We start from the raw sequence: 72,089 nt of genomic DNA on the forward strand, positions 1-72,089 counted from the left end.
AGTAGCCTCCTTGTCACTCAAAACCTGTCACCTTCAAGGCAACTTGGCAAGTGAAGGATGCTCCCCCTCCAACCCCTGCCCCCCTCCCCAGCCATGGCAGGGACCATTTTCTTCGCCTTCACTTCGCCTTTACCACTGATATTCCATAGGCAGATGACATGCTATTTGTTTTGAAAGTCCCACTTGCTTCATTTGGCCATTCCTGCTGCGGCCTTAGCATTTGTTCTGTGCGTACTTTTCAAAAGCCCAAGCAGCGCCGTCCAGAGCTATTAACCTCTCCTGTTAATGTCATCCATCATGTGCTTGGCACGTGGGCTTTGCTAGACAAATCTAACAACATCTGCCACGCATTCTGCAACTTCCCTTTGATTCCTCACACTTTATTTTCACTTTCATCTTTGTGCGCTGGTGAGATGTATGTCTGATCTCATTCACATGCCAGAGAACTGGGAATTTGCCATTTTTTCCACAGGGCAGTGTGCCTGGCGAGAAACTGGGGCAAGCGCTAGTTGGAAGCTGGCAGGTATCCCTCCTGCCAGCATCCAATGGCCACTGAAGCGTTTTGCCAGCAAATCTCCTTGATTCGGTGGACACTGCACCTGAGAAACCACTCACGCGTGTACTCATGAGCAGCTGGCACATTATAAGGCATCTATCTTCAGAAAGAATCATTTTATTTAGAAAATAGGTTGCACATTTTGTGCTTAGATGCAGGGATTATACAAGAGCTCACAATACATGGAACTCTGTGCTTTGTTCAACTAAGCATCCTTCTTCCACACTCCCCCAGGGAGCTCTACCTTATATCTGTGTCACCGTATCCCTGCATCCCAGCCCTGGCCTGGCATCAGTGATGTTCAACGGTATCTTTCAGACACACGAGTCACATCACATGCCTATTCTAATGACACGGTCAGAGGCTGTGGCTCTTCTGTGGGTATTAGATGCTGCATCTGTTTCCTTAAGCGAAAACCTTTCTTCCTGCCCAACCTGTTTAGGACTTTTCGAGTGACAATCTAAGAGAAGAAAAAAAAAAAGGAAGGTCCTGGAGTGCCCATCAGGTCTGTTATTCCGTTAGTCGCCTCGTGAAAACTTAAATTTGCCCTCAGCCTTTGCTGTAGGGAGTGAAGAGTGCTCAGAAGAGATAGATGGACTGTTAAATAAAATATATCCACTTTCCCGAAAGTGTCCCTAGGAATGAAGAATGCACTTAAAGACTACAAGGCATCCAGAGCTATTTAAATGATCAAGGAAAGTGAGCATTCAGACCTCAAAGGATTTTTTCCATATTCAGTAAGTAGCTTCACTCTTATTTTTTTTCAATGAGCATCATAACTTGTGAATTTTTCAATAAAATGAGAAAATGTTTATGTTGCTTATAGGCACATGTATCCTTACTGCATTAAACCTACATGTTGGATAAGGTGTAAGCAGCGTTTTCTTAGGGCCCTCTCCATCCTAGAGAGTCCTTGGATTGCTGATGGTGACGTGGAAAAGGAAACTGAAGTAGCTGACAGACTCAACTCGGCTTCCAAATATTCATTAATTTAAAAAGACCCACAATAGGCCTAAGTGGCAGAGGCAGCAAAACATATATAGTGTGAGGCCTCTAGTGAGAAGGCGTGTAAGTGAGGTGGGGCTCAGGACAGCACCAACCTCCAAGACATCTGCACGGTCATGTCCTCTTTACGATGATGCCCTCCTCCTATTCACTAATCTGTAGACCTGAGAAGCAGCAGTTCACTCACATGCAATATTGTGGGAGACCCCCCCCACACACACACTCCATTCATGAATGAGGTAAAGTAAGGTAAGTACCAACTCTTTTCTCAGCGAAGCGGTTCTCACAAAAGGGCGGGGACTTGCGTCACTGTAGATGAAGGTCACTGATCACAATTCTCTTCGTGTGCCCTCAGTTTCTGGCTGCATCCATTCCTATGCAGAAAAATAACAGGAGAGGGGTCTGTGACTTCTCAGGAAGCAGAAGCACTCAGAACATTTCAGTACTGAGCCCACCAAACTATTATGAGTGAAATTAAGTAGCGGTTCCACTGGGCTCTGCATCAAAGACCAATAAAGAATAGTACTCACTCACTCACTCACTCACTCACTCACTCACTTACTTACTTACTTACTTATCTGGCCTTGTGTATCCCACTACACAGGCAAGGATCATGGCAAACTTCTGACTCTCCTGCCTCTACCTCCTGAGTGCTAAAATTACAAGCAAGCATAAACCCAGTTTATGTGGTACTGGGGATCAAGGCCAGGGCTTTGAGCATGCTAGGCAAGTGCTCTACCCACAGAGCTACATCCTCTAGCTATTCATTAAAAAAAAAAAAAAAAAAAAAAGAACAGTTAACCATTCTACAAACATTTATTGAGTGGATACTATGGAGGCACTTGTCTCACTCCATTCAGAGAGAATGGAGCAGGAGCACAATTTGTTCAGAGTGTGAGAGAGTGACATGTGTACACCAGTTATGGAAAGCTATGGGGCTTTGGCAGTACATGATGGGGTTGTTAGACTCTGCCTAGTTGACATCACAGATGCTTTTGTGGAGAGGACAAGGTCCTTTCAAGGTGATGTGGCTCAGGAAAACAAGCCAGAGAGATACAGTCATGGTGCCACCAGCAACTGGCCTGGCAAACGCAGTGTGTTGTAGCTCATTTGTGATGGCAAAGTGGTCCGTGAGGTATCTCTCTCCTCTGCCAACACAGACTGCAGGTCTTTCCACATCCATTCCCCATCCCCCACCACCCAGACTTTTCCATGGAGTGTCCCAGTGTCTGGCATAGGCTGAGAAGAAAGGCACTGATTTATCTTATGGCACCTACTCTTCTTTCTCTTCTTCACCTAGCCCCTCTGTAGCCTTGGCGCCGCCATGTCTGTGTGTCTCACTTCCGATTCTGCTACATCTTGCTACATCTATCCGCCCATGCAAGCACTACTCATTCTTATAATCAGTATCCTCCTGTATGAGCCTGTCTCTCTATAACTGCCATTTCTCATCTCTTTTCTTTTCTGTAGAGTTCACACACTTCGGAGATGTTGCTTGTCACCAATAGTAGCAAAGCATTAGAAGGGGCTTCACAAAGCTGCAGTGAGGAGTTCTTCACTTTTGTCCATAGTTGCCATTCTCAAAGGGCTCCGACACTAAGGACAACCCCCGGCTAGAATTGCCTCCACCTCAGCTAGGGTGAACTTCTATGCCTGTCGTTGTCACCCTTCAGGAAGACTTCTCTGCAGAGACTTAGCCCTGTCTCTCTGCCCCTGTCACACCAATGCTTCTGCACTTTTCTCAGTGACTGTGCTGAAGGAGCATTCTTCTCACCATGCATGATAATTAGGAAATTACATCATATTAAGAAGTCTTTAAGAAGCATCATTAGATCATTACACCCAAGAAGGCCTATGGTATTAAGATCTTCGGTTGCAGGAGATAGAAAAGCTGCTCTAAAATATTTTATGTTTTCCCCCACTTTTTTGTTTTTGTTGTTGATGGGACAGTGTCTCACTACCTCACTAGTAACTCAAGCACGCTTCAAACTGAGCTTTCTCAGTGCTAGGATTAATGGCACACACTACTATATCTGTCTTTGCAATAGATTTGTTAATAGGAAAATTCCTGGTTCACTTAGTTAAACAGACACAAGATTGATGTTACACCAAGTTTGATCCGCCATTTAGACATTGTGTCCAGTTTCATCTTCTATCTCTCTTTTTTTTTCACTTTTTTAAGTTGGTATTTTTATTAGTGCCTATTAATTACACAAGGCCATGGGTTTCATTTGACATTTCATATACTTTGATGAAATTTTATCTTCCATTTTGTTACTGCATTTTCCTTGATCTAGTAATAGGTCGATCAATGGCTGGTAGTATATTTTGGTAATACAACAATGTTTTTTTAGAGCCACTAAGATGGAGAAAAGGAAAGTTAAATCTTTCCTAGAAGCCTCTGTGTCTCAGTTGGCTCTGGTTTGGTACTTCATTGAGTCATCCTGATGGGGAGAGAAGGCTTGGGGTTGACCTTTTGATTTCACCCTTTAGAAGAGGGCATAGAACCAACTCTACTGGAATCCTAGAGCTAAAGGTGGATAAAAGAGAGCTTTTCTGGGGGATAAATTAGAATATTGACTTTAGAAAAAGGAGGGAAAGCTAGATGTTAAGACATCGAGGTTCCCAAAAAGCTATTCCAGGGGATAGAGTTGCAGCAGGTGCTTAGCACTCTTGAGGCCCAGGTCCAATCTCCAACATCCCAAAAAGCTACATGATGCTAAGCCACAGTGCATGTCTCTAAAAACAGTACAGGCCTATCAGTGTAAAGGTAATTTAACACTCTAGAATAGAGTTGTTTTTACTATTGAGAGAGTTTGATAGGTCTTAGCCTTTAGGTGAGATACTCGGTGAAAGATAGGGGTGTGACTGTGAAAATAGGAGGGAGGTAGCTTGTGCAGATCTACCTGGGTTTCTAGATACCTAAAAGGTCCAACAATTACCTGTCACACAATGGCTGTAGTAATATAACATTACTTAGATCAATCACATCAGAGATCAGATGAGAACCAGCTGTAAACCAATCAAATTCTATAAGATAAAAGTTGGAAAAAAGCATGTATATATTATATAAATATTATATATTATATATAGTCACAGGAGATTGTTTATGTGATATGCAAGATAACCAAGATAGGGAATTCAAGAATTAGATAAGAAAGGACAAGAATATTTGAATATATAAAAATAAAGACTATGAATGGCAAAAAAGCCAAGAAATTAAACTACAGGCAAACAAAACAGATAGGGAAGATATTGGAAAGATATTTTCAAATACTTGAAAGACATATCCAAAAAATATTCCCTATAACACATACAAAATTCATAAAAATGTTTCAGGTTAGCTATAGAATACATCAGGGAGAATGGATAAAATTTAACTCCTAGCTTTGCAAAAGGATATATATGCATATAAAAAAGTAAAACTATAAACATCTAGATAAAGGATAACAAATAAACAAATAATTTAAGAACAAATATTTTTACATGCCCAAAGTCATTAGTGTCAAAGAAATGTCATAATGAAGGGCTGGTGAGGTAGCTCAGTGGGTAAAGTGAGTGTTATACTTGTTACACAAATATGTAGACCTGAGAACACCCCAACATTCCCCTAAAAGCAAGGCCCAGCAGTGTCTGTAACCCCAACGCTGGGAGGTAAGATACGGGAGGCTCCCTGGGGCTTGCTGCCCAGCCAGTCTAGGTTCAGGTTCACTAAGGGACCTACTATCAACAAAGGTGAAGAACACTGAAGAAGACATCTGACATTGACCTCTGGACTCTACATGTACTCACACACACACACACACACACACACACACACGTGTGCACCCCACACATAGCATGAGATGCTATGTTATTACCACTAGAAATGCAAATTGAAGAACAGATCATACCCAGTGATGGTGGGATGGATAGAAAAATAATTCGTACACAGCATAGCAGAAATGCAGCATTACAGTGATTTAGGTAAGAGTGTGGCAATAATTTAAAAACTGAACTTGGGCATTGCGACTCACTCTTGTAGACCCAGTGGACAGGAAGCAGTGGCATAAAGGTCGCTGAAAGTTAAGGCCTGAGGGAGGTCTAGTTTGTTCGTTTGTTTGTTAGTATAAAAGGAAGATTGGGAAAAGGATAAAGAAAAAAATAGAAAGAAAAGAAAAGAAAAATTAAACATACTTTGCTGTTCAACCTAGCCATTTCATTCTTGAAATTTTATCTCATTAAAAACAAAGACATCAGGTATCAAGGAATTTATGTATGCATTTATTTTACTGGTCACGGTGATGACAGTAACCACAGCAAACCTGGGACACAAAATAAATGTCCAGGGTCAGACAGATGGCTCAGAGGGTAAAGGTATTCGACACCAAGTTTGATGACCGGAGTTTGATCCTCAGGGCCCACATAGTGGAAAAAGAGACCCACTGCCTGCATACACACACACACACACACACACACACACACACACATACACACACACACACACACAGAATATAAAATGAGTGTCCATCTTATGCAATATTCATAATACATAGCATTATGCAACCAATTAAAAGGATGTACCACCTATACCTACCACTTGGAGTGATCACTACCATTTATTCACTCAAAATGCTCATTACACATCTAGTCTGTGTATTAATTTGCCTACTAGTAGCACAATACATAGAAAGCAGTAAAAACGGACAGTTCATGAAAAATTCTTAACCACAATTATAACAATATAATTATGCGAATGATTGCAATATGTTACAACATGCATACTGTATAGTAATTCATGTTTTGTTGTTTTTGAGAGAGAGTCTTGCTATGTGGCCAAGTTGGCTTGGCGTGCATAACCCTTCTTTATTTGCCTCTGAGGGCTGAACTTGCAGATATGACCACTACACCTAACATAGTGCATGCTTACTGGAGACCAAAGAAGAAATCTTTGAAAACATCTGGAGGGGGTAATAATTCTGTCAGTGAAACCATGGGAAAAAAAAATAATGGGAAGGTACTGTGAGGGTTAAAAAGCATCAGTGAAATTTTGCAGATGGAACATGAAGCATAAGAAGAATCCAGAAAGCAAGAGCACCCTGTGCAAAGTGAAGAGTTACAGGGAACCAGGAGTGTCTGGGAATGAGCAGAAAGCCCACAAAAGTCTGTGCACAGGGAAAAGCACTGTGTGGAGGCAAGTCAGGCTGTTGAAAGATCCAGTCACCTGCCGGGAGTTTGCAAAGCACTTTGAAGGTACCAAAGTGACAGAAAATCTCTCATCAGGGAAGAAATGCCATCAGATTTAGTTTGTAGAGAACAAACAGGAGCACCAAGATGGCAGATTGACTTTACATCAACCGTCAGTCCCAATTGATCTGTCCTGAGAGCTGAGGGATGCTGATGAGGAGGACTGTGTGGTCACCTATGCCTAGGTTTGGCAGTTAGAGTGTCCTGGCCAATTAACAGCATCTACTATGAAAAAGGAAGAGAGGAAACAGTGTTAAGTTGGCCCTCTGTTTCCTATGACCATGGCTACTTCGGATATGCGGAGGAGGGAGCACAAAGGGAAGAGAACACATGGTGATGGGCATCAGTGACATCACAGAGGGGAGATTAGTGGGATGGGCTGAAGGGATTCAGGAATGGATGTGATGCGGGACCTAATGGCATTTCTGGCAGACAAGCTGGCTGCAGATGCGGATTAAGAGCTTTATGATACTGGAACCCACCTGACTTGCACAGGGAGGGATGACTCAGCAGCTCTAGGAGCTGCCAGGGCGCATTCAGCATTTCTTGCCACCAAAGTACTGTCTAGTACCTGTAGCTACATCTGCTTACTCCAGCAATCTCTTGATTTATTCTCCAGAGCAGGCATCGGAAGTAGGAAGATCTTCCAAGAGTGAAAAACAGGAAACACACCCCTCTGACCTGGATCCAAGGGCCAGGAAGGAATATGTGGGCTCTGACACAACAGTAGGCTATGCTACCAGTATGTCAGCAGTCTTTACCAATCGCCAGGCACTTCCTGTGACCCAGGAGCACCTCTAAATCCTTTTCCTGGCAAAGGATATGACTATCTTCAGGAAGTGAGCTCTTTCCCCTCCACACACCCAAAAATGGAAAAGCTGTTGAACTTTCACTAAAAATACCAGTACTGTCTAAAAATAATGTCCACCACCTCTGCGTTTGCTCCAGGAAATTCTCTCCGGGGCATCTCTTGCATCACCAGTGGCCCTTGTCAAAGGAGCCTCTTGGAGCCACCCCCCACGTCTGTCATCCTAGTTACTGCTCACTCTGAAATGAGTCTCACCTTCCTTCCTCACTAATGAGATTGAGACTAGCTGTCGGCCATGACGGAATCAAATAAGCGCTTTCTCAGGGGACAGATGGTCCCCCAAAGTCTTCCGCAAGCACCCACACCCAAGAGCCTGTTTCTTTCCTGTCTGTCTGGCTTCCTCTGGGCTCATTACCGTTTCAGTGTTGTTTTCCAGAACAGGAAAGAGAGAGCAGGAGGTGGCCTTTAGCAACCTCGGGTGCACCCACAGCGGCTGACCTGTAGGAGAGAAAGTCTAAATGAAGCTATTTGTTAGGGAACCGCTGACAGACACTTCAAGGGTTTGATTCTGCCTCTGTCCCTGCTGCTAGCACCTGGGGCTTTCATTGGGCCTGTTGGCTGGGGTCAAGAAATCACAGGTGAAAGTTGGCATTTGGCTTGGTAGAAGAGATCATGGAGGGGAAGGGAGACCCTGTGTGCCAGACTCATACAGTGCAGCCTTGGAGAAAAAAATGTCTCAACTCCAGCCATAATGAGAGGGATGGGAGAAAAGACTAACAGTAATAAACTCAGCTTCTAACTTCTATATTGTTGAATGTTTCGCTAAGAATGGAAATGAGTCATCTTTTACTTGCCAAATAAGAGTGCAGGTGGGTCTCAAATAAAGATCCACTAGCCAAGGAAAAGTAGTACAGCATAGGTTTAAATTCTGCTGTTGCTGTGTTGATCTGTACAACAGGGAGTTCCATGGACTCTCGTGTTGTGAAACTGCTATTACTGCTGCTATTAGTTAAAAATTTAAAAATGCATAGTGCCTGGTAAGCAGTCAATATTTCATATACATGCCTGCCAATTATTTTTCAGTGCTAGGGAATTGAGCCAGGGCCTTACGTGCATTAAGTAAGCACTCTACAGCTGAACTACACCCCCAGGCCTTGTTTGTTTGCTTAAAACAAGATCTTAGTTGTGTAGACCAGGCTAGCCTAAACATGATTATTCTGCCTCCACAACTCGAATGCTGGAATTGCAAGCATGCGCCATTGTGAACTGCTCTGTTTCCTTTACTAAGAGACTCTCCATGTCCCCATGTCCATGTCTTCTAGAATTAGAGATTCCTCAGACAAGTGGCCAGCAAGGTCAAAAGTGCAGAAGGACATATTTGGAGCACCAAGAGTGGCTCTTTAGTAGCTTAAGGGAAGGCCATGGGACCCTATGGATGACATTGACTGAACAGTGTGGTGGAAGGTGACCTATCTGTTCTATACTTCAGTCTCATCTCCAGAGAGCCGTGAGAAAGAAAGAAGTCTGGTGTGGAGGACCACACAGAATTCAGGCACATGAGCCATGCTGGATTGAATAGTTTCCAGTCTCACCATCTACCTGATCACTATCTCAGCAAGGACCCCAGGAAGGGCTCAAGGATAAGGAAGGGCATACAGTGGTCACGGCAAGGTGAGTCTACCAGCAACTTCCCAGGCAAAGGAACTCTGGCCATCTCCAAGACATGCCAAGAGCAGTAGGGTTTGGGCTAGTGTTTTCTCCAAGGCAGTGACAGAAGGAAACTAGAAGTATCAGGAATAATACTCAAGAGACTAGCAGATGGAGTCAGAATGAGCACGGGACAGAAACCTACAGGCATGCTCTCTCTATTCTAGACCCAAGATAAAGATCCCATGACAAATATCAGCTCCTACACACACACACAAACAAACAAACACAACCAGACACACGCTGTAATTAAATATATATGCATACAGTGATTAAGCATTATATGTAAGGCGCATATGTTTAACAACACTGCAACCTGTATATTATTGAATGTTTATTCTTCACAATGAGCAGCCAAGATTTTCATCTAAGTTGAAGACATGGGGACCTGTACGTACGGGAGCATTGACAGGAACCAAAGGTGATACAGAGCAAAACAAGATTGAGGTCAGAGGACGAGGTTGGGCTGGAGGTAGTTTAGTCATTGGCTTCATACACGGTTGTTAGTTAGGCTCCAGCAAGGCTTAGAGTAAGGCCAGGAAAACACACACACACAAAGTAAACAAAGCCAGTAAAGAACCTTAAAATGGCACAATAAGCAGCAAAACAAAAAGGAAGAAAGAAAAAGCAAAAGCAATTTATTACATCATAAGAAAGATGAGGACACCGTCGGGGGTGGGGGGTACTTGTGTATGATATGTGAGAAGCTTTGGGAGTGACCAGGACACAGCCATCCTTAGTTTCTGCTCCAAGACAAGTTAGAATGTCCCCAGAGCCAAAGGAAACTCACAGGAAGCCCTGAGGGACATCTGAGTGATGACGTGGATGGCCGCAGATATTAATTGGAATGGTACTCCCTTGAGAGCAGGGATCTGTGGGGGGAACATTATCCAGGGCACAGTGGCTACTTTTTGTATTAATATCCTCAGTTGATAACACCACGGTATCATTCGTCAGCATCTTAAGCTTTGGACACACTGTGAGACATGACTGTGTCCCCTTCCTATCAGTTTTCATCCTAGACTCATTGTGGTTAATGCCTTCGTTTCTAACACTGGAGGAAAATAAACCCAAGCATTAGATATGACACTTTGCCTCACAGATGCTGGTAAATTCCAACACTGCTGCAAATAATTACTACTTAATACACATAGTGGTGTGATGCTAGTTGCTTCTGTAAGGCAGAAGATTCTGTCAAGGGAACAAAGCGACAGCCTACAGACTGATAAAACATCTTCACCAGCCCTACATCTGACAAAGGACTAATATCCAAAATATACAAAGAGCTCAAGAAATTAAACACCACCAAACCAAATAACCCAATTAAGAAATGGGGCTCAGTATTAAACAGAGAATTCTCAACAGAGGAATATTGAAAGGCTGAGAAACACGTTAAGAAATGCTCAACATCTTTATTCATCAGAGAAATGCAAATGAAAACGACTCTGAGATTCCATCTTACATGCATCAAAATAATTAAGATCAAAAATTCAAGTGTCACCACATGCTGAGGATGTGGAGAAAGAGGAACACTCCTTCATTGCTGATGGGAGTGCAAACTTGTACAATCACTTTGTAAATCAATCTGGCGCTTTCTCAGAAAACTGGGAATAGGGCTTCCTCAAGACCCAGCTATTCCACTCCCTGGAATATACCCAGAAGATGCTCCACCACACAACAAAGACATATGTTCAACCATGTTCATAGCAGCCTTATTCATTATAGCCAGAACATGGAAACAGCCTAAGTGTCCCTCAGTAGAAGAATGGATAAAGAAACTATGATATATTGACACTATGGAATACTACTCAGCTATAAAAAAAAAAAAAAATACAAGGGAATCCTGAAATTTGTGGGCAGATGGATGGAACTAGAAATGATCATCCTGAGTGAGTTAAACCCAGACACAGAAAAACTCACATGGTATGTACTCACTTATAATTGGGCACTAGCCCAAAAAACATGTCCCATGAAAGTCTCCACTTACCAGGAGATTGGGATAGATGTGAGGACCTCCTATTGGGACTCTAGGTGAGAGAAGTATGGGATAATGGCAAAATAGAAGGATCCAGAGGGACCTAGAAACCTACAAAAAGAACATCATGACAGGTGGATCTGGACCCAGCAGGGTCTGCTCAAACTAGCGCACCAAACAAGGACAATACATGCAGTAAACATTGAACCCCTACTCAGATCTAGCCAATGGACAGGACATTATCCACAGTTGTGTGAAGAACGGGGACTGACTCTGACATGAACTCTGGTGCCCCATATTTGACCACTTCCCTTTGGTGGGGAGGCCTGGTGGCACTCAGAGAAAGAATAGACAGGCTACCAAGAGGAGACTTCATAGGCTGTGACCATATAGTGGGGAAGGACGTCCCGTCTGTCACAGACCTAGGGGAGGGGAATAGGGTGAAAGAGGGAGGGAGAGAGAAATGGGAGGATACAAGTAAGGGGATAACAATTGAGATGTAATCTGAATAAATTAATTAAAAAAAAAAAAAAGCTGGGCAAGCAGTCACAGTAGCGACTTCAGAGCCTTTACTCTGAGGCCAAGTTAAGTCTTGTTTTTGAGAGTGATGACAGAAGGGATCCCCTAGGGGGCAGTATGTGCATAGGTTTCCGGCAAGCACAGCCAGCCATTTATGGCCGCTCTGGTAATTGTGAAGGCGACAGGAGATCCAAGAGTCAGGGAAACAATCCCACTCTATGAAGTTGTTCTTTGGGTGGAGCAGAATAAAGCAGCCTGGAAAAATTGCTCAGTAGAGGAAACCCTGGTGACACAGCAAAAAAAAAAAAAAAAAGGGGGGGGGGGGGGTTGTGGATGGTAATTTTAAAAGCTATCCACTGCCGGATAGCTTAAGGCTCAACGCAGGAATTATTCGACATGCTCCTTAACGTTTGCTAAAGGGCGTTTAGTATTTTTATTTATTACCTTTTACATTTCATGTTTCTGAAATCCATGCAGAACTGTGATTCATTTTCTTGTCTATTGTAGGTGGCAGTTAAAATTCAATTAAAGTGAACCAGTTTTAATTGGGCAATGATACTGCATTCATTATTGAGTGCTTGAGATGTTTTCAGGGTTTTGCTTACAATATTTTGGTTAATGCTCCTTTATCTCCATAAGGAGATATTTATTAGTAGTAGTAGTATTTATTCTCACTGGAGATGTGGGGGAGAGTGTGTTGGTACTCACCCTAGGATCCCAAGCTTCAAAGCCTAGGCCAGAATCCATTCCCTTAATTGCTTTGCTATTTTACCGCAGAATGCAAAGTTTCTTGCTTATCTTCTTAAGAGGAGGATTTGGATTCGGTGACATGGGAAGAGACTGAAAGTCTGCATTTAGTTCAACAAGCAGGTGACATCAATGCTGCTGCCCCATGGCCCCCATTTTAAGTAGTAAGCATTCAAAGGGGTTCCTGTGTTGGGGGTGAAAGGTGCAGGCTTATACAGATGTACATAGTCTAATCCCTACACTCAGAAAGGCTGTGTCAGTAGGAAGGATGAAAACAAGCACTTAAACAGCAATGCGCCGGAAGACCAGAACCACAGAGAAACAAAACAGAACAACCCGATAGCTATGAGGACAGAACCTGCTGCTGGCTGCTGAAATGTAGCCCAAAGCATTGATGGGGACCAGTCAGATGAGCAAGACCTAGCTCACGAGGCACTACGAGCAAGCCTAGTGCGGACCCAGGTTTTGCGGGGGCTGTTCAGAAGGGCTGTGAGCTGAAGGAGGGATGCGAAGGGGAGGCAGGAATCTGAGTCACTCCTGGAATTAACAAACACTGTCTAGAGGAGGCTCAGGATGGACGGTACCTAGCTGCTTGTGATTCTCAGTGGGGGTTGGGATGAACCAGGAAATAGATGCGGGGGAGGGGGCGGGCACAGGGAGGTGACTGTACAGAAGAGGTCATCTGAATGAAGAGATCCTGTTTATCCCAAGTTCTGGGATATAACAATACACTGCAAACTTAGGGACGAGTGTGTACATCTATTTTCGTATCTGTCCGTAGAGAAGACACACTGGAAGCCAGGGTTCAGAGCGATGGAGCTCAAGCCATATTTGCAAGTCACTTGGGAACTTCAACCCCTAATTCTAGTTCCATTCATCTGGGCTGGAGCCTAGGACTCCATGCTTTTGTATTTCCTTATTTTTATTTGATTGATAGGTCTATGCAGCCAGAGCTGTTTCTCTAAAGCAATGGTTCTCAAGTGAGCAGCCTCGACCAGCAGCTTTAGCGTCAGGAGGGGAATGATGGGAAATAAAGTCTTGGACCCATTCCCAGACTTCCAGAGCGAGAAACTCCGGGCGAGGCCCAGCATCTCTGCTTTAGCAGACCATTTGGCAATTCTCGGGCCGAAGTTGGGGCACTCGTATATATCCTCAGGCCTTGCAACCCCAAGCGTGGCTCAGCTCGGAACTTATTACCCAAGCACTTCACAGCTACTGAGTCAGGACTGTGTGTGTGGGGGGGGGGGGGGGAGGGTCAGGAGACCCAGGTGATGAGGCATGCAATAAGGTCGGGGAAGCACATTGAATTCCAGGGCAGACAGGTTAAAGTTCCGGAGCGGGAACGTAACACTATGGCCATGGCAAAGAAAAGCGGAAGACTGACTGACTGTAAGATGGAGTGAACGAAATGGATCCGAACAAATACAAGTCATTGGAGCTTGCGAAGCTTAAAAAAAGAAATCTCAGGGAGGAAGTCTGTTTGTCACCATTCATCCGTCCCTGGACCTTCTTCCCTCATGTATCCCTTCTGGACTCCAGCAGAGCGATGCTGAGCTGTGGGGTAGAAGGCTGCATGCAGTGCAGCTCGGGGCTCACTTAGCGATGGAATCCTGCCAGCCCTGGATCCAACGTTAAGATCCCTCCCTGCAGTTGCTGCACCCAGGCCCCAGCTCCAGATTGTATAATATTTCTGATAATAAGGGAGCCTAAATGGAGCATCAAAGGCCCTCACCATTAATTTGGCACAGGGGGAAAAAAGGCAGCACACTATACCAGGTTTTCCAGTCACCCTGCCTGCCTTCTATAGCCTCTGAATAGCCATCCATAATGAAATTACTCAGAATGGAATTCATTACCTGACTTAAGATTTATTGCTTTTTAACTAGGAATATAAGGCTCCACACACTCTGCTCCAGGAGTTGGCTGCGCGAATGTGCCACTCCTTCTCTCTAGTTTGAGTGTGGGGAAACCCAGCAGAGGAAATGCTAAGCGGGTGCAGGGGTCACGGGCAGAAGAATGGAGTGAACAATGCTCCTTCATTAGGACAGGCATGTTGGAACCCCAGGACTCTGGCGCTCAGCTCTGCTTCCACAATCTCACCACGGGGACCATGGGCCAGTCACCTCCCAACTAGCATAATTGGAAAGACTCTGAGAGGCCCCGAAGTGCTGAAGTGCTGTAAATTGGCAGCGTTAGGTTCTGATGAACATTAAAGGGAGTGCGTAGTTAATTCCTGCACTCATGCTGGTCCCAGAGTCTTCCCACTGGGGGCTTTTGGCTTGGAGCATCGTGGGGCCATTTGTTCTGCCTGGATTCTCCACCAGGCCTAAGACCTCAAGGTGAGTTCATAGGTTCGGCTTCTCCGCGCTTTATTTTAATCTGTATTTACCATCATCATATGCGTTTTATCAAACCTCGGATGCAAGGCGCGCCATTGAGCACTGCACAATGCAGATAAGAGCTGCAGGGCCTGGGCCCAGTGGCACAGGGCAGCAAGCTAGGGTTGAGAGGTACTTGATAGTATCCTGCCTTCCACTCCGACTCAGGAGGTTCCTGGGCCCCCTAAGGCCTGACCTTCTGCTAGATGTCTTTTTGGGGGGTTCACTTCTCTGCAGTGCCTGGGGCCATCTCCTCTGGATTGGCAGGAGGACGGTGAGGTCTTGTCTAGGCATTCACCTCTGGGCATGGCTGTAGCCAGTGCCCGTTCTATTTCTCAGGCCCCTCCCCCCTTTTCTTCCTCGGTTACTTGCCTTCTGGCACTCTGGCACACAGTGTAAAAATATTGCTGACGGTGGCTCTCCGCGAGATAATAATCTTAAATAGATGATACTTACATGGATAATAGGATAAAGTAAAACAGGGTGGGCAAATTGATAATTGCAGATTAGGAGGAAGTATAATTAGCAAACCAAACAAAAGCCAAACTCAGAGGGTAATAAGCAAGATGAGTCAGGACCAAGAGGAATAGGGTCTTTTCAGATGGGAGTCTTTAATCTCTCAAACCTAACCAGCTTCTTTACATGTTGCAGAAATGTATCTGAAATGGCACACTGCATTGGCTTGTGTCCAAAGATTTCCCATTGTCAAGCAAAGGGAACTGTCATTACAATTTATTTATTTATTTATTTACTGTCCATCACTTTAGGAACTAACAGGGGGAAAATACCATCATGGCTATAATATCATCGGGACAAGCCACCAGTCAGAATCTTGTGATTATTTTAATTTGTCTATAAAACTTGTCAGATATCCAGACATGTTTTCAAAAATGCAAACTAATGGCCATCCTCATCTGATGCTCCCGAGACAAGTGTGACAATGACAGTGTGTTATGAAAGGCCACATTGGCACTATCGGAATAATGAGACGGTAGCCCAGGCTGCCTAGTGATTTCAGCTACAGCTTAGTACATTTGGATTGCCACCTGGGTAACGGCTACCACAGGTCTGATATCTGCTGTCCATACAGCTAAAAGAAGCTTTCTTTCCCTGTTTTTGTCAATGCAAGATGGCACAGGTTGTTTTGTCCCATGGCTTTGGTGTTACCCACATGCTTGCTAAGACAAAATACTCAACAAAAACAATGTACAGACAGAAAGGCTTGCTTCAGCTCAGTTTGAGAATGTAGTCCATCATAAGTGAGGAGGGCACTGAGGCAGGGGCATGAGGAATCTGGCCATTGTGTAGCCACAGTTAGGAAGCAGAGCACAATAAAGGTGCGTATTTGGCCTACTTTTGACTTTTTAAAAAATTCAGTTCAAGACTCCCAGCCTATGAAACAGTACTACCCATGGTAAAGGTGGGTCTTCCCACCTCAGTTATTTCATTCTAGAAACTTCCTCATAACTATACCCAGTAGTTTGTCTCCCAGGTGATTTTAGACACTGTCCAGCTGACCACCACAAACTTCCGATCTAACACAGATTGTACCTCTAACTCTGGCCCTGCCTATGTATTGGAGTGTTGAAGACTAGTTAAAGGAGGGTATATCTTTCCTGGACAGAAGACAGACCCACCAGACAAATCTTTATCAGCGTCCATAGAGATGGATTCCAAAAATCCAGGTAGCTGTGTACACGCCATTTTTCCTGTAAATGTCAATCAACCTCTTCCCTCTCTTAACTTTGGAGCACGGCAGAATACCTTGTGAGTCACCGGTGGATCCTGAGTCCTTTCTCTCACTGACATCTCAGAATCTCAGTCACTGCATCTCCTGCTTGCTCTTAGCTCACTAGAGTTATCAACAAGATGTCCCCATGATACTTTTATTTTGTGGAGACCTAAAGTTGCTGACTTGTGTTGTTTGTTGATGTTTCCTCTCCATTACAAGACGTTTATCTGAAATCATTATTGATATAGATTACCTGGAGTTGAGATATGCTCAAAGCACAAACTGACTAACAAGTGCAGGGCAAGACAGTTGAAAAGAGTCCAACAAACTCCTAAAATTTAGTCTGTATAATGGTGTATCTTAAAGGTTTATGAATATATAAACACACTATTGCCAGATAACTGCAGTGGCCAAAAGTAAAATCCACTGTCACATACAAGGGTAATGACTTCTTTTTATGAAAGTTTAACTATTCATATGATTTGATTTTTTTTAAAAAATTACAGAGCAAAATTGTAGCACTTTTCCTTATTCTCACCTCTCTCTGGCCCCAGTCTTTCTTTCTTTTATTTTATTTTATTTTATTTATTTATTTATTTATTTATTTATTTATTTATTTATTTATTTATTTTTGGCCCCAGTCTTTCTAAGCATACTTGCACCCTCTTCTGGATCATTTTCTTATGACTTTATGGTGTACATATGTTTATGTACAGAATGCCACTGTATCATGCACACTGTTTTGTAGCACGTTATGACCATTAAGAACAGCTTTGTGGGTTTTTTTTTGTATCAGTGTATATACCGTTGCCCCTACAAAGAGCTGCCCAATGTGCTATGTTACAGACGAACCTTTGTGTACTTAATATTAGTTTACTGTAGTTTGTGTATCATGTATATTTCTGGTTTTATTTTGTTTTTGTTTTTTTGAGACAGAGTTTCTCTTTGTAGCCTTGGCTGTCCTGGACTCGCTTTGGAAACCAGGCTGGCCTCGAACTCACGGCAATCCACTAGCCTCTGCCTCCTGAGTGCTGGGATTAAAGCCATGCACCACCATGGCCTGCTAACTCATGTATCTTTCTTTACATCACTCTGAACATTCTGGAGCTCATGTGCAAGCATAACTTTGGGAAGTACGTGGGGCTCCACTGCGAGAGTGATGAATAGGGCATTCTCCTGAAAAAGTCCTCCCACAGACCACAAGCTCAGGACTTTGGAAACAGGCAAACTTGAGTCTCTGCCCCAGGTTTTTCCGACTCCTAGCTCTTGCGTAGGTTACTCCACTAACTTTCAGTTTCCTCTTCCTTGAAATCAGGGCAGTACTGTGGTCTTTGAGGACTGTTGGCAAGATAAGTATGACATATTAAAATCCCTTGGTGGGACCAGGCACAGTGGCACACTCCTATAATCCCAGCAATCAGGGAGACAGAGGCAGAGGCAGGAGGATCTCTGTGAGTTCAAGGCCAGCCTGTTCTACAAAGTGAGTCCAGGACAGCCAGGGGTATACAGAGAAACATTGTCATGAAAAGACAAAAAACAAAATAGAAAATGCCTTGGTGGGATAAGCCATAGTTACTATTGAGTCTGGATGATTTCTGCAACTTGATAGAGTACAGCAATAACAACTATCTGAAGAAGTGTTGTCCTAAGAAGAACTGTCCAGATGAATATGTGAATATCTATGTGTGCATATGTTCATCATAACATTTGCCTATGAATTCATACAGAAGTTGCATTCTGTTTGGTTTCAGTTTCATTAGCATCTCTGTTTCCCATTAGTAACATTAGCTTCTTCAACCTTTGGTCTATACCTGTAATTTCTCTTTGGAAGCAAGCAGCAGAGAAAACAGTTTTAGTTTACTACGGACGGATTTGCATAATGTAGCGGTTCATACAAGGAGTTGTGTTTTACCGGCTATATCCCTCCAGGTTACTTAAGACGAACTGGCATCCCCTGAGCACACACTGATGTCAGTGTCGAGTCTAATTCATCACATAGCCTCTGTCTTTGCCTGTCCCCTTCTCCTAGCCTCTGGGGCCCGGTTTATCTGTACAGTTGGTTCCTTCTCAGCTTCTTGACCTTCTAGAGGCCCTTCTGAGACCAGAGTTATTTTAAAATTAATTTGCCTTATTCGATTTTCTAGCTTTCACATGTTATAGCAACACTGTTCATACACCTGATCACCCAGGCTCAGATAGAAATATCTGTCATATCAGCCTAAGTAATAGCTAAGGCGAGACCACTCATTTATTGCGGAGAAACCACCTGGGACTTATAAATGAGAATAGTTTCCAAATCTCTATGTCCAGTAATATCCCCCATTGCCCTAAGCCTATCCTACCTAGTTAATTCTTTCAGCTGCCAGCTGCCATCCACAAAGAGAGGCAGAGTCGGATATAAAAGAATACATTTGGGAAGCTTCCTTATTTTCTTTTGTAAGTGGATTTTTTTGTGGTTTTAATAAGAAAGGTATAAAAAAAAAAAAAAAAAAACAATGCTGAACTTGAAACCTAACAAAGGATTGCGTGAGCAGACTTCTTGCAGAAGGAGCTGGAAGCCTGGCCAGAAGTCTGCAATGGCATGGGGTGAAGAAAGGCGGGCCCTGCAGTGAAGGCAGCCGTTGGCATGTGACCCTGGGAACACTTCTTCCATCTCACCAAGGGTAAAAAGGTTCATTACAGTATCAACCCCAGAAAGGAAGTGTGAAGACTGACTTTCAAAAACACAAAGCACCGAGCATTTCACCCAAAGTGAATGTTAGACACACGTTGGCTATTACTTCCTGCAGGACTCCGGGACAACGTATGTGACTCTTCTGCGGGGGCTTCCTCTGTGCTGTGTGGGATGATGGTACGGTGCGCCATGTGCATGTGCTTAGCATCTTAGAAGAGCTGTAACTGTGAGTACACAATTGCTGTATCTGCGTTTGTATATCACATTGCATGTCCACAGCAACTCCATTCCAGTCTGAGCTGACTGTATTCTTTGTGGCTTCCTTATTTCTTACAGAATTTAGTTTCCAAACGCACTGGGGGCCACACAGAAGTATCCAGAGACAATGACTGTCCATTTCTTTTTTTTTTTTTAATTTTATTAATTTATTCATATTACATCTCGAGTGTTAGCCCTTCCCCTGTTTCCTCCCATTCTTCCCTCCCTCCCACTTCCCCCCTTCTCCCCTCCCCTATGTCTGTGACTGAAGGAGACCTCCTCCCCCTATATATGCTCTTAGAGTATCGAGTCTCTTCTTGGTAACTTGCTATCCTTCCTCTGAGTGCCACCAGGCCTCCCCATCCAGGGGACGTGGTCAGAAAAGGGGCACCAGAGTTCATGTGAGAGTCAGATCTCACTCTCCACTCAATGGTGGAGAATATCATGTTCGTCGGCTAGGTCCTGGTAGGGGTTCGAAGCTTACTGCCTATATTCTCCTTGGCTGGTGTCTTAGTTTGAGGAGGACCCCAGGACCCAGATCTGCCTGTTATAAAGTTCTTCTTGTAGGTTTTCAGGACCCTGTGGGTCCTACTATTTCCCCATTCTTCCATGCTACTCTCGCCTTGAGACTCAATAGGATGTCCTCTCTTCTGACCCACTCTTTTGGTAAGTAAAGTTTTTCATGGTACGTATCCCTTGGACTAGTGTTTTGATATAAGTGGGTATATACCGTTTGTCTCTTTTTGCTTCTGGGTGAACTCACTCATTATGATAATTTCTAGTTCAATCCATTTGTCCACAAATTTTGGGAATTCCTTGTTTTTAATAGCTGAGTAGTATTCCATAGTGTAAATGTACCACAGTTTCTTAGTTCATTCTTCTACTGAGGGACACTTAGGCTGTTTCCATGTTCTGGCTATTATGTATAAAGCAGCTATGAACGTGGTTGAGCATATGTCCCTGTTGTGTGGTAGGGCATTTTCTGGGTATATACCAAGGAGTGGGATAGCTGGGTCTTGAGGAAGCCCTATTCCCATTTTTCTGAGAAAGCGCCAGATAGCTTTCCAAAGTGGCTGTACTAGTTTGCATTCCCACCAGCAATGAAGGAGTGTTCCTCTTTCTCCACATCCTCGCCAACATGTGGTGTCATTTGAGTTTTTGATCTTAGCCATTCTGATGGGTGTAAGATGGAATCTCAGTGTCGTTTTGATTTGCATTTCTCTGATGACTAACGAGGATGAGCATTTCTTTAAGTGTTTCTCGGCCATTTGATATTTCTCTGTTGAGAATTCTCTGTTAAGTTCCAAGCCCCATTTCGCAATTGGGTTGTTTGGTTTTGTGGTGTTTAATTTCTTGAGTTCTTTATATATTTTGGATATTAAACCTTTGTCAGATGAAGGGTTGGTGAAGATCTTTTCCTAGTCTGTAGGCTGTCGCTTTGTTCTCTTGACAGTGTCTCCTGTCTTACAGAGGCTTCTCAGCCTCATGAGGTCCCATTTATTAATTGTTGACATTAAGGCCTAGGCTGTTGGTGTACTGTTCAGGAAGTTGTTTCCTGTGCCTGTGTGTCCCAGGCTCTTCCCCACTTTTTCCTCTAACTGAATTAATGTCTCTGGTTTTAAGTTGAGGTCTTTAATCCACTTGGACCTGAGTTTTGTGCATGGTGACAAATAAGGGTCTAATTGCATTTTTCTACGTGTAGACATCCAGTTAGACCAGCACCATTTGTTGAAGATGCTATCCTTTTTCCATTGAATAGATTTGGCTTCTTTGTCAAAAAATCAAGTGAGCAAATGTGTGTGGATTCATCTCTGGGTCTTCAATTCGATTCCATTGATCCACCAGCCTATTGATTTGCCAGTACCATGCTATTTTAATTACTGTTGCTCTGTAGTACAGCTTGAGATCAGGTATGGAGATTCCTCTGGAGGATCTTTTATTGTATAGGATTGCTTTTGCTATTCTGGGTTTTTTATTTCTCCAAATGAATTTGAGAATTGATCTTTCAATATCTTCAAAATATTTTGTAGGTATTTTGATAGGGATTGTGTTGAATCTGTAAATTGCTTTTGGTAAGATGGCCATTTTTACTATGCTGATTCTCCTGATCCACGAACAAGGTAAATCCCTCCATTTTTTGATGTCATCTTCAATCTCTTTCTTCAGAGGTTTGAAGTTTTTTTTGAATAAGTCCTTTACTTGCTTGGTGACTGTCCATTTCTGCTAATAGGATTCTATTGAAAAAGCAACAGGCAACTGGTGGACCTTGGGCCTCAGCCAGACTAGTCATTTCTGAAATAGCAAATGAACCTGATTATAAGATGATTTTGTGTAAAAGGTCAGACTGCCATGTAACTGGAGGCTGGCATTATAGAAAATGTCTAGTGTGTTAGATTACACATCGATACTAACATGTGTTGTTACTGTTGTGTGAATGTTATTTAGAGGCCTTAGCTTTATAAGATGCACACATGTGCGTACACACACACACACACACACACACACACACACACACACACAGCATCCATGGTGGTGCTGTGACCAACAGTCACACTGAGGCCCACAAGTCCAATGTTGGCTTTATGGCTTAGGGACTCTGAGTTTGCAGGCTAGGTGCACTGTTGAAATGAGTCCTTGCTGTTTCTAAGTCTTGTTCCGTAATCTTCATTTGGCTACGATAGGAGAGAAGCACTTCATTTTAATTAGAATTTCAAGCAAACGGCATGATGTGTTATTCCCAAAGTATAGGCAACATCAAGGACAGCTGTTGATGGTCCTGCGTACTTGGCCTACGGAATAAAGAATCTCGCTCCCTCCCTACCACACACTGCTCCTAGCACATCCCAAAGAGGAAAACTATGCGCTCAGAAGCTGAGACAGTAAGTACATTCAACAACAAGATGCCAGGTATTAATCTCGGGGCCCATGAAAAATTGACATCACCCTGCCATTAAAGGGAGCATTGCAGGTTCCACCTTGCTCTCTGCCTCCCCTGACTTGCTATAACCCACAGGACCCTCTGAGAGTCCTACTACCCACCTATTGCCCCGAGGAAGGTCCTAGCTTGTGCTGAAGAAAAAACATTGGTTGTGCCGCCTTAGACCTGCAATTAAGTCCCAACTGTTCTTCAAACCAATGAGTCCTCCCAAATAGTAATCACGTTTATTTTTCCCATTTTCCAAGTAATGGCAGGGTGAGCGTGTTCATCATTTTAGACTCACTGGTTCTAATTCCTAATTCAGACTTGTTTGTTCAGGAGAAGGCAAACAACCCCCTAGCTATCACTCACCCCCATTTATTCAGAAGAAGAGTTTCAGTGGGAGAAGATAAATAGCATGTCAGACATGGTTTGGAGGGGCTGCGGCTGAATCGTTTCTAGTTTCCTACGTCTGTCTCCAGCTGTTGCGGCCCAGTGTGACTCTGGCAGCTCTGCTGGCTTGGCTGTGCTGCTGTTTAGTCAAATCAGATTGACGCATTTAAGCATTTGTTGACTATAATAATCTCGGGTTAATCCAGGAATTCACATTTCAGCCACAGGGCTAGTCCTGACTGGTTTCCCGTTATCTGGCTGTTCATACACAACCAGTTGGTTGATGCCTGCACTCCTAAAGATGCCTTAGAAAATAAAGGAGACACATTCAGAGATTCACTAAGAACAAAGAGCCTGGGGGGTGGGGGATGACAGTTCAAATCCACAAGCACTTCTGGGTGCTTCTGCATACATGGAAACACAGCATTATAAAGACTCTTAAGTATAATGTAATATCAGGATATAAAAACATTGGTAGCTAATTAATTGCTTTTTAGACATGGTCTTGTTTCAAAGGGCCTAAAGATGTAAGATTGGTTGCCAAAAAAAAAATACACATAACATGTCAAACTGAAATAAAATAAAATCATGTACGGAGGACTTAGAGAAAATTAAGCGTGAAAAAGTTCCACTGAAGTCTAAAGTAAGTAAGTTCAGGAAATGCAAATCAGGAGAAATCAAGCTCACCTGACGCTGGGCCGTGCATTTGCCTCAAGCTTCCCCTATTGCTACACAAAAACCAGCAATGCGATTGATTACTTCCGGTTAGGAATATTGTGCCTGTTGTGCCTAGGCAAAGAAAGATACCTAAGATGGAGCAATGACTCAGATTTTTCTTACACAGATCAAAGTTCTGGGCAGATGGCTCCATAGGTTAAGTATTTGCTGTATGAATGTGAGCAATCCGTGTGAAGCCAGACACAGTAGCATATATCTGTAATCCCAGAACTCTGGTGACCTGGAAGGTAGAAATATGGAAATGCCAAGAAGTTCATGGCCAGCATACACAGGAGTCCTTGTCTTGAGCAAGATGGAAGTGAGGAGAGACACTCAAGGTGTCCTCTGACCTTCACATGTGCACTATGGCATGTGTGCACCTATACTCACACAGGATGATGCACACATACATGCACATAAATGCACACACACACACACACACACACGTGCACATGCATGCATGCATGCACACGCACACAAAGAGAGTTTTATAAAACCAAAGATTTTGATTTGTTCTAATGAGCATGACAAAGATTTTCATAAGTTGGTAGAAAAGACTGTCCATGCTATAGGTGGTAGCCATTCCCCGTCATGGCACTCTTTTGGTTGCTGCAGACACCCTCTTCTATAACACAAACACCCTCAAGGAGATGAAAATGTTACATATCTGCTTCATAGATTCCAACACTCAATCCAGTTATGGCACCAGAACACAAAGAGAAAGATGCTAAACACCTCTTTAGTGGCGGAGGGAGGGGGGCGGGGTCATGGGGAGGTGGGGAGGGCTGTTTTCATTTTGTTTGTTTTCCTGAACAAAAGAGACAATTAGAGACGGTCTCTGGGATTTGCATGTACATTATCTGTTACATAATCTTGTGGGCAGATTACAGATGTGGATCTCACAACCGGAAGGAAATGACACCTTGGGAGTGTTGAGTGTTTATATCAACTTTCTCTTTCCCTTGAGATCTGAGAGAACCTGACCACACACAACTTTATGACAAGCCTGCATGTATCGATCTGTGTTCTGTGCTGTCTGGATACTATAAACACAAATGTGACCTTAAAAATCGAGTAGTGGGGGCTGGAGAGATGGCTCAGTGGTTAAGAGCACTGACTGCTCTTCCAGAGGTCCTGAGTTCAGCTCCCAGCAACCACATGGTGGCTCACAACCATCTATAATGTGATCTGATGCCCTCTTCTAGTTTGCAGGGGCACAAGCAGGCAGAGCAATGTATACATAATAAATAAATAAATAAATAAATAAATAAATAAATAAATAAATCTTTTTTAAAAATCGAGTAGTGTATGAAGAAACAAACCCCCCCAAAAAGGAGATCATCTCCAAATAACTGATTTAGAACAAGATTCAGATAAGATCAGGGAACCCCTGGGAAGCAGAAACTGGGGGAGAAAGGAAACTGAGCAGAAAGGTGGGCTTACAATACAACAAAGAATCTAACAGACTCCAAAAGGGGAGGTTAAAACGAATCCAAGCAGTAACTCAATGAGACTTTCAGGGACCAAGGAAAACTAAAATAAGCATGACTAATTTCTCTCTCTCCAAACACCTATAAAAACACTGTAGAGCTGTTATTTGTTCAGATATAGAAACCTGCATGCTTAGAGGAAACGGAAGAAAAAAATGGAGGAAAATTTTGAAGCTTAAAATCAGATAAATGGTGTCTCGGGGTTATTATTACTGTGATAAAACACCATGACCAAAAGCAAGGTGGGAGGAAAGCGTTTATTAGGCTTATGCTTCCGCCCCATCAATGACCATTGAGGGAAGTCATGACAGGAATTCTAGCAAGGTGAGAACCAGGAAGCAGGAGCTGATGCAGAGGCCATGGAGGGGTGCTGCTACTGGCTCAGCCTGCTTTCCTATAGAACTCAGGACCACCAGCCTAGGCATGGCACCACTCACAAGCACATCAATCATTAAGAAAATACCCTACAGGCTTGCCTAGAGTCCAGTCTTATGGAGGCGTTTTGCAAGGCAGCTGCCCACATCTCAAATGACTCTAGCCTGTGTCAAGTTGCCATAAAACTAGTCAGCACAGACAGATGATAGATACATGGTACGTGATAGACAGACAGACAGATTATACATCATACATGCATACAAAAATATATACATATATAGAGAAAAAGAAATTTAGTAGATCCATACAACAGAGCAAAATTCTGAACTGCAGAAGGAGACAGAAGAGAAACAATCTCATTTCTGACACAGGAGAATCAAGGGTAAACACCAGTGTTTCAAGAGGAAAGAGTGAAGAACGGCAAGACAAAAAATTAGAAGGATTCAGAAAATTAAAATGTGACAGGCCTCTGTCTGAACCTATCCTACTTCCTACATTGCTAGTAGGCACTGTCCTCTCTGAAGGAGCTTGGAGGTTTGCTTATGTTTCAGGTAGGGGACCCTCTCAGCCTGGGTACCACAGGACCCCTCAGGGTCTATATCACAAATGGGATTTAAATGCATGATTGCGTACTCGCTGCTAAGCTTAGGCTCCTCTTCCCACTGGTTCCTCACATGTAAACTTTTACTACCCAGCAAAGAGAATGCTGCATCTTCTCTCAGGAGAATATGATCATTTCATGGTACTGAAAACATCAAATGTGTCCAGTGGGGGTGCTCAAAGCTCTTCAGAGAATCACAGAGACATCCAAGCACCTGGGGTCCTCAGCCTCTTCAGTGTGAGCCAACACTCAAGAACTTCCATAAATCCAAGAAAAGTGCCTAGTGTGAAAGAAACAGGAAAAACAAGAGGGGGAAAAAAAGAAACCCAAAGAAGATGGCAACGTGCAAGAAGGAAGCATCAGACAGTAAACTGTGGTGAACATCTTCTAAAATCTAAGGGACCTACATGGGTGAGACAAGCCTTTGGAATAAAATGCAAGGGGAAAATGGGATCCCCCCCCCCATTTTGTGGCAAAACTCTAAATGATGCTGTGAAGCCTGGAGTGGGTCAGACAATGAGAAGTCGCAAAGCTTCGCTGAGTTGCACACCAAGCCTGGGGAGATTTAAACGACAGGTATAGGAGCGAAGTGGATAGTGCCCGTGACCACGCACAAAACAGATTCTTGGCATTCAGGATCAATGGGAGAAAGAAACTCCTCTACCTAGGAAGAAAATAGCCTTACTAAGCTGAAAAAGAACTGCTCCTGCAGACTGGAAGCGCACACACTGCCTTGAAGCACATCCCAGCCAACTCTGAGAACGGAAGGAACAAAGGGGTTAATTTATGAGCCTCTTGGTGGTAATATATATGTTAGGTGTGTATCCAGATACACATATGCATATATATATGCATATCTTGATATATTTCCAGAATATGTAAGTGTGAAGGAGTATAAATAAAACTGGCCTCAAACATCCATTTTGAAGCTTAATATTACAGAAGATGCATAGTTATAAATAGAAATAATTGTCATCGAAGAATTCTGTTCCTGGACAAATTATATGTTAGAAGCACCAGGGGTGCCCCTCCAAAGTATGCCAGTTGTATAAACTTCTTGGGGGAAAAAAAAGTAGTTTTGGAAGCTGAAACCGTAATGCCTAAGAGAGGCAGAGAAGTTCTAGAAGTTTTAAAATGTGAAGATGATTGAATGAAAAACTGGCCGCAAGCACCAAACCATTTAGAATTGAAAGATAGCCAAATTAATTTTTGTAAATGTGGTTATAAAAGTGGATGCCAACTTCAAAACCTATTTTCAAATTAGGAGATATTTAATGGTTAGAGTGGGATCGAGGAAAGAAAACAGAGGAAGAGAGGTGGAGGAGTTGAGAGAAAGGAAAGGGGAGGAGAAAGAGGGAGAGAGGGAGGGAGGGAGGGAGGGAAGGGAAGGAAACATCTAAAAGGAGGAAAGAGGCAAGAAAGAGAAGGAAGGAAGAGAGATCATTTCCTTGGACCTAGGATGAGGTGGGCTCTGAGCTGCTGCCACTTGCTCCTACCCGCAGGTTGTTGTTTAGTTGGTAGGAGGTGCAGATGGAACTCCCTTTGCTGGTTTCAATGTACAGTGACTTTCGGAATCAGCTCAGTAGGAAAAGGTGAGGGCAGCAGGAGCTGGGCTTAGGTTTCAAGCCTTGTTAATCAGTAGCAATCTCCTGGGGCCTTTATTGGACTCATCTCCAAGCTCAGTGGGAAAGTGAGAGGACTCCTCATCATCGTCGCTATCTTCAAGGAAGAGGAAGTAAAGCCATCACACGGTAGCCCTCTTGTTGAAGGTCTGATTAAAAACAGGATACATCCCTTCTAAAATTGTAGAGTACCTCAACTCTATTGCGCTACGCAGGGAGACGGAAGAGAGGAACGGAAGAAGAGGAAAGGAAGAGAGGGAGTGAAGAGGAGAAAGACAATCAGGAGTTTTTAAAAAAATCGTCAAATAAGAAACTTCACATAACATGGACAGATGTGTTCACTGAGACCACAAACACATTTTTGTGAAAATTCTCCTTCAGTAAAAGACAATATGTTTCTATTGAACAGGAGGAGAAATCTATATGAATTCTCCAAAGACTGTACTAGGGGGAAAAAAATCACTAAAACAAACCCATGTTAAGTGATTAAAAGGTTAGCAAATACATAGAGAAATGAAGAGTAATCCAAATTAGAATAGTAAACATGATAAATTAAATTAAAAACATTAAATGAAAAAACAAGCATATTTCACAATGAATATAAAATTGACATTAAATGCTATACAACAGCTAACATTGTATCTAGACACAAAGTGTGAAGCCTTTTCTATTAGAAGAAATGGGTAAAAATATAATATTAAATAGAAGCCTTAATATACCTCTTTCTTTTTAACAGGGTGGTAGAAAATATAAAGCAAAGTTCATACCATTCAGTTATAGAATATGCCTATTTTCAACACTGATAAAATACCAACCCAAGGCTAAGACGGCCATACAGCCATAAAATTATGCAGAAGTAAAACATACACTATACTTGGACTATGAAAAAAATACTCATTATTGGATTAATGAAAAAATTATCACTGCAATTATTAAAAATTTAAAAATCAGAAAGAATAATACACACCAAAATTTATACTGTTGTTAAAGTGGTATTTGGCAGCGAATGAATAGAATGAAATGACTTTCTAACCAATGAGGAGAAAGAAATAAGTTTTCTGTAAGTGGTTTCACTGTGAGAGAACAGTCCTTAGTGAGAGGTTTGGGTTGAACCTCAAGGGCCATTACTGTTTAATTACATGAAAGTGGCTTGTATTCTGTATGCTCTGCTTCCTTTCAACCACGCAATTTCAGTGATATTTCTCCCAAGTCTTCTATCCATCCCAGCAGTAATGAAAAAAAAATCAGGAATTGTGTATGGCTTCTAATGTCTACCAATTTAACTATCACAGGAAGACCATAAGGTCTGGGAAGAGTTTTTGCATCACAGCTCTTTATTTTTTAAGATTTATTTATTTTATTTATTGCATATGAGTGCTTTATCTGCAGAAGAGGGTGTTAGATCACATTATAGATGGTTGTGGGGTTGCTGGGATTGAACTCAGGACCTCTAGAAGAGCAGGTGGCGCTCCTAACCACTGAGCCATCTCTCCAGCCCAACATCACAGCTCTTGAAACCATGTTAGGAACAAATTCTTTCTGAGCTCATCAAAGCATTTATATTGGGATGATCATTACTTTTCTGTTCAGATCCATTCTTGGGGGAGACGAGATTCTGAATTTTCCAAATGTTATCATAGTAATCTTAGAGATCACTGAGAATTGGTATCAGGGCTTTGTTGAGGCCTGTTTAAAGAAAACTGTTTCCTTCTGGTCAAGAGAATGAACTTTGCCTTTGGTTCTGGATGGAGTCAGGACATTTTGATTGGCTTCAAAGATTAGAACGTTACATATTACTGGTTCCTCTTTTAAGAGTTAATCCAGCTGAGCCTGTCAATAGTATGGCGAGAGACCTCCTTTTCCCCACGTAGTCACTCACAGAGCTCCTATCATGTGGCACTATGGCCTGCCTGATATTCAGAGCTACCCGGAAAACGGTCGCCTACCCCATTTGTCTCTTTTATCTTTTTCTTTCAGATACCAGACAAAGCCTGAGAACGCCAAAGTCTGGGCAATGCTTTCCAGGACAGTCTAGCAATTGCTTGTCTTCCATGTGGCTTTTGGCTGACCTCTGTTACTAACCTGCCTGCTTTCTCAAAGCCATGATTTACTCTCTTTCTCTCTCCTCTCCATCTCCTTCTCCTAGCAACTGCTGAGATTTACAGCTGGCCTGCCCTGTTTTTCTTTCCTACTGCAATAAAATTGTCTTCAAGCTTCTTTCTGCATTTGTTTCTAAATTCTTCTATTAATGGGACCAAAGAGAGAATACTGATTTCCTCAGTAACACAAAGATACAGAAAGAAAAATATGCCTGCTCAAGTAGATTTACATTTTAAGAAAATCCTGCAAGTTAAAATTTTAATAAGACAGCATGAGATGAAGTTCAAAGCAGGAGCATTTGCCTTTCATAAGCAAGGCCGTGGGTTCCATTTCCAGCACCACAGACATGTAAACCCTTGAGTAAGACTAAATATGAATCATAAAACTAGCCATAACAGAGGGGAAACCTACATGACATCTGGTTCAGTGATGTTTTAAAATAAAAAGTATATCCGTCGTCCATGAAAAAAATAAACTTTGTATTTTATGAAAATTGGGCTTTGTTAAAATTTGGACTTTTTTAGTAAGTTGAATTTTTTATTAAAATTTAAAATCTGCTCTGTGAAGATACTGTTAACAGAATGGGGAAAAAAAAGCCATAGACTGGGAGGAAAATATTTGCAAATCACATATCTGATAAAAGACTTGTAACCAAAATATATATTAAAAAAAAAAACTCTTCAAACTCAGCATTAAGAAGCAAACAGCCCAATTAAAAAAATGGGCAAAAGATCTGAACAGACACTTCATTATCAAAAATACACAGATGGTCATTAAACATATAAAAAGATGCCCAAAATCATTGTCATTAGGGAAATACAAATTAAAACAACAAAGCAACACCAATACATACCTATAGCTAAATAACTAAAGTCCAAAACAGTAACAGTACCAATGACTACTGAAGATGCTGCGTCCTCATCCATTGTTGATCCAAATCCAAAATACATAGCTACTTTGGCAGTTGGCTTGACAGTGTCTTATGAGGCTAGCACAATTCTACCTCACCAAATAGCAACTGTGCTCCAAGACTCTTACCTACTGATTTGAAAACTATATATCCACGTGAAAAACAGCGTGCAAATTTTATGACAGCTTTTATTTGTAATCGCCCTGAACTAGAAGCAACTGGCATGTCCTTCAGTAGGTTAATGGCTAAATGATGAAACGGTCACAATATGGAGACGATTCAGTAATAACTAGAAGGAGTTATCAAGTTCACAAAAACATACGTGAGCTTTAAACATGCATTCCAAGTGAAAGACAAGGAATGATATAATTCTACTTATGTGACATTTTGGAAAAGGGGAAACTACTAAGATACTAAACACTGTTTGCCAGTGTTGTGGGATGTGAGGATGAGGGGTGGGGAAAACTGAACACGTAAAACCCAGTGGGCATTTAGGATGGTGGACCTATTTTACACGGCACTCATTAAGATGTGTTTGTCCAGTTCATAGAATTCCTAAGGGGAACACTGAACCTTAGTTACATTTAAAAGTCACTGTTTAGTCACCTGGGGCACACAGGAAGAAAAGTTGGAGGAATTTAGGATCCACACCTCTGGATTCCATGCCTCTACCATCTCCGTGCCAGCATCTGCCTCTCATGGTGTCCCTCAGTTAGTGCCAGAACAAACTGATGTGCCAGGTTCTGCCTCTGTAACCCCCACTGTACACCTGTTCGCCTTTGTCAACACTCATCTCCTCCCCAGCTGCTTCTCCATAAACTCAAACTGAAGCCAAGAGCTGCTGATACCCCCAGGGCTCCCCCAACTGCTCCTCACCCTGCCCTCTCCAATCAGGGCCTCAGCCATGGACAGCAGCTCGGATCAAGCTCAATGAGACGTGATGTTCAGCTAATTACCCCCGTGCTAGCTTTCTCCTTCTTCGCTGCTGGGAGCTTGCGGCAGGCTGTGTCGCCAGGGCCATGATACTTAGGACAGAGCTGATTAACCAAATTAACCATTCACTTTGCCTGTGCCCATTTGCTTCCCACTGTTTACTCTCTGGATGTTTTAGGGCTTGTAAACATATACCAAAGGCACATGCCTTTGACATGGTGCTACACGTCAAGGGCACAAATACATTATGTTTACATATAAGGAAAAGTCTGCGAGAAACCACATTACCCGTTGATACAGCCACCTCCAGGAAGAAAATGAAGAAGGGGTAAAAATAAAATTTTTGTTTCATACTTTTAGGTTTTTTTGAGAACTTATATCTGTAAGGATTTAGAAGAAAAACTTAATGTTCTTTTAAAAATTCAAATAGATTGTACCTTTGTAATTAAAAATACATTTTGGATAGAGGGATCACATTGTTAGTTTGTGCATTAATGTGAGTTTAAAAGGAAAAATGTTTTTACTGTATAGTAGCTGGAATTCAAGAATATCATTATGGTATATTATATCATTATATTCTAGAGTTAGAGTCAGTGGAAAACTATATAAAGTGCAAATTGAATCTCTGAGGCTTGGAGTTGTATCAAACAAAGAAACTAAGCAACACGGGCTTTGTCTAACAGTAAGACAATGGTGGAACAGATAATGGAGAAAGAATTTCATCAACTGCAAAATCACTCATGGTATAAAGACCCATGGCCTGCACTTCTACGGCTTGGCTGAGCAGACTTAGTAATCCCACCCCATCTTCCATCCAGACTTTTCTTCTGGATTAGTAGCCATTGTGCTTTATCTTTGTCCTCTCCCTCTCCATTCCCCTCCCCCTCCCCTTCCCCTTCTCCTCCTCCCCCTCCCCCCTCCCCTTCGCCTTCTCCTCCTCCTGCTCCTTCTTCTTCCAACCCTTTTTACCTTTGCATATCTAGTATATTGGCTTGATTCATGATTTGGCTAAAGAAGCATAGATGAGTAACTGAATGCTCCAGAGCCACGCCATGCATGTCTCAGCTTTCACAAAACAGGATCTTGCTGACATATTCTCCTCCCTCCCCTCTCTCCCTCACTCCCTCCTTCACTCCCTTTCCTTTTCTTTTCCCTCTCCCCTCCCTGCCCCTTCCTTCCCTTCCTCCCTTTCCCCCACTTACCCTCCCTGTCCTTCCCCTCTTTCTATGGATTTTTGATGCAATCTTGAGGCTTTTTTTTTTTTTTAAAGATAGTATCTCTTTAGAAATGCAAAAACTGACATCAGTATGTGTATTCTGAGTCATCAAAAAGCAAGATATCAGAAAAGGATTTTTCCCCCTTCCCAGACAAGTATAAGACTCTAGAAAAGCCATTTGTTAAAAAGCCAGTGAATTCACACATCTTTTGGAAGAAACTCCCTCTGCCATGGGGTGGAGTTTCAAAACAGCCCTGGTTCTACCCTGAGATAGTATTATTTTGCTCCTAATTGACTGGAGCAGCTCTAAGCAATGCCCTGAGGCATGTCTAGAAGGGCAGAGGCATATGAATTTTAGTAAAAGGTATGTATTTATGATATATGGTAAAATCAATATAGAATTATTTTCTTTTAAAAGCAAAACAACAAAAACAGCACTAAAGTAGATGATGATTTAAAATCCTCTTCCAAACAAGGGTCCAGAATAATGTATACACTCATGAAGGTATGTGTATATAATATATATATATATATATATATATATATATATTGATAACTCAACAAATAAATCAGCTATTTATTAAAGAACCAATCTCAGAATGAAATAAAATTTTAAAATGCATTTAATAGGATACAATTCTGAGAACATTACTTTTTCAATTTTGACTTCAGTTGAAGATAACTTATATACATATATATATACATATACATGTATACATATAAATATATATATATATATATATATATATATATATATTTAACCTCAATGTTCTTTGAGTAAAAGATTCTTCTTGTGGCTGGTTCTCCTTCTGTAGCTCAGGCTAGCTTAGAATTTACTGTGTACCCAAGGCTGAGGCCTAATTCTTGGTAATCTACCAATGTAGACTCAGTTTTCTTTTCTTTTCTTTCTTTTTTTTTTTTCTCAAGACAGTTTTCAAATATATTTGTGGGAAAATGAGGAGGTTGGATTACAGACAGTTTCAGCCTTAGGCCTCAGAAATGATCTCATACCATTAGTAGCTTTTTAGTAGGTGGAAGCTGTCTGTCTGTGTTTACATTACCAAGGATTTACCTGACAATCACAATGGTGGGCAAAAATTGGCTTTTTAAGGTTTCTACAGATAGTTCAAGATAAACTGTAATTAGGCCTGCACTTGTAACATCCAAACTTTCTGCCACCGTAGGAATTCAGATCAGTTTGTTAGTAGACTCAGTTTTCTTAACCAAAATATTTTATTAACAACTTATTGACCGAGCCTACATCAATTATAACCTGATTAACCAAAACAGTAGGAAATGAAGATTAATTGACACAACAACCAAACCTTAAGGATATCAGTCCCGAGGAACGATTCTCCGATTCTCCGGTCGGGAGCCGCAGGATTTCTTCCACTGGAACCGGGGTAACAAGACCCCAGAGCCTCAGCAGGAGCTAGAGCTCTGAAGCCTTCCCTTGAGCAGTTTTATCTAGGACCATCTTGAAGGGCAGCGATGAACAGCCATATCTATCCCAAGTCTCCAATCCGCCCAGCCGCCGGTTCTGGGCTCATTTATATAGCTCCTCCCAGAGTCTGTTCACGGGATCTTTTTCATCTGGTAGCAATTAAGCTCCTGCACGAGGTGGTTGCCCTGCTAGTGAATTAACATCACCTGTTCTCTCACTAGAACATTTGATCGCACACGTGGGATCCTAAAGAACAGGTTTCTCTCCTTCATCCCAACCTCAGCCCCTGTGTCTTGTGAGTTGTAAGTGTCCTTTGCATACTGGGGCTACAGGTCCTATGCACACAATACTTTGAACATTAGCAGTCAATCTTGGATTTCCATTTTGACAATGCTTACTCATAAAAAGAAAAGGATCTTGACCAGATTTTTTCCTTAAAGTTCGTGATTCGTAAAGTGCACCCAAGTATACGTTTTAGAATTTATGTGTTAATTCTACATAAAGTTTGCTTAGCAGAGTTTGAAGACCCGCTTAGAATTACAGCGCTCAAGTGTAACCATCAAGGGTTGTTTCCTTTCGGATTTTTTCCCATTTCTGGTTTTTAGCCATTAGTCCAAAAGATTTTTCTGTCTTTAATTGAACTGCCCAGGCATCTTTGTCAGAAACCACTTGTCCACATTAGCTGTCTCTGTTCTCAATTATTCCTCTGTATTTATTCCCTTAACAATGTCACTATGTCATTACTACTTTAATGTCATAATAAATCTTGAAATAAAAGAGTGAAAGTTTTCCAAATTTACTCCTTTTTTTTTTTTCTCAAAATGTTGGTTTTTCTGGATTTTGCCTCTTGACATAAATTTTAGAATTAATGTGTTAACTCTGCATAAAACCCTGCTAAGATACTGCCCTAGACAGCACTAGATATAAAGATTAAAATTTAGGGACAGATTTTATCTGGCGTTTGATGTTTTACTGATGCCTTCTTCAGTTTTCTCAGCAACACTTTATAGTTTTCAATGTCTAGACCTTACATATAACTTGTTAAGCATACATATTTCTATTTCATGTTCTTTGATTTATTTACTTATTTAACTACTTTTGAACTCACTATCATCTTGTCTCAGACTAAGTGCTAAGATTACAGGCATGTACCACCATGCCCTGCATCTTTGGTGTGTGTGTGTGTGTGTGTGTGTGTGGTGTATGCGTGCGCAGGTAGTCTTGGAAGCCAAAAGAGGGCATCAAATCCCCTGGATAACTCTAGATATTAGAAATACAGCTAGATATAAACTCACTCATGTAGGTCTTTGGGACCAAACTCAGGTCCTATGCAAGAGCAGACAGTGTTTTGAACTGCTAAGCTTGTCTCCAGCCCCAACTTTTATTGTTATTAATTTTTTTAGAATTCTATTTTATTTTTTATTAATTATTCATTTTACATCCTGGTTATAGCCTCCTCCCTCTCACCCTTCCTCCTTGTCCCCACCCCGGCTCATCCTTTTCCTACTCCCCAGACAAGAGGAACCCCACTTACCCCACCCATCCCAGAAACATCAGGACTAAAGACATCCCCTTCCCCTGTGGCCTAATGAGGCAGCCCCCAACCAGGGGAAAGAGAAAACACTGATAGCAGGGCCAGCCCCCACTTTCCTCACTAGGGTACCTACATAATGACCAAGCTGCCCATTGGCTACATCTGTGCGGGGTTGGGGGGAGGGAAGCCCAGGTCCAGCCCATGCATGGTCCCTGGCTGGAGCCCCTTTCTCTGCAGGCCCTACTGGGCCCTGGTTAGTTGACTCTGTTGGTCCTCCTGTGGAGCTCCAGTCCCTTCTGAGTCCTCTATCCTTCAGTCCACTTTTCTTCAAGACTCCTTGAATTCCACCTCATGTTTAGCTGTTGGTCTCTGCATGTGAAGCTTCCATCAGTTGTTGGATGAAGCCACTTAGAGGTCAGCCATGCTAGGCTCCCATCCACAAGCACAGCAGAGCATGGTCAGTAACGCCAGTGATTGGCTGTTTCCCATGGGTGTGTCTCAGGTTGGGCCAGGCACCTTTGGGGCATTTCCTCAATCTTGCTCCATCCCAATCACTGCACAATCTTGTATGCAGGGCAAGTCCTGAGTCGAAGTTTCTGGGGATGGATTGATGTTTCCCTCCCTCCACTAGCAGTGAGGTTTAGTTAGAAGGTGTCCTCCTCAGTCTCCATGACCCCTGTTACTAGGAGTCTCAGCTCGAGTCACCCTTATATCCTCCCAGGAGCCTACCCTGTCATAGGTCTCTAGCTTGTCACAGAGAAGCCCCCACCCCAGGTTTCTTTCTCTCTGCAAGCCCTCTGTCCTCCCATCCCCACTCAACCAAGGTCTGACATGGACTCTCATTTCTCTCCAAACTCCCTCTCTTACCATGTTCCCTCTCTTTAACCATTTCCGTTGTCTGTTCTATTTCCACTTTGGAGTGAGATTTAAGCATCCTCCCTTGGGTCCTCCTTGTTACTTATCTTCTTTGAGTCTGTGAATTGTAATACAGTTATCCTGTATTATAATTATTTTTAGCAATACTTTTTTATTGTTTTTTGAGTTATTGAGAGTATGCAGAAATATGGTTTTATGATTGACCTTGTACAAAATGATATGTCATTGACCTTGATGGCTGATCGATTTTTCTACTTTCTTTTTATTTCAGTCAGCTACTTCACAATTTTCCAAATACATGGTCAGCAAATGAAGATTGTGCTCATGTGATTTTCAAATCTGTATATATATATTTTTTCTCATCTTATGGCATTGACTAGAGAGAACAATCTTAGATGTAGGCGTTGGATGCAGACTGTCTTGCTTTCTTCCCAATAAAAGTGGAATCATTGTTTTTCAACACTAAGAACATTTGCTTCTTCTTTTTCTCCCTTTCTGTAGATGTCATTTGCCAAAAACAGTCCATTCCTCCACATTCCCAATTTGCTGACAGACTATCAAGAAGTAGTATTAAAAGGTTTTCTTTTCCTGTTTCTACAAAGAGTCTCACGCTTCTCTTCCCTTTATTCTGTTAGTGGGGAGCTGTATCAATGCATTTCTCTCCTGTTGTTTTGTTTGGTACTGACAGAGTCTTACTGTGGAACCTAGGATGGCATAGGATATGCTAGGTAGCCTAGGCTTCCCTGGAGCTCACAGTCTCCAGCCACTAGAATTCAAGAATTACAGACCTGGGCTAGCATGTATAGTCTTAGACCCCCACCTTTACATCAACATTGCTTCCTGAGAGGACTCTAATTGTCATAATATATTATGCTATGTATACTGGTTTTGTTCTGTATCAGGAGTATTAAAGTACACTGTAAGCCTTAAAGCAAACACACACACAGGAGAATAAGGTAATAGTGTTGCTAGCTCTTTCTCTTTTCATAGCCTTCTCTTCTCCAGTACTTTGTCTTACAAGACCAATCCCAGCTGCCTCCCCCAGCCCCTGATCCGATCTCAGGCTTTTCAACTTAACGAAACCACCACGCTCCCCCGTGCCACCGTGCAGAAAGTGTTTTCATATAGAAAGTACCATGATCCTAGAGCTCACCTGTTCGTTTGCCTTCCTTCCATCGTGGGTCACAGTCCCGTGCTGTATCTTCTCTGGTGTCTGTAGAGTTCTGTCTCACTTTCCAGCTGTTTTCAGGCACTAGTAACCACAAGAGCGCCAAAAGGGCAAGCCTCAAGGTGCTTAGACTTCTCGTGCAGTCTTCATGCACCTGTTAATGTACATTGTCAACACACAGGCAGGCTGAGCTACTTTTGTCTTATCTGTTCGATACACTTTCTTATAAAATAAATATTTGAGGCCCAGTTATACAAATTGTACTGGAGAAATGATAGCTTGGTTAAAACAAAACAAAACAAAACAAAAAACAAACAAACAAAAAACAAAACAAAACAAAACTAACCCAAGCTTGTAACGGTATCCTTTAAAAACCAATAAAAAGGAACATCCAATTGAGAGAGTGGACAGGAATAGGCCAATTAGACGTGCATATGCTAATTTATAGAATTGATGACAATAGTGGTTTCCTAAAGATGAAAGTGAAAACAAAACAAAACAAAAAAATGACTATTTTGATGTGAGTCACTGAAGGGAAGAAGCAATTATCATTAGCTGGGAACATTTAGGGACAAGCCGAGGGCTCTGGCCTCAGAGTCCAGAAGATCTACCTTGTCTGGTTAAGGATTCTATGATTAAAAACAAAAACTTTAAGAGCCGTTATATTAACAGGCTTCATTCACAAACCGCCAGCTAAAGTGTCGCTTTGTCTGCTGCCTGCTCGTAGTTTCTTAGGAAAGGGCAAATCCTTTCCCCCATGTCACAGGGCATACTGTGTGTACTGGGGGACACATGCTAACTGGGGGCTCTCCATTCGTGTGGAGCTAGAGATGTTTTTCATTAGGCATTATAAGACCATACCATTATCATAAAAAAGCGCTGTAGCTGCTTCCATATTTTCAATCTCATTCATTCTTCCCTACTTTCCTGTATTTGAAGAAACACAAGGGATGGACTTTCCGTGTAACTCTCCATGTCTAACTTTCTACTTCCTGTTTCCAAACAGCACCTGTAGCTCTCAGCAGAGGCTGTGCTATTCGTTCTGTACTTAGAAGACCAAAGACTTAAATTAAAGGCACTTTATGGTCCCCCATTAATTGATTTTTGTCAGCTTTTCCCCAGTTACATGAGGCATGGCAAGTGAATTTCATATTTGAGGTTTCCTGATTGGAAGTAGGCAAAACGAAAGAGGCCTCTCTGGCTTCCATATTGAATTCAAGTTGGTCCTACCCCTCATGAAGACAGACACTGCACTGCCATCTCTTCACAAACCACCATATTTGATTCAAGAATTGTTATGACATATATGACAAGATGGCTCTGTTCCTAAGACACGTGGAGACTGATCCTATCGATGCCAATGACAATGAAAACAATGTTAGCCCATAAATCATGGTTTAGTCTGAACACATCAGCTTCAGATATTTCACACAGGAGCGAGCTTAATACAAAAGACGCGATTACAACAAAGTCATGGGAAAGGATGAAGAAGAGAAGACCGGAAGACACCAACTGCATGTCAGTTTCATCGCTAGGGTGACAAAAGTGTGAGAACTGAGAAATGCTCACACTGGCCTCAGCAACCCGCCACACTGAAGCACCCACACTTGGTGCAGTCAGGCCAACAGACCCAGGCACAGACTCAGTCACTCTCAGCTTGTTGATTTTTCTACAACACATCTATGCTTGTTTTCATTTTTAACTAATGCTATGTCTGTTCTGCTTTTCACACACTGTTAGTGTATCATTTTCCCTTGTTTCTGAATCTGAGATTTGAATAAAAAGATCCAAACAGGCTTGTCTGTGATATTCTACCTACACCAAATCAAATGTATTAACATGCATCTGCTTTTAAAGTTTTAAAAATTTGCGATCTTTTTTCTCTTGAATAATTTGGCTAGAGGTAACTAACGTAATTTGAGCTGGCTATGATTACATGGCAATCGCTTTACATAGTTGAAAAATCTTGTGTTGTGAGAAAAATGTATGCTTCAAGTTGTTTTAAGAATAATGAAATATTTAAGAGTAGTAAACACTACAATTAATAAGGTTGGCACATTTTACATAAACGCTTAAACATTTATGGAGTTCAGTATCCTTTTTGGAACCAATACCCTTCCATCCTCCCTTCCTTCCTTCTTTTCTTCCTTCCTTTCTTTTCTTTCTTTCTTTCATGCTCCTTGAGAGTTTAGTGTGAGAGATAAGAAGGACAGATATCATTCCCTAATGAATTTAGTCCACTTGACTCAAAGTTCTTTAGGCAGCTTTTTAAGTGTAGATATTTCAAGCTTGTTTCCATAGTTTGTTTTTAAATATAATGCTCAATGAATTGATGAGCAAAGGAATTTGAGATGACAACAATTCAGTGCTTTGTTGCATCATGGTTCAGGAGAGTAAATGTCCAAATACACAATCTTATGTCACCCATACAACTGCGAGGCAGCACTGGAGCCAGTAATGATGCCTCCACTTCAAAGATAAAGACGCAAGACTGCAGGAGTCTTGAGAGAGGAGTCAGACCTTGATTGGGCATCCAAGCCTAACAAGTCACCCTCACTTTTTTGCTCCAGGTCTCAGAATGTTAAATTGAAGACAGAATGGTTACAATTAGCAGGTTGACTAATTCAGCAGTGAATGTAAATGAGAGTTATAGATAAATGACATTTAGTGACATTAATTAACTGATTAAATTAAACCTGATATTTTAATCAGAATTTGTTTGTGCAAAGTGTTAGATAAAACGAAATGTGTTTTAACCTAGTTACTTTTTAAAATTCCAGTTACCATAACAACTTCTTGTGATTTCAATTAAAGGTGGTCTTTTCTTCATATTATTTTTAGAACTTGAGTTACCATAACAACCAGATGCTGTGTATTTGATCGGTTAAATCATTCCCAAAGAGTTAAAAAAAATATGGTGTCTTTTAGAAACAATCAAAATATGATAAGTGGTACGTCAGGAATAAATGCCCGAATGGCGAGGCAGACTCAATTTTTCAAGGAGCTCACATGTGAAATAAAAGGCCAATGAATCTTCCTTTGTGTGCTAGGCTTATGATGTTTCTCAGTTACAGAAATCAAAAAGAGATTATTTATCAATTGGAGGAAAGTGGAGATGTCAGTTTCTGGGGTAATATGAATTGTCAGAGTCACAAAGAGAAATGATATAAATGATAAATTCACTTTCATGGGGTTTGGGGGAGTTTTCTACACACAATATTTCTAGAGCTTTGCCTAGGCTGGGGGTGGGGGTGGGGGATTTGGTTTCATACAATACATAACACAGAAAAAGAGTCCCATCTTTCAGTGTTGGTTATTTGCCCCACCCCACCCCTCGACTCAGCTCTCCACGGAGAATTATGAAAAGGGTCTACTCCTGTCTTAAAAGTCTAAATCCACCAATGGCAAGAGCCAGCACATGCCAACACACTGCAATTAGAGGCCAAAGGCCATAGAGCTGGGAAGACCGCTCAATGGGCAAAGTGCTTGGTGCACAAGCACAAAGACCTGACTTCCACCCATCCCTAGCACCCACCTAAGAACCAGCTTGCCACATCTGGAGCCCTAGATCCAGGAAGCTGGACAGAGGTGGATCCACAGGACTTGCTGGCCAGCCAGGCTAGCCACAGGACAGGTTCTGGTTCAATGTGAGGCTCTGTCTCAGAAAATAAAATGTAAAGTAAGAGGGACATATTCAAGGTAGATCTTGGGACTCCGTGTTTCCCAGCACAGTAAGCTCACCTATCTAACCACACCTGCATGTGCATAGGGGCATGGGTGCGCAGACACACACACACACACACACACACAGAGTGCCCACATACATTCTTTAGGAAAGGATGGAAGAGTTTGAGAGAAGGGAAATGAATAGGAAGAGCCTTCTCCTAGGTAGCCATACGTCCCCATAAGATGGTAAGAAAGAAGTAGGCGTAAGTTAAAAGTGCTCATAGCTATCTACTTCCAATCACATGAAAATATTCCTGACATACTGAGTCCAAATGCACAGCAAAGTATGGTCCAGAAAAGTCCCTCATTCTTGGAATCAAAGTCCTCACCTGTTTGAGGTAAATTGGCCCTTCTGGGCAGAAGTCTCAGATTAGTTAATGGTCTACTGTTTACAGCGGACAAGAGACACATCTGGCTGCTCTGAGGGGAGGGCCACACTGCCCACTAAGTGACAAATAAAGATGGCCTCTGCCTGGGATCGCTGTCTGCCCAGAAAAAACGCAAAGGAGAGGCAGCATTTTGCCCTCAGCCTGGCCGCAGAAGCAGGAGATGGATGGTAGGAGTGTCAGCCGTGGATCCCGGGTTTAATTATAGCCCTCTTGCTTAATGAGGTTTGGGGAGGAGGGGGAGGGATCTGTGTGTGCTGGTGTGGCTGGGGGTTATTTAATTAAAAAACAATAAAGCTGCCAGCTGCCACTGGTTAACGATCTGGAACCCACCCCTTCCTCCTTCCAGAAGTGAGGCCTGCACTAGGAGGCCTCCGCTAACCTGAGCTGTGCTGAGGTTCCCTTAGCGCCCCCTAAGGCACCTTTTTCCTCAAGCTCCCTGTGTCTGCGCTAAACACAATGTGAACAGGTGATCCTGGAGTAAAAGCCCCCAACAAGGGCCATTTCACAAGGCAACCAACACGTCCCATTTGCCCTTCCCTCCAGTCGCTTATTTGGAGACTGAAAAACAAAACAGCAACAAAGACAAAAACATTTCTCTGGAAATGGTCAGAGCTCAAAGCTGATGACAGGGTTAGCAAAAGATGAATGCCCTTCTCCCTTCCCAGCCAGCCAGCTTAGGGATACAAAGCAGGGAGGGCTGCACAGAGCAGGATGGGAGTCTGGGGTCAGGATGGCTGTCATCCCTGAAGTTTCCAGGCTTACCTGCTCTTCATAATCACCTAGGTAAACTGTTCAGTTTATTCTTCATATGTGTGTGTGTGTGTGTTTGTTTGTCTATGTGTGTATGTATGTATCTTCTTTGTGGATTATGAATAAATTAGCTTTTGCTTCCATCATTTTAAAATGGGTCTTAGGGGATTGTTAGGCTTAGAAACATTTGGGACACTCTCTTCTGTTGTTTTAACCAGAACCAAAGAAAGAGAAAGGCCCCTCCAGGAGGAGCTTTGATACACTTCTGCGTTGCCCACCAAGGACCAAGCCTGCTTAGGATCCCCCTGTCCAAACACTTGAAAGTCAGCAGTGGAGCCCAGCCACACAGTGTGTGGGAAAGCGAAGGTCAGACACCAGTGAGCTGTGGCATCACCTACTATCAACATGCAATCGGGGACTTGAACCAAGAAGTCCTCCCTTGCTGCTTAATCAGTTCACACACAGTCTTCAAGAGAAGCTAGAATCTGTGTCTGCCTGAGTCGGAGAGACTCCTCAGGCAAGGCAGGACATTGGTCACCCTACCTGAAGTCACTGGTATGAACCAGTGACATCACTACCATGAATTAGATAGGGGTAACACATCTTGAGTTGTCCTGCACACAGCTTAGCACCATATCCTCAATGTACCCTTCCATAGCACCTAAGAATTGGCTGGAGAGCAGGTCATTCTCCACTCAGCCTCTAGTCATTTTGTGTCCTGAGTTATATAGTCTCAGATGTCTGAAAGCCCCTGTTCTGCAAATTAAGATTCTCCCTTGACTTTCGCAGGCCCCTTTAAGTCCACCAACTGGGCTGGCCTGTGATTAAATCATCTTTGTAATTACATTTTATTTGCATTTCTAATGTACAATTTGCATGTCAATTGCTTATGCCTAAGTCAGATTGGCTCATTTTATCCATCTTATGTGGGGGGGTGGCAGGGGCTTGGTGAGAAATGATAGCTTCTCATTCTGACCTTGTCATTTATGAACGTGGTTTTGTTTTCTGAAGAGTGGAGATGGTGTTCTGGGTTGAATTGCATCCCCTGAAAATTATACAGTGAGTCTGTAACTTCTAGTACCTCAGAATGTACCCTTACTTGGAAATAAGCCAATTGAAAACACAATAATTTATGTTACGATCAGGCCATGCTCTTCCAACTCACTTTCCTCATCTTGAATTAAGGCGCACACCGAGCTAAAAGTGGCAGAGTCCTTATGAGAAAAGGAACTCTGGAGATGGACACACGTACAGACAGAATGCCCAGGAAGACTTGGGTCAAAGTCAAAAAAACTACCAGAAGGTTGTCCCCAAAGGCTGTGAAAGAGAAATTACAGTGAAAGATCTTTCGCTAATACCCACAGAAGCAGCACGGTCCCTCCTGCCACCTTGAGCCTGTATATTTTAGTTTTCACATTGAGATTTCTGTTCAGAAATTACTTCTGTTAAGCTGCTCTACAATATTATTAATGTATAATGATAGTATATATTAAGCATTATACTTACTAATTATACGCTAACGCTTTTTGGGAGCATGAAGGTCCTATATCCATCTGCAGATCTACAGGGAAGCCAGGAATATTGAGCACTCAGGATTGTTCCTTCAAAAGGGAGAATGTATAACCTGTTTTTCCAGAAAGCTGGGACTTGGAAGTGATTAATAGCCTGGTGATCTGTGTTATCTGTTGGGCCAGGCCATATCAAGCTCCTACAACCAGGACCAGAGGTGGCTAGTAATCTAAATGACCCTTAACAGCCTGGGTCTCCCACAAGCTCCCCCACCAGGATGGGATGCCCAACAGTCTACGTGTTTCTTGCATTATCTGTACAACCAGAGGCTTGTCAAAGCTCCCACAACCAGGACCAGAGGTGGTTAATAGCCCAAATGACCTCTATGTTATCTGTATGACCCAGACCAGGCCAGATCCTTCCATAGGCCCTTAAGCTGGTACAGGTGGCCCATCTACAGTAGAAATCACTGTACCCAGAGTCCAGTTTCGATGTAATTACTCTTCCTTGTACACAGAGGATTGCTCAGCACCAGAAAACATTTTCCCAAAGTACTCTGTGTTTTAAACATGTGTACAATAAACTGCCTGATATTAGATACTTTAGAAGTCTTGATCCAAGTTGATGAAGTGAATCTGAACTAAATTTTCATTTTCACCTCTTCAGGGTTTGCTTCCCTGCCTGACACCTGCACAGACCTTTCCTCCCACCCCCACCCCTCATGCCCCCCACACTACCCCCACTCCCTGCCGACACTGACCTCAGAAGGCTTTCCTGGTTAGTAAACCAGCAAGTTTTCCCCACTCCAGATGTTAAAGTATCAGGTGGTAGTTAGCAATCATTGATGGATACTAGGAAAAACAGTAGAAGGATCGGTGGGTTGCCAGAGAAATTTCAAACCCAGAATAACTGAGTACGATGGCTAATCCTGAGTGACAACCAGCTTGGAGACTTATAACGTACACTGGCTGTATCTCGGAGGGTGTTCCCAGACAGCAGTAAGTACAGCATAAGGGCCTTTCCTGTTGTAAGTGGCACACTCATCTCATAGATTGGGGGCGAGATGGAATCCAAGAGGAGATGAGAAAGTTCTCGGACATTCACATCCCTGACTCCTCCTTCCCCTCTTCCTCCACGTTCTGAGCGGTTCTTTGACCACGCCCTCCCAGAATGGTCTGAAACCATGCATCCAAATAAAGCTCTCCTGGTTTACACTGTTTCTTCTGAGTATTTGCCACAGCAAAGAGAAGTCTAATACCCAGCCCAATAGTGGTGGCACATGCCTTTAATCCCAGCACTTGGAGGCGGAGGCAGGCAGATCTCTGGGTTCAAGGCCAGCCTAGTCTAGGGGGTGAATTCCAGGTTAGCCAAGGCTACACCGAGAAACCCTGTCTCATACAGAATATGGCATTTAAAAAATGTTTTTATTATTTTAAAGATTCACTGACAACGAGACAGGTTAACTCCTGGCAACACACAGCCTACCTCAAAGAGGATGATGAGCATCAAAGAGCCTCCTTACAGAGATGGCTTTAAATGTGGCAAACAGGCCACTGAGCAAAATGTCCTCATTTCTGCCACAGACAGAATTCTGCCTAAAAAAGGGCAAGCTTAGATGCAGGCAGTCAACAGTCAAACTCTGCCAAGACATGGTAAGCAAGTCCTCAATAGTTCCTGCCTCACAAATATGTCTGTCAGATATATTGGGCCAGAAGACTGAAGAAGATGCTACAATATTATAGAGAGTTTTGGGTGACTATTCAGGTAGCAAACTGTCTCTGTCATCTTCTCCTTTGGAAATACACTAACCTGCACTCCCAGCATACTCAGGTAATCAAGTTTATTCCTTCTCAATCTCTGATGGAGTTGAAGACCAGGTAGCTTAGTTTTACAATGAAGCTTAGTTGTTTAGGGGTTAAGACGTTTTTAGGTCTAGATAGATGTTTTAAATTGGTAATGGCAAGATGTGATGGAGATTGATTTACATTCCAGAATTTTAGATGGACCAAAATAGGAAAGATGTTTTCTTCAAGGCTGTCAAACACTAATAGCCAAAGCACTAAGAATGTAACATTTATATAATTCCTGATTGTGTCATGGTTCTTCTTGCTATAGGTAGTTTATTGTATATATGTGTAATGATAGAAATGTATATGTAAAAATTAAAAATATTTAATAAAAATTTTTTAAAGAAAAAGGGAAAAAAGAAACTCTGTCTCAAAAAGCTAAAAAAGGAAAAAGAAAAAAGGGAAGTCTAACACCCAGAGTGAGAAGTCAGACTTCACTCCATGCTCTGTTGTAATTTACATGACAATGCAAGTCCCTTCAAACTTTCATCTCTTTGATCCCCATTTCATCCCAAATAAATGGGCTCAGTGGTAAAACTCTGTAAGATTACTGAATAAGAGAGAGCAGAGAAGCACAGCAGGCAGCCACGTGACCTGGAGCCACATGCCCTTTATCCCTGCACCACAGATGGCACAAGCGTAAGCCCTGTCTCTCAGTTTCCCCAGTTTTCCTCCTAGCTGCCATCTGAGACCAAGAGCTGAGAGAGCTGACTCGGGGCTTGAGACCTTGCCAACTGTTTGCTGGGGACGAGGGACCATCCAGACTACCCTTCCCTTTATTGCTCACAGCCACTCCCGGTTCAGAGCAAGATCCTCCTCGCTGTTTCTCCTGAGGATTAAAAGAGCAATGACTCCAATAATTCTTGGTTTAAATTCTCCCTCTTTTGTTTTTCATGAGAAACAGTTTGGTAGCTATAATTATTCCTGCAAACCCAATTATTTTCACAGAAATTAAACATGTCTGTAGTTGTATTTCAATGGGTCAATGTATTTGCTACACTCTCACCACCACCACCACCAGCACCCCCACCCGCTGCCTTTCCCTTTGCCATGTTGAAGAAATGAACAACTGAGTGCCAGATTGCAGAACTGAGGTTCTGTTTAAAACTTACAGCGAGCAAGCATATTGGGTTTTGAAAGCGCATAGGGCTGGTCTACATACACTCAGGAAGACCCAGGATTGCAATCACCATTCAACCACCCTCCAAGATTAAACTTATACTCCTTGAAATATTTGCTTGAAAATGAGAATACAAAGCCTTAAACTATGAATGCTCTTTTACCCAATGACTCTATTTATAGACGTTCATCTTAAGGAAGTACCCACATGCACAGTAATGCAATGATTTGCATAGCAAGCGTATTCTGCAGAGATTATTTATAGCTATTCTTTTTAGCGAAATCCTAAATTTCAATAATAGACAATTAATTCAGTGAAATATGGTTCATCTCTATAATTACACAGGACTGGTGGCCATTTAGTTGAGGGTTCCCTGCTGTACTGTGAAACTCTAGTGAGGCACAGCACCAGATCCATGAGTAATTTGCCATCTACCCGTCTCTTCACAGTTTTCCTCTGTGTTCTGGGTTTTGATAGACTTCATGGCTTAGAATTACCTGGAAGGACCAAGGAGCTAATGGAAAATGAAGACTTCTAAGAGACATTTACCTGTCTTGGCTTAGCTTTTCCCTCTAGCTTCTATCTCATCAATCGATCTACTTCCAGTGCTGTTATTTAATCACCAAGAATTTTGCTGTGATTTTAGTTGGAAATATTAGTGATAGAATTCCAATCTCTTTTTTTTTTATTGCCATAAATGCTCTTCTAAAAAATTGCATCCAGGTAAGCCACACCTCAAACGGCCCAGGAACCATCTGCTAACGACTGTGTATACTGTGTACAAAGAAGTGTGGTACCCTTGAATGTATGTTATTTTACGATCTACTTTTTCTATTAATCTTAGGTAGGGTCTTTTAAGAATGGTGATTCAAAACTGGCGCTACTTGTACCTCCCTGCCTCCCCTTCTCATAGTTAACCACCGACAGCCTCACGCTTGCTGGGCAAGTACTCTACCACCAAGCTACATCCCTAGTTCCATGGTCTATATTTTCAAATGCACATATATATCACTAGCTCCCATGCCTGAAAGAACCCAAGTTGCTTCTTTTGCCCTAGGATCTCTAAGTAGAGACTGAACAGCAGTTGTTAACAATTGGTCATTGTCATCCCAGATCAGGATTTTTCAGTCTTGGCACATTGTACCAGATGAACCTTTGTGTGATCAGCTCATCTGTACAACATAAGATATTCAGTGTCCCTGATTTCTACCTATAAACGCCAGTCTATCCCTTATAGTTGAGGCAAGCAAAATACGCCATGGCCAAATGCGCTCTGGGAGATAAAACTGTCCCAGGAGGGATTCATTCCACTATGTCTTTCTTATGGTGGCTACATTGTGCTTTCTCAGCTTAGAAAAGCTGAGGCTATCAAGTCTCTTCTTGGTAACCTGCTATCCTTCCTCTATGAGCATATACAGGGGGAGGAAATCCCCCTCAGAAACAGTCATAGGGGAGGGGAATAAGGGGAAAATGGGAGAGAGGGAAGAATGGGAGGATATAAGGAATGGGATAACCATTAAGATGTAACAAGAATAAATTAATACAAAAAGAAAGAAATAAAAATGTCTAGTGAACAACAACAACAAAAAGAAAAGAAAAGAAAGAAAAAGAAAAGAAAAGAAAAGCTGAGGCTAATTCTCCCCAGAGCCCTTTCCTTGGATGGTACCAGGTTACCAATAGGTATGAGACTTGGGATACAGGATGAAGCTCCTGTTGGTTGTGTTCTGAGTTTGTTCAGTGCAGAATGCAAGGTACCATGACAAACCATGCTTATTGTTATTGGTTATGGGCTCACCTTGTTGGCATGCATGGCACCCAAACCAAGCTCCGAATATCTACCCCTTATTCCAGAGCTGAGTCATGTGCAAAGCACACCATTGTTATTTCCCAGTCGCTGGTCTGGCTATCTCAGCAGGAGATGCAGAGCCCACAGCTTGCATAGGTGGCTTTGCCAGCCCCGTGACTAAGTAAATTCTCATCATCTAAATAAATCCTTTATTCTATGTCACTCATAGCACTCATAGCCTTCAACTATGGCCACAAGTGGGGGTTTCAGGTTATAGCAACATTTTAGAATAATACCAGGAGACATGTATTCACCCACAGATAATCTATAACAAAGTTGGTTTCTGCTTCGCTCTTCTCAAAGGCCAGTTCTGAGTTGGGTAGAATGAACCAACCTAAGGCAATGAGATGTAAGAAGAGGCTTGTTTATGGCTTCTGAAGATAAGGGTCAGCCCAACTCCACGCCACTCACAGTAATCACAAACATGTGTCCAATGAGTTGGCGCTGGTAGCCATCACGTGTCAATGTGAAGAAACAGCTTTAGGACGAAGCAAGGTCAAAAGGAGACAGATCCTCATCCTGAAAATGTCTGCCCCATAGAATCTATCATCCTTGGAACTTTCCCTGCTGCTGGAGATAATCACACTTCCCTTTGAAAAAGATAACAAATGCACTTCGATTTAAGGCAGTCTGGCTGGAACTGTTATATTCTTTCATTGGTTTATTTATTTTAGGGCACGTGAATGTGGGTATATGCATGCCATGATGCACGTGTGATGGTCAGAGGACACTTCTTGAGAACTATTCTCATAGCACCTTAGAGCATCTGAAGACTGTATTCAGGTTGCTAAGCCCGTGCCTTTACCCATGGAGCCATCTCACTGGCCCTAGAATTGTTACAGTCTTAAAGTAACTTTAGAGTCTGACCTAGACCCTGGAAACGATTATACTTACATTTTAAATGTGTGCTGTATACATATACATATTAAGGATGATTTGTCTTGATTACCTGAGATGAATGTATTCATTTTCAACTGGACTACATAGTTCCTACTCACTCCAGAATTGTAGGGTTGGTTGGCCTTACTCTGCTACTTGCAAAGTAAGAAAGAGCTGTCAGTCAGGTCTCCCTGAGCTCTCTCAGTTTCTGAGTTGTAATCTTTCTGACTTAAAAGTGAAAGCCAACTGAAACTCAGGAGATGCATGGCCCATGAAAGTAAGCTCTTTCCATGAGGGCCGGCAGTTATCTGAAAATGTTAGGCCTTCTATATTGTGAGCAAGCCCTGGTCATCCTGGGACACCCATGGCCACCAGGAAACAAGCATACAATGATAGAGGCAGCCAGGTAAAACCTCTCTCAGGGACTCCAGGGAATTCTCCTATCTGCAGCTACAGAATGGACATACCCATGTTTGGATTCTCATAGGAGACGGTGGGATGGGATGGCAAAGACAAGGAGGGGCTGTTGACAAAGCATGCCAGTCTCCAAGCTGAGTGTGGTGGTGAGGAGATGGGTCCTGGCTGGATTTCATCTTCATTGGCTTCCTCTGCCCAGAACTTTGATGCTGGGACACAGTGGTCACAGCCCTCAACAGTGGCCTGGTCGAGAATCTTGGAGTCAGACAGTCTTGTCCATTAGTAGAAAGTGGATGGACTATGCAAAGCCTCCTTGTCTTCTCAATGAAACAAAAACAAAAGCTCTCACCATGCATGGCCCGTGGCAGCAACTAAGTAAAGATCTTTTTTTTGTCTTTCTTTTCTTTTCTTTTTCTGTCTTTTTTTCCACCTCCTTAGTGCCTCAGCTGACCCATGGAACCCATTACTTCTTCCTTATAGCCATTCATCAGATCCTTTAGTTTAGCTAGAAGCCTCATCCTGTCTGCAACTGCCCATACTCTGAAAGCTGGATGCACTTGTGTTAGGAAAGGCCTGTGGTCCAGGTTCTAAGAAAGCTATGAGTACTCCCTAGCTCCCTAGGTAGAGGGAGGGACACAGGCCACCGTGCCAGGATGCCTCATTCTTAAGGAAGAAATGGAACCATTTGGGAAAGTGTCCTTCCCTTATGTCCCTGGTTTCCTTTGCCATGCTCTCATGTCATGCCTGACTCAGACACCTAAGCCTCATGTTTCAACCCTGGTCACACCAATGATTGTCAAGTTCACTTACAGACTAATGGCTTTAAAGACGTATAATAATCACACGGCTGTGATCCTGCACCCCCAAGCTTAATCCTGCTCTCTTGCTGATTAACTGTGTGACTTCAGATAAACCATTTCAGCTCACTTTCCTTCAGCACCTAATTGGGGGATTATCTCACTCTGTCCCAGATCCAGGATCGTCTGTGGGCAGAGGTAAAATGAGAGCGTTATGGAAAGTGCCCTCCTCTGGCCCGCTTTAAGGATTCAAAGTCTTTTAGACCACATAATCCCATGAAAGCCTCAGTTTCCTCAAGAGCCCTGATGAGTGTACTCACCCACACGGCTGAGGTGGAGCCCATATTTAGCTAATTGAATATCATTATTTGCTTTGAAACTGTCCCTGCATTTCAATAAACCTGTATCTTATTAAGAAAGAAATGTACATAATGATTCAAAAATGTGCTATGCAAAGCAGCTGCCTTAGAATATTCCTGCAGAGACACCAATTGTTTGGGGATTGAGATGCATTTTGCCACTTGTGAAAAGAACTACGCGCACGCGCGCGCGAAAGGGAGAGAGAGAGAGAGAGAGAGAGAGAGAGAGAGAGAGAGAGAGAGAGAGAGAGAGAGAGAGAGAGAGAGAGAGATGAGAGAGCAAATATATTGACAGATGAAAAGAATAAATGTTTTTGTTGCACGCGCCCTGCAGAGGTGTCGCACACACCAAATTATGACATAACTGCTGCAGTAATAGCTGCAGCTGTTGCCTTTGTAACGGGATCCACAATACCCCTTCTAATAGACACAGCAACATGTCCAAGCCGGTGTGTACAATGAGGATGGCTGAGGACAGCCTAATCCTGTGCCGCATGAGCTCTGGGCCGATGTTGCCATGCCACAGCAGCAAGATCAAGCTAGAATAATCACATCCTTAGGAAAAGAAAAATTCCCTGTGCAACATACCAAAATCCCTCTTAGACAAACAGGTATGTGCGTCTGCTGGTGAACAGTGAACAATTCCTCAGTGAATTGCCAAGCGAGAGCACTGGGTAAACATCCCATATGTTTCCTGAGTTTCCATGGGGTCATAAAGTACTAGCGGGAAAATTGGATTTTGGTGAACAGGGAAGATGCAGCTGGGCCTTACACATTTACTCACTTCTGCATTCATTTGTTCCAGATATTTTCTGAGTGCCAGGCACAGGACATGCAAAGAAATATACTAGGGAGCTGAGCAAGGGAGGCGAACATCCAACAAATGAAAGAACAATTAATTCATGCCCACTGTAGAAACTTCTTTGACAAATAACTGGCTGCTCCAAGGGTACGTTACATGCTGTATTTTTTCTTTGAAGGAAGGCTGAAACATACAAGCTTGCAACTTTGCAAGAGACGTTGTACCCAGAAAACTAGGAGTTTCATTGAGGATTTCTAAAACTCATCTTTTAATGAAGTATTCGATAGGATGTTCCTGTCATTGAATATTCAGAATGTGTCAAGGAAAGCGCCAAACTGTCTTCTCAGTTCAGCAAGCAGCAAAAGCTAAAGATGATTGTAGATAAAGTAGAAAATCCTTTCCAAAATGGACAAGCACACACACCTCTGTATTAGATAGAGTACGTTCATGGCCAAGACCGTGGGCTCTAGGACCATCTGGGCTCAAGTTGGCTTTCACCACTCGCTAGCTATAGAAGGCAACTTACACAAACTCTCTGTGTTGCCACTATAAGGTAGAAATGACTCTATCATTTTCCTCATGGAGTCATTGTGACGATGCAATGACGAAGTCCAAGTGAAGCTTTTCAAACAGTGTCAGCGTCATACTTAATGCTATGGAAGTGTGTTTGTCCCTACTTATCCTTACTAGTGGGAATCTCATTGTTCCTACAGATAAATTATTATGACCTTTAAAAGTATTCCTTTTTAAAAATCATCTGGAAATCACACACACACACACACACACTTTTTTTTTTTTTCTTGCACTCAACCTCAGATCTCTTCTGCTTCTAGATAAGAAAATCCCTTGACTCTTACACCTTTGATTGGTATCATCTGGTCAACCCTGCCTGGTCAAAGGCACCTTGAGATGTTGTATAAGAGCCATTTACATTGTTTAAGGGTTAATGCAAAGCAGGAAACTACGCCAGCTAACTCCCTTAGTCCTTGCTTCCTTTCCTAGCCATGGGGTAACAGTCAAAGAATAGAAACAGTGGAGAGGTCAAGTATGAATCTATGCACCCTTTGTCCTTGAGGACTGCAGTGTGGTGCACTAAGGAGGGATAAGGCTTCAAAAGTCAGACAGAGGGTCAGTTATTTGGCCCTCAGCTTTCCTTGTTTAGTGAATGCTCAGGGTCATCACTGACATCTTGAAGGCTTTTTAGAAGAGCAAGCCGGTGGATTTCTGGAATGAGGATAGAGTCAGTTCTGCTGGGCTTTGCTGATTTGTGTAGTCCCCAGATCCTCTAAACAAGCAGGCTGTGAATGAAAACAACTCTAAAGATGGTTAATTGTGTGTGCAGTAAATACTGTTTATTCCTGAAGAAACAGTTTACCCTTTATTCATGGGATAGGGGTGGGGGTGGGAGACCGAATAGGGAGAGAGATGGTTAGGTTGAAGGAAAACTCGTTCCCACACTGAAAGGGCACACAGAAGCAATGTTGGTTTTGCTTTTTGTAAATCCACACTGCCCCCACCCCACCCCCAAACCCCCTGACTGTCCTTCTGCACTGTGCACGGAACAGTTCCCAGAGCAAACCATCTCAGAGCCTGTCAGCCGGTTAGCTATTTTTCAACTTTGTTTCTAAAGCTGACCTCTGACCTCCTGGCAGCCCTACAAATTGTGTGGGTGGATTCGTCACCCGCTCAAGGAAAATTCCAGGAAGAAGGGATTAACTGAAAAATGAGGACAACTCTACTTACTGTATTCAGTATCAAGTTCTTGAGTGCCTTGCAATTTCTCTTCCAAGTACGGAAACCCCAGGGGAGTCCGCTACTTCTTGTGACTCAGCAGGAAGTCTCCACTGGGAAAAGGTAGCAAGCAAAAACTGTTTCACACCCACGTGCTGCATGCTAAAATCCACCTTTTCTCTTTCATGGCTTTTGCTCTTGGCTTCCTAAAACAAAGGCATGCGAGGCTGGCAGCCCCAGTACTTCCCTGTGCCTGAGAGGGCGAGTGAAGCTTCTTGGCCATGAGCGATGCTATAAATTATCTCTAACTGGTATTCTGGAGATGATGCCAGCTGTCTTCCATCGGGGATCAGGGACTTAGAAAACACTGCCTTCACCCCTTTCTAGCACTTAGTAGATACTTGTTTGGTTGGCTGACTCCCCCTATTTCAGGGCACTACACGCTAGACGCTTTCCTAGTTTTCCTTTGATAGTACAACCAAAGTGAGAGAGGGCCACTACTCAAATTAAAGGAAGGTTGATAATTTCCTTTGTAAGAATGAAAAAATAAATAAAATGCAGTCCCAAACTCTCCAGTTCACCTTAACTGACAAGAAGTTGTGTCTTTTCCCAGTAAAGAGGAACTCTGTGAGCACTGGGGATAGACAGACCACCAGAGATAGCAAAGCAAGACAGCTCAGGCTGCCCTTTGCGTTTGCCGTCCAAGACCACATTCTCCAGTAAAGGTAAATGCTCCTTTCTGTAACGGATTGCATGCCGTGACCCAAATTCATGCCAGGGTTAAGAAACTGGGGCCTTGTTGGCTGCGGGTCTCGAATTCGATAGCAACTGTTTCCCATGCAGGTACAGTGTTAAGACTTTCTCCTCCTGCCCAGTGTCCCAGAATAACTTGCGCGCGCGCGTGCGCGCGCGCACACACACACACACACACACACACACACACACACAGGCTGTCTGCATAGCAGAGCAGCAGGCTGAATACACCAGAGCGAGCGGGCATGGCAGGCACCCTTGCACACATTGACTTCTCAAGTCCACTCAGAGCAGGGTGTTTCTCATTACAGTAGTATGAAATGGGAATCTTCTCTTCCTTATGAATAATAAATAGAAGCCTGGAAACGAAAAGAATATGATAGGACTCTGCTGGTGGAGCTGACATTTAGAGAGCAGGAGTAGCAGACGCAAAATTATTTTTTCTAAAAAAAAAAAAAAATCAGTATGCTTTGTGAAACTTTCCATATTTTTAATTCACTTGTAACAGATAATTAGCTCATATATTTAAATTGCTCTGCTGAATTTTATTCAGCGATTTTTTAAAAAGAGATCACACCCTATTTTATTTGTGCGTTAGTTAAGCTGCTACACGGAACACTGAGACAAACCCCCAACCCGCACAACTCTGGTGTCTCCTTAAGAGACTGCCTAAGACTCCATTGCCGGCCAAATGAGCCAGATAGTGTCCTCCCAGTGCGGACGCATCATTTTTCCAGTAAAATTTAAACTTATCTGAAGGAAGGACGAGAGGGATGGGGTGGTCAAAAGATAAGCGGTCAAGGGTACACGCTGCGGAATGTAGAATTTTCATTTGGCCTCACCCTGCTAGACAGCGGGTGGGTTGAGGTGCCAGGGCGTGACGATGCCAAGTATGACAGAGGAGACTTTCTGGCCAGGAACTCTATTACAGAAGAAGACGTGCTGAGAGAGCGGGCGCTGAAGGCGGCGTTTTGCCCTTACTGTCCAGTTTCAAACTCAGTGCAGTACTTAACTTGAAACATAGCATCTTTGCGGGGAAGGAAGAAAGGTAAATTTCTTCGACTTGCTCGTCTTGCTTTATCTGAGCTTTTCCGGTGGCAAAGGGCCCTCTCCAGAGACGCCAAGTTCACCTTTCAATATTGTCTTTGGTTACATGGTGCAGGGAACCAATCCTGGAGTGTTAAGACACCATGCATCCTTTTAGTCCTATCCAGGCCCCTTTCTTTCCTATCACCTTTCTTCCCCCATCACCTAGCTCTCCCTTATTTTCAGGGCGTCTTGCTCTGCAGCCCTAGGATGGCTTGCCGACATGTGTGGCTTGCTTTCCTTTTCACCGTCTGGTCGGTCCTTCCGGTCCCCTCCCCTATCACACCCCAGGTGGGGCCTCAGAGGAAAATGCCCAGCCTGCCACATTTCAGCAGGCAGGGCACATCACGAGGACATCTGTAGTAAAGGGAGGGAGGGCAAGATTGTTTACTTTCTCAGAAGGCTAAACATCTCAGCCGGGAGTCCTTGACTGTGTGCTTAAGGACACAGACAGAAAGTTCAAAGGGCAGCAGAGAGTGCTCCCTCCACTGCGATTTGCATCTGGGTTCAATTCAGCTCAGCTTTAAAGAGTCTCATTTGAATACACAGTACATTAGCTCCATCCCTGCTTCCTCTCCAATATGGGAAATACATTCATAGCTCAGTAACCTCTCCCCTGTCTGGTCCAGACAGCTGGGGAGAGGGTGGGGAGCGGGGATCTAACAACTGCAGAGAAATTGTATTTCAAATGAATGTCTTGTCATCAGCTGCCTATGTATCCCTCAGCTGCACTCCAGGAAGAGATTTGCATATTTTTTCCTTCCTAATGGAAATACATATAGGATGAAGATTTTGTTTTGTCCATTTAAAAATATTGCTTTGCCCCCGTTTGCTTGAGGGATTTCTAAATTCGCGGCTGGAAGAAATGACTTGCTAGACTAAGGAAACTCAGAAGGATTGTAGACGACACGTCTGTCATTATCATCGGTGTGAAGAATTCCACGTAGAAATTGCCTCCAGAATCGTTTCCTGCAAAAATTAATAAGTAGATTTATAATGTAAGGATATGTGGATGTAGATATGTGAAGGACCACTGATCTAAACCAAATCAGCCTGCAGAGAGGCCTAAATTATGCAGAAGGCTGAAATGACATTACTCAAATTGTCTATTCCCTTTCTTTTCCATCTTCATGGGAATTTATATGTACTTTGGGTTCACTGTATGTTTTGTTAACCCCTTGTTTTCTTTTAGTCTGGGAGAGCAGGAGGGTCACTAAAGACTGACTGTGCATAGGAAGCATTAAATTATGGACGTTTGAAACCTACATAGTCTTTTCCAAATTAATGACTATAAGTCTGAAAATAATAATAAAATAAATTAAATAATCATAATACACTAACAGTATAAAGCCTCAAAGAACAAACAGGGTAGCTCTTTTATATATAATTTAGACTTCTAGTTTTCAGTGAATTGAAAGTGGGCACCTTAAGAGACTAAAGTATTCTTTTTAATCTTTTAGTTTTCAATAGTGGCATTTGTTCTGAATTCTGCTTCACTAAACACGTTGGCACTATAGTAGCTGCCCACTGATGCCTAGCATCGTCTACTGACTCTCATCAAGGGTGGTTTTTATCCTGTGAAGGAGAGTTTGACGGTTAGTCAGCAGAAGCTAAGAACTTTAGTAAGATCTTCCACGGCACAGCCTTGGCCATTTGAAATGTGTCTATAATTTAGCTGAGATCCTGATGTCAGCCACTAAATGCGTGGAAATTCATACTATGCTTCATACAATCCATTACAGTCTTCTTTGGAGGCTTATAAGAAAAATCTTACAAGTTACAAAATCTAATCATTCAGCTGAGATAAATAAAAAGGCTATGATCCTGAAATTTTATTTACTTTTCTTGACTATAGAAGTTTAAGTAACTAAGTTTTTATTTAACTACTGTTATTATCATTATTATTATTATTATTATTATTATTATTGGAAACATGTGGGTAGTATGATATGTGTGTGTGTGTGTGTGTGTGTGTGTGTGTGTGTGTGTGAGAGAGAGAGAGAGAGAGAGAGAGAGAGAGAGAGAGAGAGAGAGAGAGAGAGAGAGACACAAACATGTGGGTACCTAGGCATACACGGTAGCCAATATGACCGTGTATATGTTCACAAAACATACTTTACAGCATTTCTTCTTAGCTCTCTAATAATTCCCTTACTTTGAGACCAACTCTTCTTCCTGATTTGAGGTCACACCTATGAAGCCCCCATCATCATGCTGCGGGGTGACATCCACCTATGGAGATGGCTGTTTGGGTCAATGGTAACATCTGAGCCAAGGTGTGCCATCACAGTTGTCTCCTGGGACTTTGGAGACTCCTGGCACTTAAGCAATCTTTTTCTATTAATCTGTAGCAGATGGAGTTGAAAACTAACATCTTCTGAAGTGGGGTCATGAAACCTTGTCTATAAAGAAAAACGAATAATAATACAGAAGGCATGAACACAGATGAGAATAAAGTAGTGAATTCCCTTCATGGCTGAAGGCTCCATTTCTCAGTCAGAGTTCTCTCTGAGAGACTGGGTCAATATATTTTGATTATTTGGGCTACTATTGCATCCTTAAATAACATACTGAAAATCCTTAGTATTATTTATTAAGAAACATTGAGTTTAGTTTATTACTTTCAACTCACCAGATGGGACCTATCAGATGATGCACACAGACTTAACCCCAAGAGGAAACCGAGTCATTTCACGTCTCTTGCAACCCAGTTTGTTTTTCATGGCCATTCAGTGGACTTGATGGCTTCCCTGAGAAGAATGAGAATGGGACGCTGTGTCCTTATCCTTGGGCTTGTGTCATCCACCAACTTGATAACTCCAGAGGATGCAGGGAGCAGGACTTCCTCTGAGGGTAGGCACATGCAAGCAGAGACATCTGGACCACAGCCCATAATGGACCATTGTGGGGAGAGGTCACATGACCGCAGTCTGCACGGTCCTATGCAAAAGCCCTTACCTGGTTTGTCGCAGAGAACCCGGGAAGAGGAAGTAGTGCACCATCAGTATCTGGATTCAGCCCACTTAGCAGTAACTCTTGTTGCCTTGGCTATAAGATAACAATACAAGCAGAAGGTGCAGACACCGGCATCAGTGGCACATCCTCAGCTCCACCCTCATCTTCCAGCTCATCCCGTGTCACACTCTGTGTCCTCCCCCACCACATACATATGTGCTTTTGCACATCATTTCTTCTGCGTGGAATGCCCTTCTCACTCTTCTTCTTCACCCATTCCAGCTCAGCTCCCAGACCCTCAGATCTAAAAACGTTCTGTGCGATTTGTGAAATCAGCTTCAAGAGCATGCTTTGGAGGACTCCTTCCCTGGCTTTTTTTTTCCTACCCAGAATAATGCTATTCTCTCATTTCTCTGCACTGTTAAGGTACTATATAGCTGTTTGCATCACTGCTGCCATTTTACTTTTTTCTCCAACATATAGTACTTTTATTGATTATTTGGGAATTTCACATAATACATCACAATCACATGTAATTTCCTGTCCTCCCAGGTGTGTCCCCACCCTTGTCACCTCCCCTTTCTTCGAAGAAGAAGAAGAAGAAGAAGAAGAAGAAGAAGAAGAAGAAGAAGAAGAAGAAGAAGAAGAAGAAACAAAACAACAAAAACACAAGTCCAGTTTGTGTTGCCCCCATACTCACTGGAGCACGGTGAAACTCCCACTGGCCTTCTCCTTAAATAGAACTGAGTCCTTCCCCACCCCCACCTCCACCAGAAGCCCTCGACTGTGACAAGCTACACTTCAGCATCCATATCACAAGTTTTAAGAGTTATCTTCAGCCACACACGGTAGCGCACGCCTTTAAACCCAGCACTTGGTAGGCAGAGGCAGGCGGATCTCTGCAAGTTCGAGGCCAGCCTGCTCTAACAAAGGGTGTCCAGGACAGCTATGGCTACACAGAGAAACCCTGTCTCCTGTCTGGAAGAAAAAAAAAAAAAGGTCTCTTTGATGGCTTTCTGTCTGGCATGCTAGTCTTTTTAGGCAGGGTGTCATGCATGTGAGTCATATGAAGGTAACAATGACATCTCAGTCACCTTGGATATCTAGCTGCCCAGTTACACATCTGTAGCAGATGCTGCAATAGGCAAGCGTTAATTAATTAAGTGATTAATGTGGAAAGAAGTACACTGCAAACTATAAGGAGGGTGTTTGCTTTGTTTTGTTTTTGAGAAAGCTCTCTGAAAACGTTCCCCAATGTTGGTGAAAGTGACTCGAACCTTTTTGCATTTTAACTACACTGTTTCCTGCTTCCCTAGAAGGCTAAGCAGAATGTCACATCCAAAAGAGCAACTTAAAACTGTTCCTCAGCAGAGACAGTTATGCGTGTGGTGTGTTCTTTCTGGTCCTGGGAACCTTCATAGTAAATATCTCCCCCACTCCCATCCCCACCCCGTTTCATTTTTTTTTTAAAGTAAGACTGGAAAAGGCTTTGTGTTGGCTTGAAAGTCCACAAACTGTATGAGATGGGAAACATCAGCTTCGCTGTTGTTATTGGCTAGTGTACATACAGTGCCTGACTAGAACCTAGGCAGCCGCAAACAGCAAGCACATAATGACAAAAAGGAAGGAGGGAGGGAAAGGCAGGAGGAAGACCATTAGCGTGTTTTAAAATGTTTTCTTTTGAATATATTTAATAACGGGTATTTGTGTATATCTGTTTGTGGGGCCATGCACATGAGTGCATGTGAGTGCATATATCCACCGAGACCAGAAAAGGTTGTCAAATCTACTAGAACTATTCATGTAGACTATTGTAAGCTGCCTGACTTGGGTACTGGGAACTAAACTCAAGTTCTCTATAAGAGCAGAACATAGTCTTAACTTCTGAGATATTCCTCCAGCTGTAAAGACAGTTTTTAAATTACCTGGGGGGAAAAAAACCTCTTAGAATCTTAAGTAAATTACACGCAGCAAAAATCACAGTTAAGCATGAACACACCCAGAAATATATCAGTGGGATCAAGTGTGGTCCATCTCTTACCAACGCCTTGGCAACGTCATAGTTTAGGTGTTGGTATCAGGCCATAACACAATCACTATGGCTATATATCTCTCTGATTCCTACACAGCTCCTATCCTTGAAGACACTGCCCTGGAATTGATGCTTTGATGTTGAATTCAAATACTTTTGCCAGTTACTACGTCTGAGTGACTTAACAGTCGACTCTGAAGCTTGTCTTTCTTCTCGGAGGGTCTAGAGTTCAATAAGGTTACTTCTGTTACTCTGACAATAGCTGCCTTATTCATAGCTGTTTTCATACACAGCCTTGCAACGCTGGAGCAGTGGGATTCCAGCAGAGCTACGTAGTTGTGAAAGAGCTTTCTTCTCTCAAAATACCTTCCACTTTTGTACCAGACTGGTATGACATCCTTTGGAACATATATATATATACCTACAAAGGATATCTTTGAGGTTGAGGCCATCCTCTTCATTGATAGCGTTTTTAATCTATAATTGTTTCCTACCTCACTTTTCACTTCTGCATTGGCTTTGGAGCAATGATTTGAAAGTGGAAACTCTTCAATAAAAAGTGCCACCATTTAGACTTTTTCAATTAAGAGGTTTGTGGCAACTAGAGGTGCATTGAGTCTTGTAAAATAATAATGTAAGCCTTGAGCTGGGAAGGCAGTGGGAAAGATAATCTATCCTAAAGCCTTAATTTTACAATCAAGTCTGTCCTTGAGAAGCCAAACGACTTGTCTAAAATCTCATGTGAAAGCTGGCAGTAGAGCTAAGAAGAGAAAAACTGCCACTCATTTTCCAGGCGAGGTGTCCTTGCTACACACTATGTAGGAAAAGCATAGGTAAGAGTAAATATGGCATAATCATGGGTGAGTGTAAGATCACATTCTTTGTCCTTAGACTGAAGAGACCTAAGGCAAGAACTGACAGTGCTTTGGAGTGGTAAAGGGTCAAGCCTGTGGACCCACTTGGTTTTCCATTCTAGGGTTGTTTTACATCCTTTGGAAAATGGGATTTCTGATCTTCAATTCTTTCCCACCCAAAAAGAACACAACAATGTTGTCTATGTCAGACAGCTAGCGTGAAAATAATCCTATATGTCACTCACATATGCCTATGTGTAGTAAGTACTCAAGAGAGTACACCTTAACACCATTAATGGGTGAATTCGGCTCAGTATATGTCTCCAGCAGATCAGGAGAAAGAAAGAGAAATAACCATTTATGTAGTCAATGAGGACAGGAGTTAGCGTGAGCATGGGAAGAGTGCGAAGGATTTGGGGTCCCTTGGTCAGACTCAGCTCCCACATGCCTTTCATACTGCGAGCATCACCCAAGCCCCAGAAGAGCTATAAAGTATGTGATTGTTATACACCATGTCCTTTAAATGTAAGGCAGCCAGTCCATCTGGCGCACATATGAAGAAACAGCAATCATCCCTAAAGTAAGAAAAACCCAATGTGTTCGGCTTATGAAAAGCTCCAGGGCTGGTTCTTCGTTGTATTTTTGTTTGAGGTATTGGTTGTTTTGCTTCCAGCATGAATCTCTAAGATACTGAAGAAATTTTTGATGCAATGTCACTTTCGCCTCAAGCTTTGGCTTAATATTTTAATTCCTTCCTTAGATACCACGACACTTTAAACACCACGGCTGTCAACACCATCGCCATTAACATCATCTGCACTAAGGGCTCGTCACAGACCCCTTCCTTTGGCATTGTGCTCAGATTTCCCTTTAAAGACTGCTCCTAGAAAGTCTTCCTTTTTTACACACTACGTGGTTAGGACCATCCTTAGGACATCCTGTGGGGAGATATGGCAAGTCTCCCAGGCTCTCTCAGTACAGCCATCAGCACATACTTAGCATTTCATTCCAGGGCCCGGTGTAATTCTCTCAGCCCCTCCAGCCACCATGCCTTCTCTACCACGATGCTTTGTATCCACTCTGCGAGGGTTCCAACACCGATTCAAGGAACCCGATTACAAGCAGCTACTATGTGTCCACTCTCTGCTGCCACCAGGGATCTCAAGGTGAACAGGACAGGTTCTGGCTGAAAAAGCCAACCTTCAGAAGCAAACATTGTGATCCAAAATCTACAGACTAGTAACCCTGAAAACTGTGAGACACACTATGTAAATAAGCGATTCATATAACTGTCATGTGGTATCTGCTCTGAGGATGGGGAGGACATCCATATGTTTGGTTCTTAGAAATATATATGTATATATATAATATATTATATATACAATATATGTATAAATATGTAACTATGTGTATATTATATTTATAAATATATGTGTATGTATATTCATATATATTTATATTTAAGGTAATGAGGTAGTTTAGAGGTTAAAAGCACTTGCTGTGTAAACCTGATGACCTGAGTTCAACCCTCAGAAAACCAATTCCAAAAACTTGTTTGCTGGCATCCACCTGAGCACTGTGGTATGTGGCATGCCACTCTCACTAATACTATATAAAAAAATTTTTAATGTAAATGCTAAATAAAGACAAGGCAAATTTTGCTGTCTTCTTTGGCCTCAGATCCGATATAGCTTGTTGTGGCGTTGGCTTTGCACTCTTCGAAACACACCTCAAAAACACCCAACTCCTCAGAACCCCTTGTTAGTAAGAACACAACTCAGCTTAAGTTTTTCACTTATTCTAGAGATCAAATTACATATGCCAAGCCCAACTGTAAGCACAAGTGGCATCGCAGTGAATAATCAGATAAGCGCTGTGCTTCCGTGAAGAAGATTGCATTTAAGTGTGAGAAACAGACAACAAGAGATTAACAACAACAACAATAACAGAGTTTTAGAAGTGTTAAGGAAGAAAAAGACGACCTCAAAAGGGTAGTAGGAATAACTGAGGTTAGAAGTAGGGCAAAAGGGCAGGAATGGTCTCCCTAAGAACGTTCCTATTGAGCGGACCCAGCAGATGCAGGAAGTGATGGGTTATCTGGAGGGAAATACTCAGGATGCAGAGACCAGCCAGGGAAGGACCCAGAAGGTGATTCCCCCCCCAAGATGGGCCACAAGAAACAGCGTTTTCCCAGTCAGAGTAGAGGAGCTCGTGGAGATGGGCGGTGCAGGTCCATGGCCAGCCGCGCTGGCAATAAAGTTGGAGAATTTAGTAAAAGAGGGAAGTCTGAGTCTGAGTGGATGAGTCCGTAGCTGAAAAACAATCAGTTTTCAGAAAGGAGAAAGGAACGTTTGGTGGGTGGCCAAAGTGTCGGCTTTAGAAATTCGTTCTTAGGAAGAACACGAGGTAGATTCTTGGAAGAAGATGTTTCCATATGGAAGTGAATACTGACAGAAATTGGGAAAGGCTGCAAAGCACCACTGAGTTTGGGGAAAATTGGAACTTTCTTTTTTCCTCTTCTTGGTGATTAGAAAGCAGATGTCAGGCCAAAGGATGAAACAGATAACTTCTGATTTACACTTCAATTTCATTACATGAAAACCATTCGTTGTTCCAGTGACTAACAGCACTTTTTCTTGTCCTTATAACATTGGCCACAAGATCATAGTATAGAGTAATGGGGCGTGTAATCCAATTTAAACATCTCAAGCCTTATAGAAACAAACTGGCAAACATTGGCAGTGCTGTGGCTGTCGCTCAAGATTAGTAAACTGGCAAATGCTGAATGCCAAAGGTATGGAAGACAACAGTGCAACAGATACACAGCTGTTGTTTCAGACTTTTTCATGGGATGAGATGGTAGTAGCTTTCTAATGATTAGTCTTTCTACCTCTGCTTTCCTGTCAAGAAATACCCACTCACATGATACTGAAAATAGTTATGTAGCCACCCGAGTGGTGCTGGGTTCTACCATGCAAATATACATTTACTGTGCATCCTTCCACAAGAAAATGTTCAGCCTTCCAAATGGAAGTGTTGGTGTGCGGCTTAGTCGAAGATTTGGAAGATGTTTACAGTTTAACAAAGCCTACATGGCTCACATTCTGCTAAGCATAATCAATTCCTGACCCAGAAGATGAAAGAACGCTGCTAACATTACTTTTTTTCTTGAGCAAATTTCTGGATTTGTGCCTCAGAATAAAGATGACCACATCGTGAAGACAAACTGTGTTGAGAGAAGTGAAGAGTAGCCTAATGGGGTGACTAAACCAATACTTCAACAATGTCCCTAACCTTTTCAGAAACACTTTCCTCCAAGAATTGTCTAGAGCTGGGTGTGGTAGTGCCCGCAAAAACTTTAAAAAATAAAATAAATTAAAAAAAAAAAAAAAAGAATTGTCTGGAAATAGACCCTTGAATTTAAATTTCAGTTTATACAAAATATCATGCAAAAATGTTAAAATCTTATTATATTTTATAGATAATTTCTACTATGGGATGAAATAATACATCTGCTATCTTCACCTAGAATTTCTTTAGGGTTATCTACCTGTCACTCCAACCTCTGTAGTTGTAGAAATGCTTCAAAACCATTCATTTCCTTAGCTCTGACCAATAGTTCAAAGTTCCTTATATTACTGAGGAGAAAGAATTACTAACGATAAGGTAAGGTATGGTGTGATTAAAAATAAACTCTAAAATCTCAGTGCTTTAGCTCCATGGGCAAATATTTCTGGCACACGAAATCCAATGAGTATGAGGCTATCTCATCAACACAGCACAAGGAAGGTGAGGCCTCCAAGGTCACCGTGTCAGAGAGCAAAGACGGTAAAATTCACAGGGAGTGAGTCTGTGCCTGTACCCAATGAGCCCCGCCCAGTCACCTCACTGAACCACTAAAAATGCTGGGCAGCTCACTCACAGAGATTGCATCTCTCTGCCTCTTTCAGCTTCCTTGCTTACGCATCCCTTTGCCGAGTCCCCGCCCCATATGCAGGCAGCCTTCCTCCTTCCGCCAAAAGAACCAATCCCAACTCATTGCATTCAGTTCAAATCCAGGCTTTCTGGATGCTACGCATTAGTCACTATTCTCAATCACTGTTCTATTGAGGTGAAGAGACACCACGACCACAGTAACTCGCATAACAGAAAGCATTTAATCGGGGCCTTGCTTACCACTTTAAAGGCTTAGACCATTTTCGTCAAGGCAGGGAGCATGGTAGCAAGCGTGATAGGCGTGGCTCTGGAGAAGGAGTTGAGAGCTACATCTTGGTCTGCAGGCAGGGGGTTGAGGGGTGGGCCTGGCATGGGCTTTTTGAATCTTCAAAGTTCTCCCCAAGGGACATAGTTCCTCCAACAAGGCCACACCTCCTCCTCCTCTTTCTCAAATAGTGCTGCTCCCTGATGCCTAAGCATTCAAATATATGAGCTCATGGGGGTCATTCTCATTCAAACTGCCATAACTATCACGTCTGAGGTTGGCTTCTGCGGGTCCAGAAACAAGCACACTTTCAAAAGGTGAGCTGTGTGCCCTATTCGCTCAATGTACAGGCACAGAAAAAAATGCAGAGTCCTTACGTTATGTTACAGCCAAAGTTCCATTCAGACAAGAGAAGGAATGGACACGCAAAGCAATCACAGACCCAGAGTTCCAAAACGCTACCTGACGTATTTTGGGGGGTGTCTAGCCCTTGCACTAGGAAAGATCCTTGATGAGTCCTGATTCTATTCCATAAGAAGGTCTTATCGTCAGTTTCAGCTGCGTCTGAAGTGATACGAGGAGTTAGTTCCCGCAGGCTGCTCAGCCTTCAGCTCCTGCTTCTGCTTAGGATGATTGACAACCAAAGGTTTCTGTGCCCCAAACCATCTCCAGGTTCATAGATGTAAAGGGGACTGCCATCCCTTCAAACAGCTGTAGACCATTGATCTACTTGGTTACACATCTAAATGAATCTTCTGGGTAGACATCCCAATTTACCCAATTTCTTTGCTTACTCACCTCTATATCAGTTCATTTTCAACTCCATCATGGCTAAGTTGATATTCAAAGTTTGGAAAGGAAGACCCCTTAATCCTCCCTGTGCTCAAAGTCACTTTATCCACACGGCTTTCCAAACTTACTTCTTCTATTTATTTTGACAAACATGCTAATAGGAGCCAACACACACACACACACACACACAATATATATATATATATATAGTGACTAACCTTTTCTCATAGAGGCCTTAGCTCAGTAAGCATATGGACTATTTCACAGATTTTAGAGGGTGGAAATTTTTCTAAATGTTTCACCTCTGCATGAAATAAACTAAGAATTTTCCAGCCTCTAATATTAGTATCTTTATATCATGAACACCCTACATAAGAAACATAAGATGGGCATGGCTGTGTTTGTACAATGTGAGAAATTTATTGAATATCATGTTGGCACAATGTTCTTGTGTATTGTGTACAGTTTTCCCTTGTTCATTCAAATGCTGATTTCTCTACTCCACTATCTGGTTTCAATCTGAACACTGCATTGTGATTTTTTTTTTCTAAGTATCTCCTGTCTCAAGTTTGTGTAAGCATGCCACCATTTGTTCTCTGTGTTGCCAATAAAAACCAACTAGCCAGTGTTGAACAAATACAAAGAATAGGGCAAGGCATCCTGGTCCAATGAAGGGAGGAGAGAGAGAAGGAAGGACAGGAGGAATGCACGTGGAGAGGACCAGGGAAACACCAAGAGGAATGAGCCAGACCTAGGATATGAGAAAAAAGCAAGTATAATGTGGGAAACCTGAATGGGAGGAAGCTATACTAGCTTGGAGGTTTAGGATGGAGTAATTATTGCACAGCATTGTGCTTTGAGCTAATTAAATAGATCCTAGTCTCTCTGTGTGGTGTTTTTTTTTTTTTTCCCCCCAGGGGGCGGAATAATAAAGCTGGTTGAGGAGTAACTGCTAATTCATTAAAATAAGAAATCAATATTATATATTAATAACCATAAAGGCATTTGGTTACTTTTTTTACTACTGTGATAAGATACCATGACCAAGGCAGTGTTTAGAAGGCAGGGCTTGTTTGTGTTTCAGTTCCAGAGGAACAGAGTCCTTCACCATTGTGGAGGGGAAGTACTGCAGCCGGCAGGCAAGGTTCTGGAACAGCTGAAAGCTCATATCTGTAACTAAAAGCAGGGAACAGGCAATGGAATATATTTGAGACCTCAAAGCCCACCCCCAGTGACATGCTTTCTTCCAACAAGGCCATATCTCCTAAAATATATCCAAACATCATCACCAACAGGGGTCCATGTATTCAGATATTTGAGCTTGTATGGGGACGTTATCCTTATTCAAACCACCACAAACAGTAAATTCATACTCCATAGAAGGTTCATTGGCTGTAAGCTACCAATAATCCTGATTTCACTTGATGGCATGGCCATTGGCAGTTGTGTGCTCCTTATTTCAGTCTTAATTACCAACGGTGACTCTCAGACCACACATAATGCTTCACATGGTAATTTATATATGTGTGCGACAAATGGCCTGGAAAGTGATAAAGAGGCTGGAGAATTCAGAAGAGCTGTCCTGAAGACAGAGTGCCCATACAGACACAGAGAACGTCCGTAGGGGTTGAGTTAAGAAGTCTCGTGGACCTCAGGTTCAAAGCTATCTGGACGCTGTGTCACCAGGTACAGTCTGGATGGCAGGGCATTCTGAGGGTCAGTTTAAATTGAGCTGAGTGTCACCAGAAACAGCAATCAAATTGAGTCCAAGGGAGAAAAGTAGAAGTCCTTCTCTGTGGCAATTTTCCTAAATGGAACCTTGATAAGCGACTGAGTGATAAGCCAGCATGCCCACTATGTCTCAGTCTTGGGACGCGCCTTCCTTTATAATCCCAAATTTGGGGATCATGTCTGGTGTGATGATAAGCTCATGTATCTGATGATTTGATCTATACAGAAGTGTCATTGTTGACACAAATACATTATTTATTAGTTTGTGACCCCGGTAAGATTGCGGTTGTTTACTTACGTAAACAAGATGTAGTCATTCTATCTTGACAGACACTCAAAATAGAGTAACTTGGGTCAAAATGGGTGCTTTACAGAATGGAATAATTCAAAGCTAAACACACACTGAAAGCTTCCGTTCTATACTACACAGCATAATTGAGAAAAGGCCTGGCCTGCTCCCCTCCCTTCATAACCCACCGGTTGCTCGCTAAATCTAATGCTATATTTTAGTCTCCTGATTCTCCGGAGTATGATAAAAAACAAACAAACAAACAAACCAAAACCAAAATAAAACAAACAACAACAAAAAAACACTTCTCCAGAGCTGTGAACCTCCCAACCTATAGTCACTTTAAGATCTAAGCAATGGACAGGACATTCTTCACAGCTGAGTGGAGAGTGGGGTCTGACTTTCACCCTTACTCTGGTGCCTCATATTTGACCATGTCTCCTGAATGGGGAGACCTGGTGGCACTCAGAGGAAGGATAGCAGGCTACCAAGAAGAGACCTGATACCCTATGAACATATACAGGGGGAGGAAGTCCCCCTCAGTCACAGTCATAGGGGAGGGGAGTAAGGGGAAAATGGGAGGGAGGGAGGAAGGAATGGGAGGATACAAGGCATAGGATAACCATTGAGATGTAATATGAATAAATTAATAAAATAAAATTTAAAAAAAGATAAAGCTTATTTCCAACATATCGAGCATGGACTGTGTGAGAAGTGGCATGCCTGTCTGATGCCTGTGCTGCCTTGGGTTCCTGGCTTCCAAGACTGCTGAAGCTGGGGGCCCTAAATAAGGACTAGAAAAGCACACTGGAAATTGTACAGAGAGTCAGAAAATGGCTTACTCACTTCATTCCTCATTGGTTCAGACTCTTAAATAGTTCCAACTTACCTGTAGTTCTCGAGAAACCAGAAAACATAGGCCACACTATGTACAGCCGGAATATGCAGTTTCTGCCACATAGGTTCTAAGTAGAACAAATCTAAGAACATCCACAAACAAAACCTTAAGTTTGGCGTGACCTACTTTATCATTAACTCTCTGTTTCCTCAATTATAAAACGAGCATCATTTGTCATAATAGAAGATGGTAGGGATTTGCTAGTGAGTGCTGTGGGTTTGCTTCCCAGTAGCTGTGATTAAAAACCCTGGTCAAAACAACCTAGGGGAAGGAAAGGGTTTATTTGGCTAACAGGTCACCGTCCAACATCAAGGCAAGCCAGAGCACACACAACTCAGGGCTGGAACCTAGAGACAGGAACTGGAGCAGAGGCCATGAAAGACGTCTGCTTCTTGGCTCATACTCCATGGCTGGCTTGCTCAGCCCGCTTTCTTATATAACTCAATACCACGTTCCCAAGGTTGCCACCACTCATGGTGTGCTGGGCCCTCCCAGACCAATCATTAATCCAGAAATTTCCTCATAGACAAACCCACAGGCCAATCAGGAGGAGGCTCTTCCTTAACTGAGATTCCCTCTTCCCAAACCACTCTAGTTTGTGTCAAGTTTACAAATAAACAGCACAAAGCGCTAGCCACTGGGCTTACCAGCCATCGTGATTATCTGATGACCCTCTTTACCCCCTTCTCCTATGGGGGAACCTCAATGGTCAGCAGGCCTGAGTTCCAGGGTCTCTTACAAGCAGTCTCAGCTGCTATGATGAGGATGAGGGTGGCCAGCACACATATGGTTTGGCTTGGCTTTTGACTAAAAAAGCAATTGACACAAGGATTTCATTGCATGAAATTGATTTGGGAGGGAAGCCCAGAAATGCGGTGAAGGAGCGGGGAACTGAGGCAAGGGAGGAGGAAGAGGAAACGGAAGATGAGTTAATAACTAGTTTATTGCTGTGGGCAGCTGGACGTTGCCTGGCAACGTCTAGGACACCGTAATGGGAACATTTTATAAGTGTTCCATCGGGACTTGAAAAACTCGAGTATTTATCCAGAAATATCTGCCTCCAAAATAGTCAAGATTTTTGCATGGTCTTCACCCTCCGACACTTCTGTCTTATGCTTTTTCATACACAGAAAAGCATACCAGAGACCAGGCAAAGGAAGGAAGATGTCATGAGTGTTAAATATGAAACACACAGCATATATGGTATAAGATTTATTGTAGAAGCATGGAGAAAGAAAGAAGTGGGGGAAACGCCCCAGCGGGACAGAGAAAGGCAGAGAGTGGAAAAGGTGGCAGGTTTGTCCTTTTTAACCCTGTGCCCCTGGCGGCGGCCACGGGTGATGACATCAGAGGTCCTAAGCAACCTGGGAGCAGGTCGCTTTTGTGTGTCAGCATTTAGAATACCTGGTAACTATATCTAAAGGGGCGCTCCGGGGGGATTGGAGCCGGGGTGAGGGTAAGGGGTGGAGTTAGGGGTGTGTTCAACTGTTCCAGATGGTCTTGTGTCCCTGTGCTGAAAATAGTTGCTTTTGGAATCTCTGGAGCCCTGGGGCCCTGTACCCATCCTTCTTTACTGTCATCTCCTTTTCCTTGTAGCCATAAATTTACAACTTTTGCTTTCTCACAAGGAGGGAAAGGCGTTCTCTTGTCTCCCAGCACCTTGTTTGCTTTCTCTCTCTGTGCTACTGTTCACAGGAGCAGCGGTAGTGCCCTGGAGTGAGCCCAGAGCCTTTCCTACGTTAGGTTAGAGCTTTTCTAATGCACTAGCGACACCATAGTCCTCCGTTGACTCTTTATTTTGTGACAGGGTTTCACTAAGTTGCCCCGATGGACACTGAACCCACCCTTGTAACTTGGACTGGTCTTAAACTTGCGCTTCTCCTTGCATCAGTTCCTGAGGATCTGGAGGCCAGGCCTGGACCACCACCAGCCCCCAGCGTGGGCTATATTTTTTTAAAATAGAAAATTCTCCTTATTTGGCAAGAGAGTACGAAAAAGCTCAGTGTGCCTTAAGAAATGCAAGGGACTTCCCCCCCACCCCCCACCCCCAGACCGAACAGGTGGCTCTGCTCACGTGGAAGCAGAGCTGAAAGCGAGGGCTGCAATATTAGCTGGATAAACAGAACCAGAGCTGGGAGGACTGCTGAGCCACAAACGCTACTTCGAAGGAAACAAATCTCTCCACTGAGGAAGCATCCGGAATCCAAACATAGCCAGGTCAGGGTGAACATGGTTTGCTTAATGCAAGTGGGAAGACGCCCTCGCATTGACATGTGGCCCTCTTCAGGCTATTGCATAAGAAGAAGGCCTGGGGTGGAAAGAAAGCCTGGGCTACAGAAGAAGAGTTGATAACCTTTTACACATTTTCTTCATCCTTCCATCTCAATTATTCCTTCCCATTTCTCATCTTTATTATATCTTTGACTCATTTCTCTTTGCTTTGTT

Source organism: Acomys russatus, chromosome 12 (assembly GCF_903995435.1).
Source record: "Acomys russatus chromosome 12, mAcoRus1.1, whole genome shotgun sequence".
Taxonomy (NCBI): domain Eukaryota; kingdom Metazoa; phylum Chordata; class Mammalia; order Rodentia; family Muridae; genus Acomys; species Acomys russatus.